Source organism: Nomascus leucogenys, unplaced genomic scaffold (assembly GCF_006542625.1).
Source record: "Nomascus leucogenys isolate Asia unplaced genomic scaffold, Asia_NLE_v1 000717F_115961_qpd_obj, whole genome shotgun sequence".
NCBI classification, from domain to species: domain Eukaryota; kingdom Metazoa; phylum Chordata; class Mammalia; order Primates; family Hylobatidae; genus Nomascus; species Nomascus leucogenys.
In genome coordinates this window covers 62,547-115,796 of record NW_022097579.1, presented here as the reverse complement: position 1 = coordinate 115,796, position 53,250 = coordinate 62,547, and the positions used below count along the sequence as shown (strand labels likewise).

General features: G+C 49.6%; 3 protein-coding genes and 1 pseudogene across 4 annotated transcripts; 3 read left to right on the top strand and 1 right to left on the bottom strand.

Annotated features, from left to right (window-relative positions):
• Window positions 1-547: 547 nt before the first annotated feature.
• LOC115834299 (breakpoint cluster region protein-like) lies at window positions 548-3,164 on the top strand (the record flags this gene model as incomplete). Its single annotated transcript, XM_030809068.1, has 4 exons — window positions 548-682; window positions 1,622-1,727; window positions 2,193-2,355; window positions 3,075-3,164. Coding segments are annotated over 4 exons (494 nt in total), but the record flags the coding sequence as incomplete, so codon positions are not given.
• Window positions 3,165-9,633: 6,469 nt separating this feature from the next.
• Window positions 9,634-13,629, bottom strand: LOC115834298 (putative POM121-like protein 1). The gene is given in 3 exon segments (XM_030809067.1): window positions 9,634-9,800; window positions 12,307-13,344; window positions 13,347-13,629. Coding segments are annotated over 3 exon segments (1,488 nt in total).
• A 7,604-nt stretch (window positions 13,630-21,233) lies between these two features.
• Window positions 21,234-29,056, top strand: LOC100595463 (annotated as a pseudogene). Its single transcript, XR_004029250.1, has 3 exons — window positions 21,234-22,183; window positions 22,702-22,797; window positions 26,769-29,056. The product of XR_004029250.1 is annotated as a zinc finger protein 74-like (transcript).
• A 20,119-nt stretch (window positions 29,057-49,175) lies between these two features.
• On the top strand, window positions 49,176-50,549 carry LOC115834297 (putative POM121-like protein 1). The gene has a single exon (XM_030809066.1). It carries the CDS (start codon window positions 49,176-49,178, stop codon window positions 50,547-50,549), a length of 1,374 nt encoding a protein of 457 aa, XP_030664926.1.
• The last annotated feature ends 2,701 nt before the right edge of the window (window positions 50,550-53,250 follow it).

Genomic DNA, 53,250 nt, shown 5'->3' with positions numbered 1-53,250 from the left:
CCTTCCCAGCATCTTCAAAGCAACAGGATTTTGTGCCTGCAGACCCTTCTTTGGGGCACACACCCTGACCCTGACCAGGACACCTAGAATTCCCAGCACCCCAGGCCCAGAATGGACCTGGCCTGTGGTGGGAGTAAGTACCAATGGCAATTGGATCCAAAGGAAGACACAGGTTCAAACACTGAAACCAATCAGATTCTCCCATGGCCTTCCTGCTATCAGAAGACACTGGTGCAGGGGTGGTTGCTATGTACAGGCAGAGCCACCCAATCCCCATGCAGGCACTGTGTCCTGCCACACTGGCCTCCTCCTGGCCATCACATGGGCCAACAGGGGAGAGGAATGGAATGCCCACGCACCCCCATCAACTCTGCAGACACAGAACCACGTGCAGCAGCTCTTGGGAGGAGTCAGATGAGCTGCTCAAAGCCTGGGAGGACCCGCACAGTGGTCAGCGTGGCAGGGATGGTGCTTTAGCCAAGGCAGGGATGGCGGTGACTCACTCGGGATCCTCAAGGAGGCTGCTGCGTTTCTGTGCTCTTTCCAGATAACAAGGACGTGTCGGTGATGATGAGCGAGATGGACGTGAACACCATCGCAGGCACGCTGAAGCTGCACTTCCGTGAGCTGCCCGAGCCCCTCTTCACTGATGAGTTCTACCCCAACTTCGCAGAGGGCATCGGTGAGCACTAGAGGCCTTGGCCTCATGGGAGACGTCTCCTCCACGTGCACTGCTGCCCTTGGAGGCTGTGAAAAGTGAGGTGTGGGAACCTGAGCTGTGTCTCCTCTGCCATGGTCGGCATTTTAACCCAACCTCAAAAAGCAGGGGACCAGAACTGAGCCTGTCCTGGAAGCCCTTGCCCATCCCAGAGGGCTCCCCATCCGTATTTCTTAAGGAGGCCAAGTGGGTGAAATGGTCAGCACTGCCATGCTGTGGGGTCCTGAAGTCTGCTGTCCTTCCTGCAGACCAGGGCTGAACACTGGCGCCCAGGTGCTCTTGCCGTGGGTCCTGGTCCAGCCAAGCATGGTTTCAAACATGACCTGACCCTTAGTCAACCTGGAGGCTGATGTCTAGAGGGGGCGCTGGCGCCTGCAGCACCTGTAGCCTCTGCATCACCCTTAGGGCAGGTCTTTCTCCCAGGCCCATGCACAGAGGACCTGGTCTCCCAGCCTCCAGGTGCCCCTGTGGTGTCCAGGATGACGAGCGGGTCTCTGCGTACTTGGTGGGGCTGGGACCCTCCCACTTCCCACCTCCTTGTGTCCCTCACTCCCCTGTTTCATTCCATGCTGAGCCTCCCCTGCCTTGGGCTCCCCTGGGGAGGGGGTGGTGGCAGGAGCTGCCCAAGGGCAGCTCTGCCCATGAGCAGCTGCTCTAGCGGCTCCTCCTGCTGCTGTTTGCCGGGTGCTGCTGACCCCTGCGAGGTAGAGAAAGGCGTTCAGGTGGTTCACACCCCACACAGGTGCCCCTCACAGGGTCCTCACTGGTGGCCAGCGCTGTGTGTGATGATGATGACAAGCCTAAACTGCGCAAGCACTCATGTCCCGGGCGCTCCATGTGACCACCTCAGGAGAGGTCTCTGGCTTGTTGTAACCTGGAGGAGTAACCCACCGCCTCCTGCAGCTCTTTCAGACCCAGTTGCAAAGAAGAGCTGCATGCTCAACGTGCTGCTGTCCCTGCCGGAGGCCAACCTGCTCACCTTCCTTTTCCTTCTAGACCACCTGGAAAGGTAGCCCAGCTCTCCCGTGGCTGCCTGGGGCTCCAAGTCCCCAGGCCGCGGGGTGCCCCTCTGCTCCCACCAGACCCCCAACACCGAGGACCTTTTCCCCTGACCCCTGTCTGCAATCTCTCACTGCCTCTGGCGACTAGTGCCACTGCCACCCCCGCCCCTGCCTCTCCTCTTTGCCACCCTCCTCCCTCTGCACTGTGGCCTTAACAAAGATCTCAGAGCTTTGGCCATGGCCAGCAGTGCACTTGGATCCCCCTCTTCCCTCCCAACCACATCATGAAGACCTCCCCGAGCTGGCCCCTTGTCCTGGGCCACTGGGACCCAGAAGTACCAGGGCTGGAGTCAGCTTGCAGCACAGACAGGGTCGAGGTCACTCCCTCCCTGAGGACTCCAGCACAGCACAGCCCCTTGCCTCTCTCCTGGTGGTGGCGTTGAAACAGCACCCTCTGCTTCAGTCCTCTACAGGGTGGCAGAGAAGGAGGCAGTCAATAAGATGTCCCTGCACAACCTCGCCACTGTCTTTGGCCCCACGCTGCTCCAGCCCTCCGAGAAGGAGAGCAAGCTCCCTGCCAACCCCAGCCAGCCCATCACCATGACCGACAGCTGGTCCTTGGAGGTCATGTCCCAGGTGTGGGAAGACAGTCTCGAGCCCATGCCACCCCAGCCTGACGGAGATGGCCTCTGCCTGCCCCACCCCCAGTCCTGCCCATCTTCCTACTTGCATCGTATGTGGTGGTGGCTGAGATTCAGAGAGAGGGACTTGCCTAGGTCTGCATGGATGGGAGTGATAGGGGGTGCCCAGGCCACCTCCTGGTCCTGCTGGTGCACCTTGCTGGGGGCTTAAAACCACCCCAAGTGTTTGGGTGTGGTGGCTCATGCCTGTAATCCCAGCACTTTGGGAGGTCGAGGCAGGACAACCGAACCCAGGTGTTTGAGACCAGTCTGGGCAATGTAGCAAACCCCGTCTCTAGAAAAAATACAAAGAAAAATTAGCCAGGCATCGTGGCACACATCTGTAATCCTAGGTATCTGGGAGGCTGACACAGGAGGATTGCTTGAGCCCAGGAGTTAGAGGCTGCAGTGATCCATGATGGAGCCGCTGTACTCCAGCCTGGGGGACAGAGCAAGGCCCTGTGCATCTCTAAAATAAACAACCACCCCCACCCAACAAGTTATGCCTTGTCAGGACCCCACCCTACCCCCGTCTCACTGTAAGGGGTTCATGACACCAGCAGGGGTTTCTAGCACCTGAGGTGGACTTGGAGGCTTGGGCCCCAAAGACCTCCCCACCAGCAGCTGTGAGCCCCTCTCTGAGCCAGTCTCCTCTTCCCCACTCTGCCCGGGCAGGTCCAGGTGCTGCTGTACTTCCTGCGGCTGGAGGCCATCCCTGCCCCGGATAGCAAGAGACAGAGTATCCTGTTCTCCACCGATGTCTAAAGGTCCCAGTCCATTTCCTGGAGGCGGACAGATGGCCTGGAAAACTCTGGCTAATCAAGGCCATCTGTAGAGTGGGAGTCAAGATTTTCTGAGGCATCCTTGGGACGTCCCCAAGTGTCAGGCCATCTGCCAAGAGACAGCGGCCCAAAGCAGAAGGACAGGTGGCCTGGGCAGATCCCGCCCAGGTCTGAGAGCCCCAGGCTGGCCTCAGACTGTGGGTTTTTTATGTGGCCACCCGAGGGCGCCCCAAGCCAGTTCATCTCGGAGGCCAGGCCTGGCCCTGGGAGACAGGGTGAAAGGAGTGGTTTTTATGGACTTAACAGAGTTTAAAAGATTTCTACTGGATCACGTGTCAAGATGTGCCCTCTCTGGGGAGGAGGGAACGTGACCGGATTCCCTCACTGTTGTATCTGGAATAAACGCTGCTGCTTCATCCTGTGGGGCCATGGCCTGTGTGGATGGGGCCTCTTCCATTTCCCTGACTTAGAAACCACACTCCACTTAGAACAGGGTTGGAGAGGCTTAGTCAGCACTGGGGAGCGTTTGGACTCCATTCTTGCCTTTCTTCTTTTTCTTTCCAGAAGGATTTTTGTGCAGAAATGGGTCTTTTGTTGCCACGTTTGTCCTCATTGGAAGGCAGCTCCAGGAGGCCCGTGAAATGTCGGGGGACAGGACCCCCAGGGAGGGAATCCCAGGCTACGCACTTCAGGGTTCGTTCTCCAGGGAGAGCGACCTCGTCCCCCGCTCCTGACCGCCCTTCCGGCCCACGCTCTCCTGTTTGGCTTCCACAGGCCTGGACTTCTCTGGCTTCTCTGCCCACACACTCCCTGCCCCAAGTGTCCCTGCCCCTGCCCCAGCACAGGTGACTTCATTTCTGTCCTCTCAGCTCAGTGGACTCCCTCAACTTTTGTAAAAGTCTCCACCTGGTGGTAGCAGCTTGCTGATGACTTGTTTTAAAACTTTCATCCTAAATAACCTTTTGATACTTGAATATTTTTAAGTTTTATATGTAGTTTCTAATTTTTTTTCCTAACAGATTCAGATACCTAATAAGATGCTGGAATGTAATCCCTGGACAATCCGTGTCCTGGCAGCATTTGGTCTTCCTCTAAGTGCCTGGCTTCACTGTTCTCAGGAGGGGGTTCTGGTCTCTGGGGAACAGGATACGTGGAGGGTTAGGAAGGGGCAAGGCCTAGAGACAGGAGACTCCCTCCCAGATCAGGTGGAGGCATAGGACCATTTGCTACCCCATCTGCCGGCACCTGCGGGGGAGCCCAGGCATTCTTTGTAAACCCTCCTGACCACCTGGCTAAAGAAAACAGAAGCAGGGAGGCTGCCAAGTGTTTTCAAGAAATAACCCCATGAACATTGCATCACTTTTTTAGAAAGAGGGGCTTGGGGCAGGCAGAGGAGAGAAGGGAGAGCAAACTGAAAGCCAAGTTTCCAGATGGTCCTGCAAGAGGAGAGGATGCAGCTGCCCAGAGGGAGGCAGGATCACATTTAAGGAAGTGTGTGGGGTCCCTGGATGACACCAGCACCCAGTGCGACTCTGGGGACCGCTCCCAAGGTGGGAGGAGTGGGTGCCCCTGTGTGTCAGTGGGCAGCTCCTGCTGAGCCCGCAGCTCACTGGGGAGCCTGACAGCTGGGCCATGCGCCTGACACTCCTCTCTGCTTATGGATCTGGCGAGGCAGGGAGCAGAAAACAGAGCCACTTGAAGGCTTTCTGTCTGCGTCTGTGTGCAGTGTGGATTTAGTTGTGCTTTTTTCTTGCTGGGAGAGCACAGCCACCATTTACAAGCAGTGTCACCCTCGTGGGTGGTGAGGACAGAACAGGAGCCTCTGCTCTCTGTACCTATCTGGGCCCGGTGGCCTCCCCTGTCCTGGCTTCCATCTCTGTCTCAGCGACCATCCAGCCCTGCGCAGGAACACATGTTGCTTAGAAAAGCCAAATCCAGACCTTGTCTCAGTCTCCTCTGGTCTCATGATGTGCATCTGTTACCTTGAAACTGGAATCCAGTCTATCAATGTCTGTGCCAATTTTTGTTCCCTCTCCAACCTTCTTCCCCTTACGACTTTTTATTTATGTAGGATGTGTGCTGCCTAATGATGGGATGACCACACTTTTCCATGTTCTAAAAGTGCTCCTCTCCCGCAGGGCCCCAGGGCTGATGGTTGCTTTGGGTCTACAGCTACGTCTTACCCGCCTCCTGGCTCGAAAGCCTGTGTGGTGGCAAAGCCGGTGCGGGGCTGGGGAACGCAGCGTTCTCCAGGAGGGGGACCCGGCTCTCCTTCTGCAATGCAGGCAAAGGCCTAGATGCCAGTGTGACCTCCCACAAGGCATGGCTTCCAGACTCCCCGACCAGAAGTGATGCTTTTTTGCCTCGGGCCCTGGGTTTGAAGCAGCCTGGCTTTCTCTCGGTAAGTCGCTGGTGTCTCAGCAGCTGCAATCTGAGCTCAGCCACCTACACACCACTGTGGGGGAAAGAACTGCCGACACTTTCATTAAAAAGTTTCCTGAGACGACTTGCGTGCATGTTGATTTCATGATCAGCGCCACTGGGAAGAAGCCCTGAGCCGGTGGGGTGGGGCTGGAAGTGGCAGGTGCAGTGATGGGGCTGGGTGCCCAGGGGGCCTCAGTGCTCAATCAGGCCACGGTGGCCAAGCCCAGGCTGCACGGAAGGCCGGCCTGGGGGGTGTGGGTGAGCACAGGCAGGCGCCAGCTGGGCAGTGTTAGGATGCTGGAGCAGCATCCCTAACTCCGCTGAGTGGGGTAGTCTGGTTGGGGCAGGGACCGCTGTTGCTTTGGCAGAGAGAGATGATCCCCACCTTGGAGAGGCTGTTCTGACTCTGCAGGTGGGACAGGGACAGATGGCCGCCAGCGTGACCCAGCTGGTCTTCCTTTGCTGTGCTGAGCCCTGGGACATGGAGGATGCCCGCCACACACAGCCTGGGCCCGGGTTCTTACCTGTGGCCGCCGCTCTGGCACGAGCCCCTCAGTCTTGGGTGGTGTCTGCCTGGTCTGGGATTCGGTGTTTCTGCTGAGTCCAGCCTTTCCACCACCTCCGCATGGGCCGTGGGTGTTGTCAGCTGCCTCCCGCCTTGGCTTCAGTAGCTCACCCAGCTTACAGGGGAGCTGCCCTGGGCTGGAGATGGGCACGAACCCTGGGTCCTACTTGAATGCAGCTTGCGGAGACCCGGCCACATCCACTGGGCCACAGGTTGCCCTCGGCAATGCCCACATGAGCCGTCAGCCTGAGCCTCCCTAGGACAGCAAGGCTCACACGACAAAGGCTGCCCGTGGCCTTTCTCAATGAGGTGGCTGAGCCCAGCCAGGACCTTTCTCGGACTCCCGGGATGTGGCTCTGCTCGTGAGCGGCCTGGTCAGCTCTCTCGGGGTGAGAGGGGCTTGTCACACAGGCCCCTGCCTGCGGTGTGACCCTTCTCAGCTTTTCTCAGCAGCCCTGCCTGCGGAGTGTCACTGCCACCATGATCATTTCCCTGACACTGGGAGGGTGTGGGGACGTCCTGGGTAGAGACAGGGCCCATGGCAGCAGCAGGCTCAGGGGCGCCCTGCACTGGTGGGCTGGGGACCTGGTGGAGACCACACCAAGGGCTGGACAAGGGGACGAGCCTCCACCCTGGCCTCTCCTCAGGCCTCAGCAGCCCCTCCCACAGGCAGAAGGGTTCACACTGGGTTCTGCCCTCACTGCAAGAGCTACGAGTGCCACGTGCTGTTTTGTCCAATCTGGTGTCTGCAGGGCAGGAAAGGGCTGCCGCTGGCCCATTTCTGAGTGTTCAGCACCTAAGGGTGACAGCACTGTCTGTCCCTACCCTCCGGGTCCTGTTTGAAAATCAAACCCATGCTCACAGGCCGATTTGTTTTTTCTTTCAGAGACAGGGTCCCACTTTGTCACCCAAGCTGGAGTGCAGTGGTGCGATTATAGCTCAATGCAGCCTCCAATCCCCGGACTCAAGGGACCCTCCTGCCTCAGCCTGCCAAGTAGCTTGGACTATAGCTGTGTGCCATTGCACCTGTTTTATTCTTATTTTGTAGACATGGGGTCTGGCTATGTTGTCCAGGCTATTCTCAAAATTCCCGGCCTCAAGCAATCCTCCTGCCTTGGCCTCTCAAAGGTTGGGATTACAGGTGTGAGGCAAGGCACCCAGCTCAGCCACAGAGCCCTATTGCATCTCTCTTACTGGGAGCAAGAGCTGACTGCCCCCTCATCCCCATTCCAGAGTGTTGGGGCTGTGTTCAGCCCAGGCCGGGCCACTGACGTTGCCCAGGGAGCGGGATCATTCACTGCTGCCCCAAATCTGAGGTCATTCCACCTCGACAAGACTTCCTCATCCAATCCCTTTACTTGACAGCTGGGGAAACCAATGTGCACAGAGCACCCCCAGCTCACTCGGGTGTCAGAGCTGATCCACGAGCAGAGGCTGAGATCCTTGGATCTTGTCCCCCAGCCTCCCCGTAAGCTTGCTCCCTTTCTGCTGGAAGAGATGGGGCTGGACCTCGACCGGCAGCCCTGGCCTGGACATGACTGTGCTCGTGCAGGTATTCAGGCCGAGACGCCCCGGCATCATATTTTTTTCTGTTTTTGAGATGGTGTCTCACTCTATCGCCCAAGCTGGAGAGCAGTGGCATGAAATTGGCTCACTGCAACCTCTGCCTCCTGGTTAAAGTGATTCTTCTGCCTCAGCCTTCCAAATAGCTGGGACTACAGGCTTGTACAAGCACGCCTGACTAATTTTTGTATTTTTACTAGAGACGGGGTTTCCCCATGTTGGCCAGGCTCGTGTCTAATTCCTGACCTCAGGTGATCCACCTGCCTTGGCCTCCCAAAGTGCTAGGATTACAGGTGTGAGCCACTGCATCATTTAAATGTAGTGAGGGACCGGGTGCGGTGGCTCATGCCTGTAATCGCAGTACTTTGAGAGGACGAGGCTGTCAGATCGCCTAAGGTCAGGCGTTCGAGACCAGCCCGGACAATGTGGTGAAACTGTGTCTCTACAAAAAAATAGAAAAAAAATTATCCCTGCGTGGTGGTGCGTACCTGTAGTCCCAGTTACTCAGGAGGCTGAGGCATTAGAATCACTTAAACCTCAGAGGCGGAGGCTGCAGTGAGCTGAGATGGCGCCACTGCACTCCAGCCTGGGTGACAGAGCAAAACCTTGTCTCTAAATAATTAAATAAATAAATATGGCCATGCACGGTGCCTTAGGCCTGTAATCCCAACACATTGGGGGCCAATGCAGGTGGTCCCTGAGGTCAGGAGTCCGAGATCAGCCTGGCCAAGACGGTGAAACACTGTCTCTACTAAAAATACAAAAATTAGCCAGGCATAGTGGCAGGCACCTGTAATCCCAGCTACTCAGGACACTGAGGCAGGAGAACCACTTGAACCTGGAAAGCAGAGGTTGCAGTGAGCTGAGATTGCACCACTGCACTCTAGCCTGGGCAATGGAGCAAGACTCCATCTCAAATAAATTAATAAATACAGAGCAAGATTCTCTCTCAAACAAATAAATAAATGTACACCTGTAATCCTAGCACTTTGGGAGGCTAAGACAGGTCGATCACCTGAGGTCAGGAGTTCGAGACCAGCCTGACCAATATAGCGAAACCCCATCTGAAATACTAAAAATACAAAAATTAGCTGGGAGTTGTGACATGTGCCTGTAGTCCCAGCTACTCGGGAGGCTGAGACAGGAGAATTACTTGAACCCAGGATGTGGAGGTTGCAGTCAGCCGAGATCTCGCCACTGCACTTCAGCCTGGGTGACAGAGTGAGATTCTGTCTCAAAAGGAATAAATAAATAAAATACAAAATAAAAAAATAAATGTAGTAAAATTGCAGAGTCGTGCTGCGGAAGCGTGCTGGTCCTATCCATGGAGTGAAGGCTGATTTCATACACAAATGTCACAAGAACTTTTTTTTGTTTTGTTTTCTTTTATTTTGAGACGGAGTCTTGCTCTGTCACCCAGGCTGGAGTGCAGTGGTGCGATCTCGGCTCACTGCAAGCTCTGCCTCCCGGGTTTATGCCATTCTCCTGCCTCAGCCTCCCGAGTAGCTGGGACTACAGGCGCCCGCCACCACACCCAGCTATTTTTTTTGTATTTTTAGTAGAGATGGGGTTTCACCATGTTATCCAGGATAGTCTCGATCTCCTGACCTCGTGATCCACCCGCCTCAGCCTCCCAAAGTGCTGGGATTACAGGCGTGAGCCACCGTGCCTGGCCACAAGAACTTTTATACCCACCCCTGAAAGAAAGCCCTGATTGCCTTCTGAAGAAGCAGTACAGGACTAACACGTGGGCTATCCCAGACAGCTCTGGAAAAATAAACAGAAAACAGAAAATGACACGCTAAGCCCTTGAGGCCAAAATGCCCTTCCCCAAAGCAGCTGCCAGAAGACAGGGAGCAGGATCGGGTTGAAGGTCACTTCTGGGTGAGGGGGAGAACGGTCAGGCCCGGGGCAGGGGTGTTGGAGCCTGGTTGGCCTCACTGGAACAGAAGAGAGCTGCTTCATGATGCTCAGCTGACAGGCAGAGCCTTGCATAACCCAAGTTCTCACGGTACAGAGAGGCCAGCCAGCGCGGGGACAAAGACACACACGCACTGAAATGGTTTCCTGGAAGACAGGGCCCAGTTGCATCTCTCAAATGGGACCAGATTGGAAGGGAGACCAGCTGCTTTGGGCAAATGAGGCCACTTCTGAATGAGCTCCCAAACTAGATGGTGCCGAGGGCCGTGGACCTGGCAGCTGGGCTAGACATGGCATGGCCCTGTATTCCAGGAAACGGCATCTCAGTGCTTGTCTCGCCAGTTCTCCAAAAGAACCATCCACTGGCCATTTTTCCATTCCCCTCCTATGCACAGACTGGGCGGGGCCTGACCAGAAACTCTCCCTTAGTGTTTTCAGTCACTGCCAAAACTTGAGCCCAGCAGTGAGGATGTGATGTTAAAATGTGACTCTGGGCCAGGCAGTGGCTCATGCTTGTCGACCCAGTGCTTTTGGGAGGCTGAGCTGGGAGGATCAATTGAGATCAACAGTTCAAGGCCAACCTGAGGGACATAGATCTCTACAAACAAATAAAAACTAGCCAGCTCTGGTGACATGCACTGCTAGTCTCAGCTGCCCAGAAGGCTGAAGTGGCTTCAGCCCAGGAGTTCAAAGCTGCAGCTATGATCGTGCCACTGTATTCCAACACGAAAGACATAGCGAGACCATGTCTTGAAAAAAGGAACAAATAAACTAGGTATAGAAGAAACATACCTGAAAATGTCAGGGCTGGGTGCAGTGGCTCACGAGTGTAATCCCAGCACTTTGGGAAGCTGAGGTGGGTGGATCACTGGATTTCAGAAGTTCGAGACCAGCCTGGCCAACGTGGTGAAACCCCATCTCTACTAAAAGTACGAAAATTAGCCAGGCGTGGTGGCATGCACCAGGTATCCCAGCTACTCAGGAGGCTGAGGCAGGAGAATCGCTTGAACCCAGGAGGCGGAGGTAGCAGTGAGCCAAGATCACATCATTGCACTCCAGCCTGGGCGGCAAGAGCAAGACTCTGTCTCAAAAAACACAAACAAACAAAACAACGTACCTGAAAATAGTAAAACCTGATACGACAAAGCCATAGCTAACCTACTACAGAATGGGGAAAAGTTGAAAGCATTTCCTCTGTAAACAGGAACAAGAGGAGGATGCCCATTCTCACCACTCCTATTCGATATCACACAATCAGGGAAGAGAAGACAATAAAAGGCATCCACACTGGAAAAGAGGACATCGAATTCTTCTTGTCTGATGAAGATGTGATCTTGAATCTAGAAACATGTAAAGGCTCCACCAGAAAACCCCTAGACCTGATAAATAAATTAATACAGTCATTTGCAGAATACAGAATCAACAACAACAACAACAAAAGCAGGAGCATTTCTATACACCAATAATGGTCTGGTTGGGAAAGAAATTAAGAAGGCAATCCCATTTACAATAGCAACAACATGGAAAAATGTATGCCACAGAAGAAATTTCCCAAGGAAGTGAAAGATTTCTACAAGGAAAACTACAAAACACTGATGAAAATGTTTAAGAGGACAGAAAGAATTGGACAATCATTTCATGCTCATGGAAGGAATTCATAGCATTAAAATGACCACACTGCCCGAAGCAGTCTAGAGATTCAATACAACCCCTACCAAAATACCAATGTCATCACTCACAGAATTGGAAAGTCCTACAATTCATAAAAAAGAACCAAAAAAGAGCTCAAAGACCCAAAGTCATGCTCAGCAAAAACAACAAAACTAGAGGCATCCCATTTCACTGCAAATTAGAACTACAAAAGTTTTGACAAGTGCATAGTAACCAAAATAGTATAATCCTAGCATAAAACTTGACACTTAGATCAATGGGACAGATGAGAGAACCCAGAAAGACAGACACATATTCACAGCCAATTGATCTTTGACAGAGCCGACAGAAACACACACTGGGGAAAGGACACCCTCTTCAATGAATGGTACTAGGAGGGTTGGATGGCCACATGCAGAAGAATGAAACTGGACCCTTATCTCTCAGCATATAGACAAATCACTTCGAGATAGATTCAAGACTTAAATGTGAATGTTAAGATAGGAAACTACAAAAATCTTGGAAGGAAACCTAGAGAAAACTCTTCTGGATCTCACTCTAAGCAAGGAATTTATGACGGGCTCAAAAGCTCCACATGGAGAAGGATGAGCTGGAGGATGGCCCACTGGACCTGTGTCCAGCAGAACTCCTGACAGCCATGAGGGAGCCTTAGAGGCCAGGTTCCTCCTTGCTGTGCCCACGCGGGAAGTGGGGTTGCTAGGGTCAGAAGGCGGGCCAGACTTGCACGTGAAGCCTGCCTTGTTTGCAGTGGCACTGGATCCCCGACTTGCAATTGCGGGCGTCGGCTTAAATGGTCCCCCAGGGGTGTGATAGAAAGTAAAGACAAAAGTGCCACCCAACAGAGTTGCTCCCCGTGCCAGGTCTGCGGTCACCATGGAAGTGTGCTGCCTTGGGGGCCCCCTGGTGTTCAGGCCCCACCCCCCCGTGCCCTATTACCATTGGGCCTTTCTCTTTAAAGGGTTTCTTCTGACGGAATGCAGACCTGGGCCCACCTCTGTACTGTCAATTTCCATGGGTGTGGCTGGAGGGCTAGAACTGGCTCCAGAATGCAGACCTGGGCCCACCTCTGTACTGTCAATTTCCATGGGTGTGGCTGGAGGGCTAGAACTGGCTCCAGAAGTGCCAGGCCTTGGGCTTCTCATGCCCACATCCATGCTTGCAGCTAGGAAGGGGACAGGAATCAGCGAGGTGACCTGGGCTGAGTCCCGGGAGTGGGAAGAGGTGGCAAGAAGGGGATGTGAGGAGGAGAACAGGGAGCCTGATGGTCTGCGCTTCCTCCCAGACACAGGAGCTGTGGAGGGGACCTCTGCAGCAGATGTTAGGGGGGCCACTGGGCCCAGGCAGTCTTGGGACTTGTGTCTCTCCTGCTGTGCATCCATACTGGGTGCTTTAGAGACAGCAGGCAGACCAGAAGCCCCTGTTGCAAGTGAGGACAAAGTGTGGGCAGGCCATGAGGGTCTGCAGTCCCAGATGGCCTTGGGCTCGCCCCGCAGTACACTGTTGATGCGCTCGAACGCAGCCTCCTTCTCCCGGTCCAGGTCTTCAGCAGTGACCCGGAACCCCAGCTCTAAGGGAGGCGGCAGCATCAGGGGCTCCCCTCGCCTGCGTGGCCGCAGGGGAAACTTGCGTCTACGGGGCCTAGACGCCTGGGATCTGGGGGAGCCATTCCTGGGGGCGAGTGTCTGCCCTGGTGCTATATCTGCTGCCTTTTCATACCGGGTGTGACCCGAAGAGACAGCCTGAGGCCTGTCCTCACTCGCTGTCTTTGAGGACCTGATGGTCAGCTGGCAGTGGGATGAGGCTGACCCCCTCCTCCGCTTTAGCCACGGGAAGCCTCCCATGGAGCTGTAGGAGCTCGAGATGGCATTGCGTTTGGTGCACGAGCTCGTCCAGGAGGTCTGCGATCTCTCATTGTTTCTGACTTCTGACCTCTGGGCATGGAGGTCTCTCTGCACAGGCCCAGGCCTGGGCACAATGGGAGAGAGGCCTCCTTTGTCCCGCAGGGGCCTAAATTCAGACGTGCATCCCCGGTGACCTCGGGGACTCTTCTCTGATAATCAGGACTCTCTTGGACTCTAGGGTCCTTGTCCTGCTCAGGCATCCCTGCCCCGCTCTCCTTGAGGGCCCTCAACACTATCTTCCCTGGACACAAGTGTGGGGACGGCCGGGTGTTGTGGGCCCCAAAGGGGTGACTTCCTGCTCCTGGGCCCCACAGAGAGTCCTTGTGCTCAGTGCAGTGGCTGAGCTGGAGGATGCCCTGGAACTCGGAGCACAAGGCACGGGCTTGCTGTGGTACCTGTGCCATGAAATTGAAGTCAGGATCACCAGGAAGGAACACACTGCTTGCAGGATCACGGAAAGCCTTCTTACAGTTGTCTTGACAGCACTGATGCCAAGTGTCCGGGTGCTTGTAGGATGGCCTGCCACTCAGTCGAGGGGCAGGAGCAACGGGGAGATCCCACAAGCAAAGTGAACTGGGGGATGGGCTGAACGGGCTCCAGGCAACTGAGCCCTACTGGCAGGTCCTCGGCCTGGGCCCAGACAGGAATGAGGGGCACAGAGTGCCCAGGTAACCGCTCCTGGGAGCAGTGGGGAACCGTCGTTTTTGAACTCTCCAGAGCTGGGCTCTGAGCGTCCAGGTCAAGCTGCCAACTCGGCCAACCGCTAAGCCAGCAGTTTCTTCTGTTGCCGGGCAACGCGCCTTTTAAACCTGAGGGAGTGGCTGCGCGTGCAAAGAACCCGCGTGAGGGACGGAGCGACCTTAACGGATTAGCGCGGCAAGTTTGCCGGGCAACGCATCTTTTAAAGCTGAGGCAGTGGGTGCGCGTGCACAGAATGGCGCGAGTGACAGAGCGACCTTAACGGATTAATTAGCGCTGCAAGGTACCTGTGCAAGATACCTGCTGGCAATGGTGGTCGGCGGACGTGGAGGGGGTGGGGGGCATGCAAGAGGTACTGGAAGGAGAGACCCGGGCACAAAGTTTGCGGGAAGAACAGGTGCCAACAATGGCTGCAGATCTGCCCGTGGATCACTGAAGATTCCTGCTCTCCTGCTGAGGTGGAGTTGCAGTGAGCTGAGATCGCACCATTGCACTCTAGCCTGGGCAACAAGAGCGAAACTCCGTCTCAAAAGAAAAAAAAGAAAAAGAAAAAAAGAGGCCCGGCGTGGTGGCTTATGCCTATATTCCTAGCATTTTAGGAGGTGGGGGTGGGCGGATCAGGAGATCAGGAGTTGGAGAGCAGCCTGACCAACATAGTGAAACCCCGTCTCTAGTAAAAATACAAATTTAGTCAGATATGGTGGCACGTGCCTGTGGTACCAGCTACTCGGGCGGCTGAGACAGGAGAATCACTTGAACCCAGGGGCGGGGCAGGGATGTGATGCGTCGAGATCGCGCCACTGCACTCCAGCCTGGGCAACAGAGCCAGACTCTGTCTTTTTTTTTTTTTTTTTTTTTTGAGACGGAGTCTCCCTCTGTCGCCCAGGCTGGATTCCAGTGGCCTGATCTCCGCTCACCGCAAGCTCCGCCTACCGGGTTCACGCCGGTAGGCGGAGCTTGCAGTGACCTGAGATCTCGCCACCGCACCCGGCTATTTTTTTGTATTTTTAGTAGAGACGGGGTTTCACAGTGTTAGCCAGGATGGTCTCGATCTCCTGACCTCTTGATCAGCCCGCCTCGGCCTCCCAAAGTGCTGGGATTAAAGGCGTGAGCCACCGCGCCCGGCGGAGACTCTGTCAAAAAAAAAAGGCCGGCGAGGGGGCACTTTGGGAGGTGGAGGCGGGCGGATCACGAGGTCAGCAGTTGGAGACCAGCCTGGCCAACATAGCGAAACCCCGTCTGTACTAAAACTACAAAAAATTAGCTGGACGTGGTGGCGGGCACCTGTAGTCCCAGCTACTCCGGAGGCTGAGGCAGGAGAATGGCGTGAACTTGGGAGGCGGACCTTGCAGTGACCTGAGATCTCACCACTGCACTCCAGCCTGGGTGATAGTGCGAACCTCCGTCTCAAAAAAAAAAAATAAATAAAATAAATAAATAAATAAATAAATAAAATAAAACAGAGAGAGAAAGACAGAGAGAAAAAGGTTTATTAATTTAATGCACTTTTTTGCCTGTGTTCTTCAATTTGCTTAGGAAACACCCACACTTGAGAGCTGGGACTGTGGCCCTGATTGTGCACATGAAATATATGGTTTCTTGCAAAAAACAGACACTGAATAATTACGATTTAGTTGAGTTAGAAATCCATTTGGTTTCTTCCATATTTTTCCAAAATTTTCATCCTTTTTTTTTTTTTGAGATGGAGTTTCGCTCTTATCTCCCAGGCTGGAGTGCAATGGCGCGATCTCGGCACCTGCTGGCAATGGCGGGAGGCTGGGGGACGCTCGCGGGGTAGGTACTGGAAGGAGAGGCGCGCGCACAAAAGGCATGGGAAGACCTGGCGCTCACAATGGCTGCAGATCCGCCAGTGGATCACTGAAGATGCCTGTTCTCCTGCTGAGGCGGGGATTGCAGTGAGCTGAGATCGCACCATTGCACTGCAACCTGGGCAACAAGAGCGAAACTTCGTCACACACACACACACACACACACACACACACACACACGAAAGAAAGAAAAAATAGTGGCCAGGAGTGGGGGCTCACGCATCCCAGCACTTTGGGAGGTCGGGGCGGGCGGATCAGGAGATCAGGAGTTGGAGAGCAGCCTGGCCAACATAGTGAAACCCCGTCTCTAGTAAAAATACAAATTTAGTCAGACATGGTGGCACCCGCCTGTAGTACCAGTTACTCGGGCGGCTGAGAGAGGAGAATCACTTGAACCCTGGGGCGGCGCAGGGATTGTGATGCGCCGAGATCGCGCCACTGCACTCCAGCCTGGACGACAGAGCCAGATTCTGTCTTTTTTTTTTTTTTTTTTTTTTGAGACGGAGTCTCCCTCTGTCGCCCAGGCTGGATTCCAGTGGCCTGATCTCGGCTCACCGCAAGCTCCGCCTACCAGGTTCAAGCCATTCTCCCGCCTCAGCCTCTGGAGTAGGTGGGACTACAGGCGCCCGCCACCACACCCGGCTAATTTTTTGTATGATCAGCCTGCCTCGGCCTACCAAAGTGCTGGGATTACAGGCGTGAGCCATCGCTCCTGGCCTCCTGCTTCTGTCTTCCCTGTGCCCAACCATTTGTTCCCACTCGGACGTGCTTGATTGGGGGTAGCAGCTCTTTTCTTCATGAATTGGAGTGTCTGAGACACAGGCAGAATTATTCCTCGATGCTGTTTCAGTTGGTGCTAGCTATTGGGGCTCGTTCCCCACCTGGCCTTGCTGGCAGGTTCTGCCTCCTCTCTGATTCTCACTTGTGCCACGCCAGGTGGGCTTTAAGCTCAGCCGTGAGCCCGGTAGCCGTGGCCTTGACTCATTTCTCCTTCCCCAGTTCTTTCCTCTCAGGATCCTGCTCTTTTCCTGAAAGAGAATCTCGAGGATATATCAGCTCGGGGTCTTCCCGAAGCCAGGTCCAAGGTGAGTGGCTGCGTGTTCTTCCTTCTTTATGAAGAGGGTTGGCACATTCCCTCCCCAGTCCTGGATCGTCAGCCTTCCACAGTCCTTCACCCGGGTACCTGCTGGCTGGTCCTCAGGAAGCTCTGGGCAGTGGGAACAGCTCCAACTGAAGAATCCAGATGTTGCCCGAGGTGTGCCCTCGAGATGTACTCTATTGAATGTCTCGTCCAGTCCAATTCAGTGGGTCAGTTGCTGGGGATCCCTCTGCCCAGCGCTGTGCTGGGAGCTCAGAGGAGTGGTTTTAGTGGAACCTGAGAAAGTAGGTGACGGCTCACATGGGGTCGCTTTGCCTATCCACGTGCTGGCCAGGGGTTGGTGCAGGATGTTTGCACGGTTGGTTTACTGGGATGGAATCAGACAGGGGCACGTGGAGCAGCTCAGGAAGGGCTGGATTGCAGCAGTGGGTTAAGAGTGGCGGTAGGGGACACATCCCTGTGTGCTTTCCTCTGTACCTGGCCCCCGGCATGGGGCCTTCATGGAGAGTCCTGGAGATTTAGAGAATCCGGGGGCTCAGCAAGGAATTGGCCCTGGGCACTTCTGCAGCCAAGTGGGACCCAGATCCCTCCTTTTACAGACTGTGGACTCTGTTCCTCATTTTGTTTTTCTACCGCAACCACCTCACCCCATGGTTATATTTAGAAGGGTGCAGTTGACAAAAAGAGCACAGTAGAGTGAAAGATCTGGAGGGATAAGGGGTCTTTGGTTTTTTGTTTTTGTTTTTTTTTTTTTTTTAGCATTTTGTGATTTTGTCAGTCTGCCACTCAAAAGAGGTGACGGCAGATTATAGCCAGCTAGAAACAGCTGCAAAACGTGTATTGTGAGCTGTGCCTCACTTCTGTAGTGTGTCACAATGCTTTATAGTCCTCAAGAAACTTGACAGTCAAATGCAATGCATGTTCCTTGCTTAGGGGATAGATCCAAAAAATTGATAAAGGCAGTTTGGGACAAGAGGAAATTTGAAAATGGGCTGTATCTTAGGTCATATTGCATCAATAGGAAATTTATTGTGTGTGATAATACTACTGTGATTATGTAAGAGAATATCCACAGGAGATACAAGCTGAAGACTGTAGAATGAGACATCATGATGTCTGCAACTTACCTTCAAATGGTTCAGCAAAAAAAATGTGTGTGCATGTATGTACGTCTGTATGTGTCTGTGCAGCTCCCTCTAGGTGGTAGGGCCCTTGTGCATGTGTTATTCCTATTCCTAAAATATTAGCTCGTTAGCTCTTTGAATAACCAGTTGACCCCCTGAGTACACGTCACCTTTGGCATTTTCTCTTGACAGTCTCATTCACACTCACAGTTCAAGTTGTTCTGTCTCCTGGGACATCTTGTGTCGTCTGTTCTGACTTCTCTGCTAGTGTCATTACCACATCAGCATCTGATTCCAATGCGTACTGTCTGGGTTTTTTCTTCCTTTCCCTGCAGAATGATGACACATTGGACATGGACTTCTCCCAGTGGCCAGAAATACCCACCAAAAAGGCCTGTGCGGGCCTCAGACCCTACCTACTCTTGCTGGCTGATGCTCCCCACACTGAAGCCATGAAGCCTCTGACAGCCTCACTGGCCAGCACCATATTCTGATGCCTCTGGAGATATTTTTTTGTTTTTCTTTCTTTTTCTTTTTCTTTTTCTTTTTTTTTTTTTGAGACGGAGTCTCGCTCTGTCGCCCAGGCTGGAGTGCAGTGGCACAATCATAGCTCACTGCAGCCTTCAACTCCTGGGCTCAAGCAAATCCCCCAACTTGGCCTCCTGAGTAGTTGGAGAACCAAGGTGTGTGTCCCCACACCCGGCTTGGAGCCTTGTTTCAGCCCATTTTCTCCTTCCCTCGGCTATCGTCATCCTTCATGCCTGCATGCCTCAGTTAGGGGTGTGTTCTCAGCGTTTGTCCTCATCTCTGCCTCCTCATCTGAAATCCAGTGTTTTGGGGGGTAAGGTTTTATTGAGGTGTAATTTATATACAGCACAATTGTGCAATTTTAAGTATACAATTTGATGAGGTGGAGCAAACGTATACAGTTGTGTAACCAGCACCACTATCATGATACGGGACATTTCCATGACCCAGAAATGTCCTCTTGCCCCTGTGCATTCAGTCCTCTCCCCTCTCCCCTTGGTAACCACTATAGTTTTGCTATAGATTTTCCTCTTTAAGGATTTCATACGGAATTTATACTATGTGGTCTTTTGTCTCTGCTTTATTTCGCTTAGCATATGCTTTTGAGTTTATCCATGTTGTTGTGTGAATCAGTAGTTTGTTCCTTTTGATTGGTGAGTAATATTCCATTTGTATTAGTCTGCTAGGGCTGCCATACAAAGTATGGCAGGAGGGCTTAAACGACAGAAATGTATTTTCTCACGGTTCCAGAGGCAAGAAGTCTGAGATGAAGGTGTCAGCAGGGTTGATTTCTTCTGAGGCCTCTCCTTGGCTTGTAGATGGCCACCTTTTCCCCGCATCTTCACGTGGTCTTACCTCCTCTATGTCTGTGTCCAAATTTCCTCTTCTTATGAGGACACCAGTTATATTGGATCAGGGCCCACTGTATTGAATTCATTTTAACTGAATTACTTCTTTAAAGAACCTCTCTCCAGGCCGGGTGCCGTGGCTCACGCCTGTAATCCCAGCATTTTGGGAGGCTGAGGTGGGTGGATCACTTGAGGTCAGGAGTTCAAGACCAGCCTGACCAACATGGTGAAACCCTGTCTCTACTAAAAATACAAAAATTTAGCTGGGCGTAGTGGTGCATGCCTGTAGTCCTAGCTACTTGGGAGGCTGAGGCAGGAGAACTCTTGGACCCAGGAGGCAGAGGTTGCAGTGAGCTGAGATTGCAACGCTGTACTCCAGCCTGGGTGACAGACTGAGACCATGTCTCAAAAAAAAAAAAAAACCTCTCTCGGAGTTACCGAGGGTTGAGACATAGGAATTTGAGGTGAGGGGTATACAGTTCATCCCATTGCGCCATTGGATGTATATTCCACAGTTTGCTTATCCATTCATCAGCTGATGGACACTTAAGTTACTCATAGGCTTTTGCTATTACAAATCAACCCGCTATAAATATTTGAGTACACGTACGGCTGTGCATTTTAATTTCTCTTGCATAAATACCTAGGTGTGAAATTGCTGAGCCATATAGTAAATATATGTTTATCAATTTTATTGATCTTTTCAAAAAACAATTTTTTTGCTCTGTTGATTTTTCTCTATTTTCTGTTTTCCATTTCATAGATTTCTGATCCTTATTATCTCCTTGGTGTCTTAAGATTGAAACTTACTTTACTTACTTTAGTGTCTTAAGATTGAAACATAGATATTGATTTGATACCTTTTTTTCCTCATATAGCATTCAGCGCTGTAAATTTCTAAGCACTGCCTCATCTATATCCTACAACTTTTGTTATGTTACATTTTCACTTTTATTCAGCTCAAAATAGCTTCTGATTTCCCTAGTGATTTATTCTTCAGCCATATGTTATTTCAGAATGTGTTGTTTCATTTCCTAATATTGAGGGCATTTTCCAGATAACTTTCTATTATGGATTTCTGATTTAATTCTATTGTCGTCAAAGAACGAATTTTGTATGATTTAAAGTCTTTCAAACCTACCAAGATTTATTTTATTTCCCAGAGTGTGGTTTATCTTGGTAAATGTTCCACATGCCCTTGAAAAAATATGTATTCTGCCTTTGTTGGTTAGAGTGTTATGTAAATATCAGTTAAGTCAAGTTGAATGATGGTGTTTTTTAATTGTTCTGTCAGTTTTTGCATTATGTATTTTGAAGCTCTTTAGTAGATACATTTATATTCAGGATTGCTATGAGTTCTTAATGAATTAACTGTTTTATCATTATGTAATATTCTCTTTATCTCTGATAGTCCTCTCTCTGAAATCTACTTTGCTATTACTATAGGCACTTCAGCTTTTTTTTTTAATTAGTATTTGTAGGGTTTATCTTTTTCTATCCTTTCACTTTTAACCGATCTTTGTATGTAAAGTGGGTTTCTGGAGCTTGCTCTTTTAATTCAGTTTGACAATCTCCACCTTTTAATTAGAGTGTTTAAACTATTTGCATTTAGTGTAATTATTAATATGGTTGGATTTACATGTCCCTTTTTTTTTTTTTGACAGAGTTTCACTCTTGTCACCCAGGCTGGAGTGCAGTGGCGCAATCTTGGCTCACTGCAACCTCCACCTCCTGGGTTCAAGCAATTCTCCTGACCTCAGGTGACCTGCTGCCTTGGCCTCCCAAGTGCTGGGATTATAGGTGTGAGCCACCCCACCCGGCCTTGCTGTTAGTTTTCTATGTCTTATGTCTTTTTTGTTTCTCGTTTCCTCCCTGAATGACTTCTTTTGAGGTAAACACATACTGTTCTAATATACTCTTAATTCCTCTGATTTCATTAATATTTTTCACCTTTTAGTTATTTGATTGGATGCTGGACATTGTGAATTTTACTTGGTTGAGTAGGTTTTTGGAATTCCGTGTTTCTGGGATTTGTTCTGGGATGTAGTGAAATTACTTGGCATCTATTTGATCCTTTCAAGGATCAAAGCAAGTCTGGAGTTGGGTGGTGGCCAGGATGCCCAGGCCCAGGGGGAGCAGGCAGGAAGGATTGGAAGGCAGTCAGGTGAGGACTGCAGGTAGGCTCTCTTGGTCCCTTGGGGCACAGAACTTGCTGATATATACAAGGTTTCCTTCCTTAGAGTGTAATAACGGTTTCTAGTCTGGGTTCGGATCCTTTTGCATTAGTGAGCTTTGAATAGAGTTGATGGGATTTTTGTACTATTAATATTCTCTCAAATTTTTAAGTTTGAAATTCTTGGCCCCAGGAAGCATAGCCTCTCTCCCAGGACTTAGAGCCTGATACAACAGCCATGTACAGTCCCTGGGTCCCACCTCAAGTTGCCAGGGTCCAGTGGTGTCTATTCAGACCTGCTTTCCCAGTCTAGAAGGTGGTGTGGGAATGCATGCCAATTCCCAGCCCCCTCCCTGCCCCTGGTCCCCAAATTCAGTCATGGTCAGTGTCTACAGCACAACCTTCTGGCATGGGAGAAGGTCACCTGAGGTTAACCCTTTACTTGTAGGGTCCTTAATCAATCTCTGGCTCCTTTGGAACCATGGACACAGAATCAGTCCTGGGTGAGTGAGAACCTATATGTCATTTCAGGAATCAGTGAGTTTCAAGGATGTGGCTGTGGACTTCACCCAGGAGGAGTGGGGTCAACTAGACTCCGCTCAGAGGGCCTTGTACCAGGATGTGATGTTGGAGAACCCCCAGAACCTTCTTGCCCTAGGTAAGATCCCCCCAGCCCCAGGCTGGGCGTCTGCTGTCAGCCTTCTTCTGCATGGTAGATATTAAGGAGGATCCCTTCAGTGCCGGCCCTGGTGTCAGATATGTCATGGGGTGGGAAGCAAGGCCTGTGCCTTGGGGCACTCATGGCCAGGGGCCTCGACCACGCCAGAAGTCCCCAGGGGACAGCGTGGGAGCTGGTAGCATCCTTGCTTGGTGTTTCCCCTGGTCCTGGGATGGGGGCAGGGAGAGAAGAGAAGAAGGTGGGACCCTGGAGCCCAGCTGGCTCTGGAACGGTCCTCCAGCAATGAAGTAAGGACGTCAGCACACGTGGGGTCTTCAGAGTATACACTGGGATTTGGGTTCCAATCTGAGACCCTCACCGCTTTTGGCCTAGAGGACCTCCTGTTCCCAGAGAGGGTGTCCACTTCACAGGCATGGTCCTTGTTAGGGGGTGGCCTGTAAGGTCGACTGGGCCTGGAGAGCCGCAGCATGCCCAGCCCACTTTCTCTCCAGGAGCAGGACCTCCACTGCACAAGCCAGATGTGATCTCTCATCTGGAACGAGGCGAGGAGCCATGGAGCATGCAGAGGGAAGTCCCTGGAGGGCCCTGTCCAGGTGAGCAGAGGCACAGGTGGAAGGGTGCCAGCCCTAGCACCCCTGGCGGCACCTCCTCCTATGGCCCCTATTTTCCTCCCTCAGTTTGCCCTGGCTCCATCTGTCCTTTTCAGGTCCCCCGCCAGACCCTCCCACCCGCCTCCCTTCAGCACATACTGAGCACTGCCTGTGTGCTGAGACCTATTCTGGGATACAACAGGGAACAAACCTGGCCACTGGGACCAAATGGCCACTTGCTGATGGGGGTGGGGAGGCAGGAATAGAAATATTGAGCCAGTGGTGTTGGCTAGGCAGCTGGGGGTGTGGGATTCGGGGCAGGGGGCCACCAGGGGAGGGGCAGCTGGCATTGATCAGTGTCAGGGTCAGGGCAATCATCAGCATCAGGGCCAGTGCCATCATCAGCGTCAGGGCCATCATCAGCGTCAGGGTCAGAGTCAGCATCAGCATCAGGGTCAGCATCAGCGTCAGGGTCGGGGCCAGCGTCAGGGTCAGGGTCAATGTCAGCGAGGGCTTCCGGGCTGTGGCCAAGATGGCAGCCCTCCATGAGGGAAAGGGGACTGGGGTGGGTCTGGAGCAGAAGGTAGTCTGTTTTTCTTTTCCAACATTCTTTTTGTAGACTTCTCTTCTGAGTTGGTTGATGAATAAGTGAATTAAATTATTTCGGCTTAATTTATTGGACAGTGACTGCTGAGCATGTTAGGTGTCTAGAAAGCTTGAGAAACACCTTTCTGTGGGAAAGGCAGCCGATAAGCTGTGGAGCACAGAACACGGGGGTCGGGGAGGGCGGCCCCTCCTCCATCCCCCTCCGCTGCCACACACCACCCAGCCCCAACCTGCAACAGCGGCTGCAGCCCCAGCTTTCTGGTCTGTATTTCTCACCCCAGCCTCTGATGCTTGCTTTGTCCTCTTTAACAAAATTACAGGTTTCAAAAAATTCCTATTTTTGTTTGATTCGTAGATGAATATACTGAAAATGAGGCTGAAAGGTTATTGAAATCCTGCATAATCTTTCCACCTAGAGATAACTGTTCTCTAATAACTGACCATGTCACTGATTCCTCTGGGCCCTTCCTCTGTGTGCGGATAGACTTTTGTAAAGCTACACGTGGCCAGGCGTGATGGCTCACACCTGTAATCCCAACACTTTGGGAGGCCAAGGCAGGCAGATCACCTGAGGTCAGGAGTTCGAGACCAGCCTGACCAAACATAGAGAAACCCCGTCTCTACTAAAATTACAAAATTAGCCGGGCATGTGGCGCATGCCTGTAATCCCAGCTATTTGGGAGGCTAAGGCAGGAGAATCGCTTGAACCCGGGAGGTAGAGGTTGTGGTGAGCTGAGATCACGCTATTGCACTCCAGCCTGGGTAACAAGAGTAAAACTCCATCTCAAAAAAAAAAAAAAAAATTAGCTGGGTGCAGTGGTGGGGCCTGTCATCCCAGCTACTCTGGAGGCTTAGGCAGGAGAATTGCTTGAACCCGGGAGGCAGAGGTTGCAGTGAGCCATGATTGCACCATTGCACTCCAGCCTGTGTGACAGAGCTAAACTCATCTCAAAAAAATAAATAAATAAAGCCTTATGCACCCTCGGAAGCACAGCACTCACGCCGGAGTCTGGCTACCGCACTGGCCATGGCATAGTGAGCGTCCTCACGTGATGTTTACTGATTGCACAGTATCCCTTAGATGAATGTGCTCTGCTGTGTTGTTGGCCCTATTGCTGCCAAAACAACTTTTTTCTGGCCTGGGCCTCTTCTCTCTGCTCTGTGCACCTTCCCTAGACTCTTACCTCTCACTTGGTGTGCACGTGGTCTACACTATAGTGACACCAGCTGAGCTGCAGCCCTGTGTCATTGACCATCTCGTGGGCCTCTGCTTGCGTGTCTAAAGCCAGACTTGGAACTGGCCCTTCCTCCTCCCGTCCCTGTCTTTGTAAAAGCTTCTACCATCCACCCAGGCTTGGGTGTTTGCTGAGGTCTCATCCTCTCCCCCATTTCCTCTCTTGCCATCTTCAGTCAACAGCTAGGGCCGTCAGTTTTAGCACCTAAATGGCTCTCAGATCTGCTGCTTCCTGTTCATTTTCATAGCCTTGGTTCCTGTCTGAAGTTGCCATTTTTCACCTGAATTATTCAGATGGCCTCCCTAACTGGCCTCCCTAACTGCTCGCTCCAACCTCCTTACACACCACCAAAGCCACCTTCAAGACAAACCATTATGCCAGGCACAGGGACTCACACATCTAATCCCAGCAGTTTGGGAGGCCAAGGCGGGAGGATCGCTTGAGCCCAGGAGTTGGAGGCTGCAGTGAGCCGTGATTGCACCCCTGCACTGCAGCCTGGACAACACAGTGAGACTCTGTCCCCACCCTCTGCTTCCCCCACCCCCCACCAAGACACCATATGATCACGTCAGCCTCTGTGCAAAAGGCCTTTCTTCCCCAGCTGCCCTCTGAGTCAGGCATCTGGTCACCTCGAACCCATCCACCTTGCCAGGGTCACTTCTCAGCCTTCCTGCCTCTGCGTGTCTTGTCTTCATCTTACTGTCTCACCTCTGAGCTTCTGCACATGCTGTTCGCTCTCCACCTGGCTACCTGCCATGTGTGCCTTGGCCAGTTCCATTTGCCCTGCTCTTCTGGATGGGTTGGGGCCACAGGCAGCACCACCATGCCGCTCTGCCCACTGCGCTACACTGCTCCCTTTTAAGCCTTGGGAGGACAGAATTAGAAATAAAATCTCCTGCCAGCTCAGAAAACCTTGCTATAGAGATAGAAAAGAAAGAAAGCCTTCTTATTGAATAAGTGTTTAACCAGATGTGGCGTGCAGGAGAGAAAGAAACCTCCCCCTTTGACAGGGGAGACAGATCCAACCCAGCACACAGGGCAGCTGTCTTCACCTAAAGGAAGAGTACAGCTTTTTGGGTTTTTTGTTTGTTTGTTTGTTTTTTGAGACAGGGTCTCCCTCTATTGCTCAGGCTGGGGTGCGGTTGCATGATCATAGCTCGAAGCCTCAACCTCCCTAGGCTCAGGTGATCCTCCCACCTCAGCCTCCTGAGTAGCTGGGACTATAGACAGGTACCATCATTCCTGGCTAATTTTGTATTTTTTGTAGAGGGGTCTCACTGTGTTGCCCAGGCTGGTCTTGGTCTGGGCTCAAGTGATCCGCCCACCTTGACCTCCCAAAGTGCTGGGATTACAGGCATGAGCCGCCGCGCCCAGCCTCTTGTATCTTTTTGACAAGCAGGAAGTTACATCTTGGACTCAACTCTTGGACTAGGCTCATTTTGCTTCTGAAAAGGTTTGCATGGGCCTTGAGACGGAGAAAGCATTTGCAATTCCCAGTGTTCTAAAGGGAAGCGCTGGGGTGTGGGGGGCCCTTTTTTCCTTTTGGCACCACAGACAATTTTTAATTCATTTATTAGTCCTAGCTACTCGGGAGGCTGAGGCCGGAGAATGGCGTGAACCTGGGAGGCGGAGCTTGCAGTGAGCCGAGATCGCGCCACTGCACTCCGGCCCGGGCGACAGAGCGAGATTCGGTCTCAAAACAAACAAACAAAGAAAAAACATGTATTTGTCCTGTGTATTGAGAGCACCTGCCATGGTATTGACACAGAGCAGTCGGTCAGCCGACGTGTCTGTGAATGAATGGCATCCTCATCACCAGCTCCCAAGCTTGCCCCTTTCTCAGCCCCCTTGGTGCTTGTAGCTGCTCCTTCGGGGATTCCCTTGGCTTCTCCGCCTCTCCCGGTCTTCGCTCTCTGGTAGCTCCTTCCGTGTTCCTCCTCTCCCTTCTTCCCGCTCTTGCTTGCCCATCTCATCCTGGGCTCTCCCTTCTCTCTGCCTGCGCCTTCCAGCCTTGGCCCTCGTGGCCTCTCCTCTCTTTTCTGGGCGTATCTGCATCTCCAGGTCAATTCTCAAATCTGAATTCTAGGTAAGATTTCCGCTTGCTGACAGAAAATCATTTTCAATATCTTACAGAATGGGAGCTGAAGGCGGTGCCCTCTCAACAGCAGGGCATTTGCAAAGAAGAAGCGGCCCAGGAGCCCATCATGGAGCGGCCCCTGGGCGGGGCTCAGGCGTGGGGGCTCCAGGCAGGTGCTCTGCAGAGGAGTCAGGCTGCGCCCTGGGCGCCCGCACCTGCCAGGGTCTGAGAAGTCCCTGAAGAGGAATTCCCCCTCAGGTGTCCCCTCTTCTCCCAGCAACGTGTTCCCGAGGGGGGACCCTTGCTGGACACACGCAAGAACGACCAGGCCACGGAGGGCAGAACCAAGTCCCCCGCGAGACTGTGTGCAGGGGAAAACGCCTCCACGCCAAGTGATCCAGAAAAGTTCCCCCAGGCGCGCCGGCAGCGCGGGGCGGGCGCCGGGGAGGGCGAGTTCGCGTGCGGCGAGTGCGGGAAGGCGTTCCGCCAGAGCTCCTCCCTCACGCTGCACCTGCGCTGGCACAGCCCGGAGAAGGCTTACAAGTGCTATGAATGCGGCAAGGCCTTCGCCTGGAGCACCAACCTTCTGGAGCATCGGCGCATCCACACCGGCGAGAAGCCGTTCTTCTGCGGCGAGTGCGGGAAGGCCTTCAGCTGCCACTCGTCCCTCAACGTGCACCAGCGCATCCACACGGGCGAGCGGCCCTACAAGTGCAGCGCCTGCGAGAAGGCCTTCAGCTGCAGCTCGCTGCTCAGCATGCACCTGCGGGTGCACACGGGCGAGAAGCCCTACCGCTGCGGCGAGTGCGGCAAGGCCTTCAACCAGCGTACACACCTCACACGCCACCACCGCATCCACATGGGCGAGAAGCCCTACCAGTGCGGCTCCTGCGGCAAGGCCTTCACCTGCCACTCGTCCCTCACCGTGCACGAGAAGATCCACAGCGGAGTCAAGCCCTTCTAGTGCAGCGACTGCGAGAAGGCCTTCAACAGCCGCTCGCGCCTCACCCTCCACCAGAGGACGCACACGGGCGAGAAGCCCTTCAAGTGCGCCGACTACTGGAAGGGCTTCAGCTGCCACGCGTACCTGCTCGTGCACAGGCGCATCCACAGCGGCGAGAAGCCCTTCAAGTGCAACGAGTGCGGCAAAGCCTTCAGCTCCCACGCCTACCTCATCGTGCACCGGCGCATCCACACAGGCGAGAAGCCCTTCGACTGCAGCCAGTGTTGGAAGGCCTTCAGCTGCCACTCGTCCGTCATCGTGCACCAGCGCATCCACACCGGTGAGAAGCCCTACAAGTGCAGCGAGTGCGGCAGAGCCTTCAGCCAGAACCACTGTCTCATTAAACATCAGAAAATCCACTCCGGGGAGAAGTCGTTTAAGTGTGAGGAATGTGGGGAGATGTTCAACTGGAACTCGCACCTCACTGAGCACCAGAGGCTGCACAGCGAGGGGAAGCCCTTGGCCATCCAGTTCAACAAACACTTGCTCAGCACCTACTACGTGCCTGGCAGCCTGCTGGGTGCAGGGGATGCTGGACTGAGGGACGTGGACCCCATGGACGCGCTGGATGTGGCAAAGCTCTTGTGCGTGGGTCCCCCCCGAGCTGGCAGGAATTTCTCCCTGGGGAGCAAACCTCGAAACTAACATGATGTGCTTTGGTGTCAGTAGCCGCTTTCTGAGCTACACAACAAGGAAAGCACCCTGACCCTCCCTGGCTTCTAGATCCAGACCACCTTCCTCCAGGTGTGGGAGCCTTGCCTTATCACCCCAATCAGGTCTGCATGCCAGGGTGCCTCCTCTAGTTAAAGTCAGTCACTTCCCCAGAAGGGCCACACTCCAGGAGGAGAGTTGAGAGTCATTTGAGGTAGTCTTGCCACCTGTTTTCCTTGATGGGCCTGGAAGTTGTTGACAAGGGGAAAGATCTTTCTTGCCAATAAAAAGAAGGGTTATCGTTGGGTGCCATGGCTCACACCTGTAATCTTAACACTATGGGAGGCCAAGGCAAGGGGATCACTTGAGCCCAGGAGTCTAAGACCAGTCTGGACAACATGGTGAGACCTCGTCTCTACAAAAAATGCAAAAATTAGCCAGATGTGGTGGCATGTCCCTGTGGTCCCAGCTACTCAGGAGGCCGAGGTGGGAGGATCATTTGAGCCTAGGAGGTCAAGGCTGCAGTGAGCCATGATTCACAGCACTGCACTGCAGCCTGGGTGACAAAGCAAGACCCTGTGTGAAATGAAAAGGAGGTATATCAACTGTCGTATCCTCGGACGGGCTCCTGACATGGCTTTAATCAGGAGTTTCCTCCATAAACTATGATTTTCAGAAAAATAAAACAAGAATTATGACTAGCATTACTTTCCAGTGAACATTATTACATTGCTAGAGAGGAGAATAATCTTGGGTGGTGGGCATTGGGAAAAAGTGAATTTCCTGGACTTCCCTCATGTAAATAGCTCTACTGCAGAGCTGTGTGTTAGTGACAGTGCAGTCAGAGGCGTTCCCACAGCTGTCACAGCACGGCCCAGCATCGTTGTAGCCAGATCCTAACATGCCAACATCACCTCTTGCCATTTAGCCCCTAGTGAGAAATGGGGAGCTACCAGGCAGGTGCCCAGTGCATTCAGGGAAGATGGGCACAGCATCAGGATGTATGTGTTTGGAAGCTCCTCTTCACTGACTGGGGCTGGGCAGGGCCACCCTGGGCTGGTGAGGCTGCCCTGCAGGGCTTCTCACTACATAGCACCAGTCACCAGCCCAGGTCACAGAAGAAGCCCCTCCCAGCACCCACTGGAGAGGGGAAGCTGAAGCCCAGGGAGACGGGCTCCATGGTGGTCCTACATGGAGCTGTTGTACAAACAGCTGATTTCTATTTTTAAACACAATTTAATTAAAACTAGAGCTATATGCTAATTTTTAGAATAATAAAGAAGGAATCTAGTGTTGATTTTTTAAGGCATAAATATTCTAACGAAGTGGTATGACAGTAAATGTAATTTTCTTCAGTTCTAGTTTGACTTTCAAAGCACAATCATAATGAAGATCATTTTTGCAAAACTTATTCAGCTGTCTCCAGGCCTCCCTAAGTTTTTGCATGTAAATGGCTAAGGATGTACCTCTTGTGCCACCACTTCTTGTCCATTTTCTGCGGTTAACAGTACCAACTCACCTCACTCTCATTTGTCAGTCTATGATTCTAACAAAGTTCTCAACACATTTTCATGAACTTGATGAAATTCTGCATTTTTCCAGATATTTAAAATTTCAATTTGCAATGACTTGGCCATGTATTTCCAGATATTTACAATATCTGATCATCTGCAAGAGGCTAATCTACAAATGTGTAATGCAAGAAAGACTATTTGAATAGGGACGAATATTGTAAGTAGTAGGTTCATTAGTGAATTACTTCATGATTGTTTCCATACCATGAAAGATGAGCTCTGACTGTTCTTATTTTGATCTAGCCTGAATAACCTAAACTTGAGGAAATTTACTGCTGGGAGTGAATGCAGGTGGGCCTGAGCTCTGAGCAAGGGAAAAGGTTTCTCTGAAGTGGGGTGGAGCCATGCTGTGTGAGGCTGGAAAGAAGAACTGCTCTCCAGGGCACATTGGTCTGAGAATCAAGAACACAGGAGTTGGTGTGCCATATAGGGAACTCTGTTGAGAGTTTAATAGTGGAATGATTTTTCTTTAGGCAATGGGAACGTCAGGTTTGGTGAGTGTTAATAATTCCTTTCCTTCACACATTTTTGTTTATTTTAAATAAAGTTTCTGCATGGTCTACATTTGGGGAAGTGCAGCGTTCTAAAGAATGGACAGCTCTGCAAGACTGCAAAAGACACTCAAGAGAGGAATCACTAGGTGAAAGCCACCCCCTGCCATCCCCAGGGAAAGTGGGAGGAAGCTGGATATCTCACTACCAATTTTATTTGAAGGACAAGATAGCTGGCATCTGAGCTGCTGATTGACTGTACTTTTTAAAATAAAGATATTCTGGAATATTCTTCTTCAGTGACGTTTTAGAATCCAAAAGACATTTTACCAAAAGCAGTAGAGGTGGTCCTGAACAATTTTATGCAGACTAAAATTTTGTAAACCAAATCACAGATGTCAATTTCATGCATGATGATTGCAGTGTTATTTTATCTTAATGTTTTTCTGCTCTTTAATTATTTGCCTTTTATTTTCTTTTGCTGAATAAATCTTTTTAGCTAAGTGGCATCCAAACTATTTTAGTTATAAACAAACATTTTAATCTACCCAAAGTGATGTTATTTAAAATAACCCTTTCATAATCTTTTGGTAAAGCCAAGAAATCTTTATAACAGGAATGAAACACTTTATTTTATCTATTTTGTAGTTTGGATGCCAAAATATCAGGTTTGTATACATAATCACTTTGTTCAAAGGCCTTTAATGGACCTAAAGCTAAAAGTTAAGCTCCCTTGTCTAAATTTGACCTATTTATTAGGTTGGTGCCAAAGTAATTGCAGTTTTTGCCATTAAAAGTAATGGCAATATATTAATATTATAAATAAAAGTAGTGGGATTAATATCAATATAAATATTAATTCCCCTACTTCCCTGTAGATATCCCCATTCAACTACATCAGTGTTCTGATGTACCCAAGTTTGCTGTGCCCACTATTCTATTCCTTCAGCCAGTGCTATCCTTCTTGTGTTCTCTGGAACACATCCTATTCTTCCTTCTAGGTTCATTTTCATCTCAGCCCTTTCCCTCAAGATGCTAATTGTAACAATTTTCACTCCAGGCTAGGTTTTCCCTCCTTTCATTTCACAGGGCAGCTATCATCTGGCCCTCAGCTATGCCACTTTGACGCGCTTTTAGGCAATTGTTGTTTATATCACTAATTAAGTTACTCACTCCACAAATATTTATGGAGACCCCCACTATGTACCAGGCACTGTGTCAGGGCTGAAGGTAGAGTGGTAAACAAAATCATTTGCCCTTGTGGAATTTGCAGCCTGGTTGAGGAGATTATCATTACGTAACATCAGCTCTCCTCCCTACGCGCCTCCCATCTCATAAATATCTGTATGATAACAATTTTTATAGATTCAGTGAAGGAGTGCACAGGACTCTAGAAGAAAGTCTAATGAGGGATTCAGCCTTAGAGAGACAGGACATGTCCCGTCTGCTCCCAGGTTCTGGTAAAGTGGTATGTAAGCTGAGAATCAATGATAGATTGGAGTCTGGCAAATCAGAGGGCTGGGAAAGCTATGGAAGGTAAAACAGAATGGTGTGGCCAAAGGCCCCAAGGCAGGCAGGAGCCACACTGATTGCAGTATTAGGAAGAGGATTGTAAACTCCTTGACAGCATAGACCATGCCTTAGATCCCTTTGTACCCCACTACGTCCTAATGGGAACGTGATTACCATTAACATAGTAATGTTGGTAAATTACACAGCGTTTCTTGATCTGAGAATTAGTATATAATTTTCTATTTCAGCTATTTTTTCAACCCTGGGAATAAGAAGACATGTGACAACTTTTCTAAACTCATCCTTTCATCTCTTGACCAGCCTCTGTTCAGTTTAAAGCATAGCAATAGAATTTCACAAGAAGCCACACCCAAAGTAATTAACTTATCGTGGGAAATCCTAACTATAGTATATAAATAGATTTTATTTAACAGCTATGAAAGAAAAGGTACAACATTGAAAATGGTTGCCAAATAAGTTATTTCCATTTTTTATTCACTAAACTTTAACAGCATTGCTTTGGAAGGCAATGGGAAAAAATATTTCTGTGATTGCTTTCATTACTTTCAACAAAACACTTGACACTCAATTTTATTGCTAAAAAAATGTCCTCTAGAGTGACAGCAGTATCTCTCCTCAGAGTCCCTGGGAATGTTTCTGTGATTGTGGAGGGAACAGGGGATCTGAGGACAAGGTGTGATGCACCAGGGAGACTGGGTGGTCACGGAAAACACACACACACACGCACAACCAAAAGCCACAGCCACCAAAATAACCAGCATCATTTTGGAAGATCCATCTGCCCAATGGGGGGTAGAATTCCCCATGTTGACCTGTGACCTGTTCCCTGAGACAGGGAAGGCCAAGAAGGTCCTGGGTGGGAAGGCAGGAGGACAGTATTTCACCATCTTGCTGTTTCCTAGCCTCGAGTTGGGCATATGAGTTGAGAACTGGGGAAATTTGGGGAGTCACCATCACGGACACATGAACACCTGTACTCCAGCAGTCAGGCATCCCAGATCTCCCGTGTGGAAAGGGGCCAGGGCTCCTGGCTCTCTGAAGTGTACAGGTGGGCCCCCAGAGCCCTAGTTCATCCTGTTTGTACCAGATGTTCTACTGATAGTGATTATGCTAGTTATTAGGAAAGAGAATCCATGGCCAGACACAGTGGCTCACTCCTGTAATCTCAGCACTTTGGGAGGCCGAGATGGGTGGATCACAAGGTCAAGAGTTCGAGACCAGCCTGGCCAACATAGTGAAATCCTGTCTCTACTGAAAATACAAAAATATTAGCCAGGCATGGTGGCAGGCACCTGCAGTCCCAGCTACTTGGGAGGCTGAGGCAGGAGAATCACTTGAACCCAGGAGGGCGGAGGTTGCAGTGAGCCGAGAGTGTGCCACTGCACTCCAGCCTAGGTAACAGAGTGAGAAACCATCTCAAAAAAAAAAGAAAAAAGAAAGAAAAAGAAAAGAAAAGAAAAGAAAGAAAAGAGAAGAGAATCCAGCTTATTTGTGAATATTTCCCAAGGCCATCTATAGGAATAGGTAGCATTCAAGACAGAAAACCATGAGGTACCAAAGTACTACTCACTGCAGGCTTACTGCCATAGGAGTTTGTTTGTGTTTGGAAGAGATCACTTGGAGGCTTTTACATTGAATTAGTGCAGAAAAATAAATCATGCCCAGCTTTACAATCAGAATTCTCACTTAGTCACTCATATTGCACTGGACTTCCTGACATCTTTCTTAAACCTTTTGATAACTGCTCTGGGCACTTCAGCGAGAATCTTTCACTATCTCAAAGCAAGTCATCATTTTCTCATGCCAACGTCAGTGCAGTTCAATGCACGAAGTCTTTTTGATTTCTTTGTGCCTTCTCAGAAATAATTTCTAATTCAAGTGGAAAACTTTAAATGGGTCTCATAGATGATTTTACTCATGGAGAGGGATGCCTTTAATGGATCCAAGCAATATCTTTCTCTCAAGGCCTGGGAGTTCTGAGAAGCTCAAGAAGGCATCAGGGGTCACAACCCTGGGAGGGCGATAGTGAATGGGCTATGAAGTCCTCCTTCCCTTTGGTCCTCTTTGATTCTTCCCCTGCCCTTAACCAATATATCCAGTGCGTTAGCAAGTCCTGTTGATTCCATCTGTAAAAACACGTCTCACCTCTATCCACTCTTCCACCTAAGTTTGGGTCACGATCATGTCTTGCCTGGTCTGTTATATCAGCTTTTGTCTCTTTATGGCCACTCTTGTCCACCTACAGCCCATTTTCCAGAGTAGCAAATACTTCCTAAATGCATGCTGGAGTGTAATCCCCGACTTCATGCCTGGGAGGATTTTTCATTTCATTTTGAATAAACTCCAAGGCCATAATTTATTATCGACCCTACCTCTCTCTTTAACCTTATTTTGTGTCCCTCTCCCCATTGTCAGCAAGCTCTAGCCTCATTGGTCTTCTTTCCCTTCCTTGCACGTGCTAAACTCTTCCAGCACTTTGGCGCAGGCTGTTCCCTCTGCCTGGAACACTGTTCCCCATCTCTCTGCGTGGCTGACTGCTTTCATTTTTGAATCTTAGCTTAAATGTTTGCACCTTACAGAAGGCTTTCCTGACACTGTCTTTAATACAATTCCAACCTGCTTTACAGATTTTGCTTGTCTGTTCACATCTATTTTTGGTTTGCCTCCTCATTAGAATGGAAGTTCCATGAGGGCAGCAACATATCTATGTCGTTTATCTTTATCTTTTTGTTTTTTTGAGACAGGGCCTCACTGTGTTGCTCAGTGGTGTGATCTCGGCTCACTGCAACCTCCGCCTCCCAGGCTCAAGCGATCCTCCCACCTCAGCCTCCTGAGTAGCTGGGACTACAGGCACAGGTCACCATGTCTGGATAATTTTTGTATTTTTTGTAGAGATCGAGTTTCACCACGTGGCCCAGGTAGTTTCAAACTCCTGGGCTCAAGTGATCTGCCCACCTTGGCCTTCCAAAGTGCTGGGATAATAGGCATGAGCCACTGTGCCCAGCCTGTTATTTACTTTATATTTCTAGCACCTAGCACAAGGCCTCACATCATAGGCCTCTCATTAATGTTCCTTAAATGACTCTGTGAAAAATTAAACAAATGATGCAGAATTCTTCACTGCTACAGGTTTTCCATATGTAAGCAGGACATCAGATACTTACCTCTGAGAAATCCTGCAAGGACTTCCCTACCTAAAGGTATCTATCCCTTCACATCTATTAGGGTTCTGCTATCCCTTTTACATCACTGGGAATACTTCTCCATCAGAATTACTTCTTTTCAACTTCTTTTCTAAGGCATTGCTTCTGGAAGGTCACTCTTAGAAAGCAGAATAATCTCCAAAGAGATCTTATGGGATTTCCATTAGCTTCCTCTATTTATTAGTGCAGGTGAAGATAATTTGGTGAGTTAGCTAGCTCCTGCCCTTGGAAAACCCAGGGCGTGCAGGCCAAGAATGTACCTGCAGGACAGGGAAGATCCATGAGAGGGGGCAGAAGAACAGGACTTCAGGGCCAGGGTGGCATGAGACTTCGGCCCAGGGAGAGTTTGGTAGGGATTAAGATACTGAAAAGGGAGCCCAAACTTCTCCAGATGCACATTTTGCCTTTGGAACAGTCCTATTCATGAATCCACTCATCTGTGATCAGAATGTGACTAGGAAGTTCACCTTGATAATTTGAATTGGCTTTAGCTTCAATCTGCTTCTGCAGAGAGGATTCCCAAGGCCAGGGAACCCTGAGGCAATTTCTTCTGGGAAGACGAAGAACCAACACATACTTAGCCTTACCCTTAGCCTAACTATCCTCCACAGTCCTTTCTCAATGACTGCCAATGTCAAAGAAGATGGGGCAAAGGGAATTTTCACCTCAGTTTGTAGGTTTTGTGCTTTGGATTGGAAAATGAGGTTTCAAAAGCAAGAGTCCTCATCAATTACTTTTTGGCTTCTTTTAAATATTCATTGACCTCAGCCACTTTTCTCAGTGCTAACCTATTCTGTTTCTAGATAAACCTGCCCTTTTCTATTGCTTTTCATCTCAGGAGCCCAAGAAGAAATAATCTCATAAGAACCAAACTAAAGGAGTTAGAAGTGGAAAGGTAGGGGACTCAGGAAGGGAAAATTCTAACAAAGATTTGGCACGATGAGCTTGCACACTTGTAACTAACTGAAGTTATTTAAAGCCTGATTAGAATATGTTTACTCAAAGATATTAATTTTGTGGAGGGCCAGGGTGAGCCTAGATGAAGAATTAGATGTCAAGGACTTCAGTCTTTGACACTCTACTTGAGGACACTCCATTGCATACCTCAAGCACGTCTCCCACCAGTAAAGCTGTTCTTAAGTTCTCTCTGTAATGGGCCTCAGCCCTAACATTTCAGGTGCGCAGAGGATTCGACAGCTTTGACTTCATGTATATTAAATCTGCCGTAGTGACTTTAATGAGTCACACTCTCGCTTACCATAGACCAGATGATACTTGCAGGATACTTGCAAGATAACTCTTGATGCATAAGGTCTGGTACAGAGCCTGAGGGGATTTCCACTCTCTCATTTATGCCATCGGGCCCTGCTGAAACCTGGAGAATTGGCTCCTGGGCTTATCCCAGGGATGCCATTTCTTGTTTTTCCACTCTGAAAATCTATCCATTTGGTACTTGATTTTGCCTTGCTAGGCCTGGAACAGCTGAAACCCTCCCTGGGCCATGGGACTCGAGCAACGGCCCAGGAAGCGGAGCTGTGGTAGCCCAGCTGCAGCATGAATGTCCAGGTTTACAGAGATCTGCCCGTACCTCAGCTGTGGCGTGGAGGTCTGCGGCAGAAAAGCATGTGGCCCATCTCTAGCACACCCACAAAAGTTCACAAAGTTCTGCCAAGGAAACCTAAGGAAACCTTGACCTTGCTCTGACTAGAATGTTACTCTAAGTATGTAGATGGTGATAAATGGAGTGCGGTGCCTTTAAGAAATGTGTATAGCTGGCAACCTGGAACAAGGCGTATTCATGACTTAATATCCTGAACTGCCCAGTTTCACCTGCTCCACTCTGTGCTTTGTTTGCTTGATGCTTCAAGTCACCATCCTCACTGCCCATCAGTGCCCTCATCTTGCCCTTTCACCCTAATGCCCCATCCTGGATCTTCTGCATTTGAGCTGCTTCCTTCCTGAATATAATTTTGTCTTTCTTCTTGCCTCTGCATTCAATATAGCTCTTGGAATAACACTCAATCTAATTCTACCTCATTTGCCGCATGTTATCAATTCCCTTTTGGTAAATTATCTTTAAGCTAATTGTATATTTCATTACTTTATTCTCCATTTTACTTTTTAAGCAGGAAGAAGTGGTAACAGTTGCAGGGGTAGCTAAAAGTATAATTGATGTCATAAACTTTAGAATTAATGGAAAGAGATACTCTTCATTCTAATATAAGCTTATGAGGAAAGATTGAGAGGCTTAAAAAATTCCCTAAACCTACTCTCATGTAATTTTTTTTTTTTAGATGGAGTCTCACTCATTCGTGCCCAAGCTGGAGTGCGGTGGCACGATCTCGGCTCACTGCAACCTCTGCCTCCCAGGTTCAATCAATTCTCGTGCCTCAGGCTCCTGTGTAGCTGGGATTACAGGTGCAAGCCGCCATGCCCAGCTAGTTTTTGTATTTTCAGTAGAGATGCCGTTTTGCCATGTTGGCCAGGCTGGTCTCGAACTCCTGACCTCAGGTGATTCACCCATGTTGGCCTCCCAAAGTGCTGGGATTACAGGCATGAGCCACCACCCCCAGCCTACTCTACTGTAACTTAGAAAATGCCCATACTCAAATTATCATCTTTTCCTTCAGGTTAATGGTGAGCTCTGTCCCAGTGACAACTCAGGAGATTGCTGGGGCATTGATATTACTGTGTAGAATGAGTCAGGCACTAAATGAGGACATTAATGTGTGGTGTTGAACCTAGGAAGCAACCTGGATTTTTGTAATTTGTATAAACTCTGCATAATACAGAAGAAGGAAATCTGGGTAGAGAGGTCTGCCTAAAAAAGGGCTTCTCAATATAGAAACGTAAGGTTGAACCTAAGAAAATCCTTATAAAGTACTGGTCCTTGCCATGAAACCCACAGAGGAAGATTCAACTAAGAATCCATAATCATCACTAGAATGTGAAATATACTAGCTGTGCTTTATGAAGGCTGAAAAATTAAATAATTTCCAAAAAGTAGGACTTTCATATGTTAAGGTTAATGTGCAAGTCTTCATAGCAAAAAAATATTTTTCATGTCCCCACTGAATGGCAAATATGGGGCTAAGCTCTGGGTACACAAAGGTGCATAAGACATAGTCTCTGCCTTCAATGAACTCACATTTCCCGGAAAAAGACAGACACATAAGCAAATGGTGACAATATATAAGGTGAAGGGTGCTTTGGGAGGTGTAAGAAGGAATGACAAATTCTAGTTGGGAATTAAAGGGGACCCTAAGGAGGACATGACAGTGAAGCTAAATTTTGGAGGATGCATAAAAGTTAATCATGTGTACAAAATTGATGAGAACTATTCCAAGCAAAGAGAACAGAGGCACAGAAGCACGAAAGAGAAATGCTTGAATAAAGGCAATAATTTGGAATGGCAAGAGTGCAGAGCACATGCGGGACTGGTAGAAGTGGAGTAGAAGGTGAGGATGGAAAGGGTCCAAGTCATGAAGGACATTGTTGTTCTCACAAAGGAATCTAAATATTATCCCTCAGATGATGGGATTCACCAGTCAGGGGAGTGATACTCCCGGACACATTTTGGAGACATCACTAAGAAGAGAATTGATTGAATGAGAGCAAGACTAAAGGCATGAAAACTAGAAGAATATTGTAATAGTCAAGGTTAGAGATGATAGGGACCTGAACTAAGTAGTAGAAAAGAAAATATTAGGAAAGCTTTAAAGAAATGAACCAACAACTTGAAGATTGATTAGACATGGGATGTGAGAAAGAAGGAAGAGTCTAGAATGGCATTTTCACCCACTTTATTCCTTGATGTAATTCTGCACCCCCATTTCTTTCAATCTTTTATTAATTTGTCCAGTTAACATGTATTGAGGATCTATTCTGTGCCAGGTATCATACTAAATACTGAGGAGACAAATGCCACAGCAAACATCTAACGGGCACCTACTTTATGTCACGCACTGTTCTAGACTCTGGGAAAATAACAGTGGATAAAACAGGCAAAACCATTAAAACAAGCAAAAAAGGGAGTGTCTGTATCGTCTGCTGCTGTAACACAATACTGCAGACTGGGTAATTTACAAACAATACAAGTTTATTTGGCTTGTGGTTCTGGAGGCTAACCAGCCCAAGAGCATGGTGCTGACATCTGGTGAGGGTTCTCCCATGGCAAAAGGCATCACATGGTGAGAAAATGTATTCCAGGAACAGAGAAAAAATGGGGGCTGAACTCAGCCTTTTATTAGGAGCCAGCTCCTGAGATAACTAACCCACTCTCCTAATAACAGCATTAATAATCCTTTGGTGAGGGTGGAGCCATGATGGCCTAATCATTTCTGTTTTTTGAGACAGAGTCTCACTCTCACCCAGGCTGGAGTGCAATGGCACGGTCTGGGCTCACTGCAACCTCTGTCTCCTGGGTTCAAGCAATTCTCCCGCCTCAGTCTCCCCAAGTAGCTGGGACTACAGGCGTGTGCCACCACACCCCGCTAATTTTTGTATTTTTAGTAGAGACAGTGTTCCACCATGTTGGCCAAGCTGGTCTCGAATTCCTGACCTGATGATCCGCCCACCTCAGCCTCCCAAAGTGCTGGGATTACAGGCGTGAGCCACCACACTCAGCCTCTAATCATCTCTTAATACTGTTACAAGAGCATTCGAGTTTCCAACACATGAAATTTGGAGGACACATTCAAACTATAGCAAGGAGGAACAAAAGTTTCCATTAACCAACTTGGTGGGCATCAGGGAAGACAGTCTCTAAAGCAGCTACTTTGAAATGACTAAACCATGGGAGTATTTTATAGGGTTAGGAGAAGAAGTCAGTCTGAGAACAGGTAGCAGAAATTCTGACAACAGAAACCAGAGCAAACTTCTGGGCATTCTAGTAGTCAAGTTCTGGAAAAACAGGATCATGGTGAAATTGGTGGGCATGAACAATAACAAAAGGACTCCTGCAGTTTCTCTGAGAAAGGTACATGTGGTTATTTCTTAGCAACTCAATCTTAACTTAGGGCTGAGTAGAATAGAAAAATCAGTATCAGACCAGGGAAATTCAAGGCAATTCAGAAAAAAAAAACACAGGCTTTCAAATTTTTGCCCTCATGCAGTTTACATGAAATGAAGAGACAGAAGAAAAACAAAATAAGTAAATTATATAGTTTATTAGAAAGTGATGAGTGCTATGGAGAGAACTATAAAGTAGAGAATAAGAATAGGAAACATGGTGTGTGTGTGTGTGTTCACACACTCGTGTGTTATTTTAAGTGGGATGGTCAGGGAAGTACTCACTTAGACATTGACCAATGCAAATAAGAAATGCCTACTCTCAAGAAACTCAGTATCCTGGAGGAGTCAGACAGTGCACACCACATGAGAGTTTCCAAGACAGGGAATGCATAGGACGGTATGGGAGAGCACGCACTGGGTACTCACCCCAGTAGGGAGTGGAGAGTGGTTCAGGAAACCATCTCAGATTGAGGTGGCACTTTAGCAAGAACCTGAAGTTGAGGCAGAGGTAAGCAAATTGAGTAAGACAAAAGATACGAAGGGTTTTGTAACAGCAAGGAGCATCATATACCAAGGCACAAAGGTCTCATGGTTTGGACCATTCAGGGAGCTTCCAGTAGTTTAACATAACTGGAGAGCAGGGTGTGTGTGGAGGGATAACAGTGATGAAAAGGAAGGGCTGAGTCATGCATGGACCTTGAACATTACAACAAGGGCTCTGGATTTCAGAGTGAAGGCAATGTGTATGTGCATTTGGGTGTCTGTGTGTGTGTGCAAGCGTGTGTGTGATCACTGAAAGGATTTTAAGCACTGAAAGGATTTTAAGCAAAGAAATACTGGATTTGTTTTTAGAAAGCTTAGGCTGGAGGTCATGTCGAAGATGGATAAGAGGAGACTACGGTGGAAAAGAATACTATAAGGAACCTAGGGAGACCAATTTGAGGTTGTTAGTAAATTCAGGCAAGAAACAAGGAATACCTGAAAAAGTTGGGGGCAGTGGTAATAGAGAGGTAATAGAAGCACATTCAGGAGCTATTTAGGTGGTTCCTGTTGATGGCTCAAACTCTCTGGCCAGCAACCCATTTCCTCATCCATTCCATTCTCTCCGTTTCCTGTGGTTAGAATCCCAGACAAACACTTCCACTTCAAAAGCTCAGCCTACATGAATCAATCTGCCTATCTTTGGTGATATTACTCAAGCGGCTGCTCAGGAAGCAGCAGCCTCCTCTGGCCTTTGATACAAATCATCCCACTGAGCCTCTGCTGTGTGCTGGGCATTGTGCAGAATATACAAACATGAGTAAGATGTAGCACTCGCCATGAGCAATTTGAGTGGAAAGGAAGACAGACAGGTCCATTGATAAAGTCCATAAAGTATATTATGGCAAGGGCACTGAGTCATGGAAAGTGGATGCTCAATAAAGTGTTTGATTCCTTGAACTCACAAAGAATTAAACACAAGCTGCTGGAATGTAAAGAAGGGATGCTAAACTCTGCCAGGGGAGCTGGGGAAGGCTTCACAGAGTGACGTTTGAACTGGGTCTTGAAGGATGAATATGTGGTTTGCCAGGAAGTGCACAGACAGCATTCGATTAAGATGAACCAGTAATGGCAATAGATACATGCATAGTCAGCTGTGAAATTATTTTTCTTTCTTGAAAGAAAAGGTCCTAGCTTAGGTCCACAACTATATTCTGTTACCTAAATTCAGCCTGATTAGGCAGGAAGGAAATGATTTCATTCTGAAGGCAGAGACATAAACAATCACAGAAAACCAAAAATATAAATGCTATTTATTTCTAGTTCTTCTGTTAATGTATAATTAACATTTAGAGTAAAAATCTCAAGGGAAGCTAATTCTAATATTTGAAACAATTGACAAAAGGGACTTTTGAGGGTCTAAGAAAGGCCTGGATCTTCTGTAAGCATCTGAGGAACAGGGTTTTAAGAGTTAAACCAAGAATTCCCAGTTCCATTTCTGTGTACATCAGACACCATGTCGCTCCTCAATGAGTCAAAAGTATTGCAACAGACACTAAATGTAAGTAGCCCTGAAATGGTGCCATTTGAAATCATAAAAAGGTTTTCAAGCAATGTGAATATGTGATCTTGGTCCAGGCTAGCAGATGACATAAAGGAGCTGAGGATGAACAAAGGAAGCTTCGTTTCCATAGCCATAAGCTCCCCCATCAATTACTCTCTTTAGCTTCTTATCACATTTCAAATATGACACAGATTTGAAACCGACTGCGCATATCTGAGAAAGCAGCGAAAACCTGCCAGAGGCTAACATTAAAATTTGGTTAACACCGAATGAATTTATAGAAGCTTCTCTCTGACTCAACCAGTAAAGATTTGCATTTGCTAAAGAGGTAATGTGAGAATTGGGTTTGTAGTAAGAATGTTAATACCTGGCTCCCCAGCTGCAGACATTCAACTAGAGATAAATCCCTGTGGCCTCATGGCAAGGAGACAGCTAGGGGCTCTACAGTCAAGGGTCCAGTAAGTATGTATGCCTACTATTGGCTTTGCCTTTCCCTAGTTACAGAGGGGATGTAGAAATAAGTCTAAGATATATTTCCAAGCGAGCCCCCACAAACAAAATACAATTAAGTATATCCTTGTTTGGACTGTCTGCCTCAGGCAGAAAGATTCCTCTCTTTCTGCCAGTGTCACCAGCAGGGAACTCCCCAGAGAGCAGGGCTTAACCTGGCCCTGGAGAGACAGGAAAGGAGTTGGGAAAGGGGTGGTGTGCGGAGGCACTCCCACTGGTGGAGGAATGGAGACAGGCCAGGGTAGGCAGTGGGGCAGAGCTGAGAATGGCCCTGTGCAGAAAGGAGGTGGCTCTATCCAGGAGGAGGGTGACTTGGAGGGCAGGAGTGTGAGCAAGTAGGAATGGAGCCAAATTCTGAAGGTCTTCAAAGCTGCCTGAAGGGAGACTTGACCTGGAAGGCAACAGGAGCCATTGCATGTTCTTGAACATGGCTTCAAAATGGAAAATCACTTATGTGCTCAGAAGATGTATCTGCCGGTGTGGCTCAGCATGGATCACATATGGGAGACAGCAATGTGGAGATTGTAGCAGTTTTCCAAGTTGTTTCGGTCATTCAATCCCAGTTGTCCATGTGGCAACAATGGGAATGGGGAGGAAAGGAAATTCCTTTATCATGTTTTATTATCCAAACATCATTCCTTGAGGAAAACACTGGGGTTGGGAGGAGTTTGGAGAAAATTGGTGTCCCCTAAGGAATCTAGGACAAGAGCTACACAAGTTTACCTACTGAACAATGGGAGAAGCTGCCATGATTCTCCAGTGTTCCATAACCCATATGGGCAGTCACATCATTTGAAAATGGCTGGCTTTGTATTCCTGTCAGTGGAGGGCTAGACAGGCAGCCACGTGATCTTTCAACTGGAGTATGGAAGCCTGCATGTGGAAATGCAGACTTTCCAAGCCAGGGAAGAAAATGCAAATGCAGAGGGAACTGAGACAGTCGGCATTTCTGTGACAGAGGTTACCAACTCCGGCACTTATCTGGGAGCCAGGGTCACAGTGCTGCCTCGATGGCATTTGGAGAACACAGATGGAAAACATAAACCCTCCTGAGCCATTTCTCAATTCTCCACACATTTACATTTCTTTTGACATAGCCTATGAGATTCTAGGCTTGTCTGATTATCTTCTTAAAAGAGTTTCTTAACATTTTACCTCTTTTTCTCCTATGGTCTCTTCGCTCATCCGTTGGATTAGTACCAAGTTAGAAAAGCAAATTTCTACACTTCATTCTTATTTGTATGCATCTCATATTTTATTTATCCATGAATATTCATGGATAAATCCTATATTATAGTAGCATGAGAATCTTCATCAGATTTGAAAATACCTAATTTCCACAATGCTCAATAACCAGTTTCCTTTGTCAAGTGTAATATTAAACTATTAATAGCAAAGGGCTTATGCCATTCATAATTAAAAATCAAGAGAAGGCCATTTTAGCATGTCTACTAAAAATCATTGAATCATTGTTGGTGACCAAAGTCCAACTTAGTTTACTGAACTTAATTTTTTCAATAAAACCTTCTAACTGTGAAACTAAGGAACATAGATGAGTTATAATGCTCTGAACAGAATTCATTGATTTGGTTCACAAACATGAGTGTCTCCTCTATTCTGAGCAGAATGCTTGGTGTTGGTGACTCTAGTTTCAAAGGAAGAGGTGAACCTCCTCTTGCCCAGCGCTGAGGTCACCATCTTTGCTCTGGATTTTATTTCCTCCCCTCTTCTCTAGGACCTCACATTTTTAAGCATTAGTTGATGAAATCATTCATTCAGTCATTCAACAACATTTCTGAGACTATGGATAGCCCTATTGTAGATCTAGAAGTAAAGGGGTGAAAAGACAAGCCTGGCCTGATGTGCTAGGTGGAGCTTGCCATCTAGAGGGAGAAGATGGCCCCCTTCCTGTTCATCTCTTGCCTCTGCATGCCATGGGCTACCTCCTAGGTCATAACACAACCCAGGCCTTCCCATATTAACAGCAAAATTCATTAATTCATTGCAGCCCTCCTTTGACACCTGCTCCTCTTTTGCAGCTTTTACTCCATGACACTATGTTCTCCTGCTTCTTATTAGTCTTTTTGGTGGATTCCTCTTCTTTATGGTTTGGTTTTTTTTTTTTTTTGAGACAGGGTCTCATTCTGTCACCCAGGCTGGAGTGCAGAGGCATAATCTTGGCTCCCTACAGCCTCAACTTCCTAGGCTCAAGCTATCCTTCCATCTCATCCTCTCAAGGTAGCTGGGATGCACACACCACCATGCCTGTCTAATTTTGTATTTTTCTGTAAAGATGTCTTGCGATGTTGCCCCCAGGCTGGTATCCAATTCCTGGCCTGAAGTGATCCTCCTGCCTTTGCCTTCCAAAATGCAGGGATTACAGGTGTGAGCCATCATATCCAGCCTATGTACTGCTTAAGTACCGTTTTCTTAAAAGCCACAAAGTTCAATCCTCAACCTTTTCTCTTTTGGATTTGTACATAATCCCAAGTGCTGGGATGCGTGAGCCACCACGCCTGGCCACTACTTTTTCTTTTATTTCTGTGTGTGTGTGTGTGTGTGTGTGTGTGTGTGTGTGACTAAGTTTCGCTCTTGTTGCCGAGGTTGGAGTGCAATGGTGTGATCTCAGCTCACTGCAATCCCTGCCTCAGCAGGAGAGCAGGAATCTTCAGTGATCCGCTGGCGGATCTGCAGCCATTGTGCGCACCAGGTCTTCCCATGCCTTTTGTGCGCGCGCCTCTCCTTCCAGTACCTATCCCGCGAGCGTCCCCCAGCCTCCCGCCATTGCCAGCAGGTGCTGAGATCCCGCCATTGCACTCCAGCCTGGGGGACAAGAGCGAAACTCCATCTCAAAAAAAAAAGGATGAAAATTTTGGAAAAATGTGGAAGAAACCAAATGGATTTCTAACTCAACTAAATCGTAATTATTCAGTGTCTGTTTTTTGCAAGAAACCATATATTTCATGTCCACAATCAGGGCCACAGTCCCAGCTCTCAAGTGTGGGTGTGTCCTAAGCAAATTGAAGAACACAGGCATAAAAGTGCATTACATTAATAAATCTTTTTCTCTCTGTCTCTCTCTCTTTTTTATTTTTTTATTTATTCTTTTTTTTTTTTTTTTTTTTTGAGACGGAGGTTTGCACTGTCACTCAGGCTGGAGTGCAGTGGCGAGATCTCAGGTCACTGCAAGCTCCGCCTCCCGAGTTCACGCCATTCTCCTGCCTCGGCCTCCGGAGTAGCTGGGACTACAGGTGCCCGCCACCACGTCCGGCTAATTTTTTGTAGTTTTAGTAGAGACGGGGTTTCGCTATGTTGGCCAGGCTGGTCTCCAACTCCTGACCTAGTGATCCGCCCGCCACAGCCTCCCAAAGTGCCACCATGCCCGGCCTTTTTTCTGAAGACAGTCTCGGCCAGGCGTGGTGGCTCACGCCTTTAATCCCAGCACTTTGGTAGGCCGAGGCAGGCTGATCACCAGGTCAGGAGATCGAGACCATCCTGGCTAACACGGTGAAACCCCGTCTCTACTAAAAATACAAAATATTAGACGGGTGTGGTGGCGGGCGCCTGTAGTCCCAGCTACTCTGGAGGCTGAAGCAGGAGAATGGCGTGACCTCGGGAGGCGGAGCTTGCAGTGACCTGAGATCTCGCCACTGCACTCCAGTCTGGGTGACAGTGCCAACCTCCGTCTCAAAAAATTAAAAAAAAGAATAAATAAAAAAACGAAAAAGAGAGAGAGACAGAGAGAAAACGGTTTATTAATTTAATGCACTTTTATGCCTGTGTTCTTCAATTTGCTTAGGAAACACCCACACTTGAGAGCTGGGACTGTGGACCTGATTGTGGATATGAAATACATGGTTTCTTCCCAAAAAGAGACACTGAATAATTACGATTTAGTTGAGCTAGAAATCCATTTGGTTTCTTCCATATTTCCCCAAAATTTTCATCCTTTTTTTTTTTTTTTTTTGACATGGAGTTTCGCTCTTGTCCCCCAGGCTGGAGTGCAATGGCGCGATCTCAGCACCTGCTGCCAATGGCGGGAGGCTGGGGACGCTCTCCGGATAGGTACTGGAAAGAGAGCGCGCGCACAAAAGGCGTGGGAAGACCTGGCGCGCACAATGGCTGCAGATCCGCCAGTGGATCGCTGAAGACCCGCGCCCGGCCATTTTTTTAAAGACAGAGTCTCCATCAGGCGCGGTGGCTCACGCCTTTAATCCCAGCACTTTGGTAGGCCGAGGCGGGCTGACCACGAGGTCAGGAGATCGAGAACATCCTGGCTAACACGGTGAAACCCCGTCTCTACTAAAAATACAAAATATTAGCCGGGTGTGGTGGCGGGCGCCTGTAGTCCCAGCTACTCGGGAGGTTGAGGCAGGAGAATGGCGTGAACCTGGTAGGCGGAGCTTGTGCCGAGCCGAGACCAGGCCACTGGAATCCAGCCTGGGCGACAGAGGGAGACTCCGTCTCAAAAAAAAAAAAAAAAAAAAAAGAAAGACAGAGTCTGGCTGGGTTGCCCAGGCTGGAGTGCAGTGGCGCAGTCTCGGTTCATCACAATCCCTGCCCCGCCCCCGGGTTCAAGTGATTCTCCTCTCTCAGCCGCCCGAGTAGCTGGGACTACAGGCGCGTGCCACCATGTCTGACTAAATTTGTATTTTTACTAGAGACGGGGTTTCACCATGTTGGCCAGGCTGGTCTCCAACTCCTGATCTCCTGATCCGCCCGCCCCGACCTCCCAAAGTGCTGGGATGCGTGGGCCCCCACACCTAGCCACTATTTTTTCTTTCTTTCGTGTGTGTGTGTGTGTGTGTGTGTGTGTGTGAGACGCAGTTTCGCTCTTGTTGCCCAAGTTGGAGTGCCATGGTGCGATCTCAGCTCACTGCAATCCCCGCCTCAGCAGGAGAGCAGGCATCTTCAGTGATCCACTGGCGGATCTGCAGCCATTGTGCGCGCCAGGTCTTCCCATGTCTTTTGTGCGCACGCTCTCTTTCTAGTACCTATCCCGGGAGCGTCCCCAGCCTCCCGCCATTGGCAGCAGGTGCTGAGATCGCGCCATTGCACTCCAGCCTGGGGGACAAGAGCGAAACTCCATCTCAAAAAAAAAAAAAAAAAGGATGAAAATTTTGGAAAAATATGGAAGAAACCAAATGGATTTCTAGCTCAACTAAATCGTAATTATTGAGTGTCTATTTTTTGCAAGGAACCATATATTTCACGTCCACAATCAGGGCCACAGTCCCAGCTCTCAAGTGTGGGTGTTTCCTAAGCAAACTGAAGAACACAGGCATAAAAGTGCATTAAATTAATAAACCGTTTTCTCTCTGTCTCTCTCTCTGCCTTTTTTATTTCATTTATTTATTTTTTTATTTTTTGAGACGGAGGTTCGCACTGTCACCCAGGCTGGAGTGCAGTGGCGAGATCTCGGGTCACTGCAAGTTCCGCCTCCCGAGCTCACGTCATTCTCCTGCCTCAGCCTCCGGAGTAGCTGGGAGTACAGGCCAGGCTGGTCTCCAGCTCCTGATCTCGTGATCCGTCCGCCCCGACCTTCCAAAATGCTAGGATTATAGGCATAGGACACCACGCCGGGTCTCTTTTTTTTCTTATCCTTTTTTTTTATTTTGAGACGGAGTTTTGCTCTTGTTGCCCAGGCTGGAGTGCAATGGTATGATCTCAGCTCACTGCAATCTCCACCTCAGCAGGACAGCAGGAATCTTCAGTGATCCATGGACAGATCTGCAGCCACTGTGGGCACCTGTTCTTCCCGCGACCTTTGTGCCTGGGTCTCTCCTTCCACTACCTCTTGCATGCCCCCCCCACCCCACACCTCCGCCGGCCACCATTGCCAGCAGGTATCTCGCACAGGTACCTTGCAGCGCTAATTAATCCGTTAAGGTCGCTCTGTCACTCGCGCCATTCTGTGCACGCGCACCCACTGCCTCAGCTTTAAAAGATGCGTTGCCCGGCAAACTTGCCGCGTTAATCTGTTAAGGTCGCTCTGTCACTCGCGCGGGTTCTTTGCACGCGCAGCCACTCCCTCAGGTTTAAAAGGCGCGTTGCCCAGCAACGGAAGAAACTGCTGGCTTAGCGGTTGGCCGAATTGGCAGCTCGACGTGGACGCTCAGAGCCCAGCTCTGGAGAGTTCAAAAACGACGGTTCCCCACTGCTCCCAGGAGCGGTTACCTGGGCACTCTGTGCCCCTCATTCCTGTCCGGGCCCAGGCCGAGGACCTGCCAGTAGGGCTCAGTTGCCTGGAGCCCGTTCAGCCCATCCCCCAGTTCACTTTGCTTGTGGGATCTCCCCGTTGCTCCTGCCCCTCGACTGAGTGGCAGGCCATCCTACAAGCACCCGGACACTTGGCATCAGTGCTATCCAGACAACTGTAAGAAGGTTTTACGTGATCCTGCAAGCCCTGTGTTCCTTCCTGGTGATCCTGCCTTCAGTTTCATGGCACAGGTACCACAGCAAGCCAGTACTGTGTGCTCCAAGTTCCAGGGCATCCTCCAGCTCAGCCACTGCACTGAGCACAAGGACTCTCTGTGGGGCCCAGGAGCAGGAAGTCACCCCTTTGGGGCCCGCAACACCTGGCTGTCCCCACACTTGTGTCCAGGGAAGGTAGTGTTGAGGGCCCTCAAGGAGAGCGGGGCAGGGATGCCTGAGCAGGACAAGGACCCTAGAGTCCAAGAGAGTCCTGATTATCAGAGAAGAGTCCCCGAGGTCACCGGGGATGCACGCTCTGAATTTAGGCCCCTGCGGGACAATGGAGGCCTCTCTCCCTTTGTGCCCAGGCCCGGGCCTCTGCAGAGAGACCTCCATGCCCAGAGGTCAGAAGTCACATATCACGAGAGATCCCAGACCTCCTGGACCAGCTTGGGCACAAAACGCAATGCCATCTCGAGCTCCTACAGCTCCATGGGAGGCTTCCCGTGGCTAAAGCGGAGGAGGGGGTCAGCCTCATCCCACTGCCAGCTGACCATCAGGTCCTCAAAGACAGCGAGTGAGGACAGGCCTCAGGCTGTCTCTTCGGGTCACACCCGGTATGAAAAGGCGGCAGATATAGCACCAGGGCAGACACTCGCCCCCAGGAATGGCTCCCCCAGATCCCAGGCGTCTAGGCCCCGTAGACGCAAGTTTCCCCTGCGGCCACGCAGGCGAGGGGAGCCCCTGATGCTGCCGCCTCCCTTAGAGCTGGGGTTCCGGGTCACTGCTGAAGACCTGGACCGGGAGAAGGAGGCTGCGTTCGAGCGCATCAACAGTGTACTGCGGGGCGAGCCCAAGGCCATCTGGGACTGCAGACCCTCATGGCCTGCCCACACTTTGTCCTCACTTGCAACAGGGGTTTCTGGTCTGCCTGCTGTCTCTAAAGCACCCAGTATGGATGCACAGCAGGAGAGACACAAGTCCCAAGACTGCCTGGGCCCAGTGGCCCCCCTAACATCTGCTGCAGAGGTCCCCTCTACAGCTCCTGTGTCTGGGAGGAAGCGCAGACCATCAGCCTCCCTGTTCTCCTCCTCAGATCCCCTTCCTGCCACCTCTTCCCACTCCTGGGACTCAGCCCAGGTCACCTCGCTGATTCCGACCCCCTTCCTAGCTGCAAGCATGGATGTGGGCATGAGAAGCCCAAGGCCTGGCACTTCTGGAGCCAGTTCTAGCCCTCCAGCCACACCCATGGAAATTGACAGTGCAGAGGTGGGCCCAGGTCTGCGTTCTGGAGCCAGTTCTAGCCCTCCAGCCACACCCATGGAAATTGACAGTACAGAGGTGGGCCCAGGTCTGCATTCCGTCAGAAGAAACCCTTTAAAGAGAAAGGCCCAGTGGTAATAGGGCACGGGGGGGGGGTGGCGGGGCCTGAACACCAGGGGGCCCCCAAGGCAGCACACTTCCATGGTGACCGCAGTACCTGGCACAGGGAGCAACTCTGTTGGGTGGCACTTTTGTCTTTACTTTCTCTCACACCCCTGGGGGACCATTTAAGCCGACGCCCACAATTGCAAGTCGGGGATCCAGTGCCACTGCAAACAAGGCAGGCTTCACGTGCAAGTCTGGACCGGCTTCTGACCCTAGCAACCCCACTTCCCGCGTGGGCACAGCAAGGAGGAACCTGGCCTCTAAGGCTCCCTCATGTGCTGTCAGGAGTTCTGCTGGACACAGGTCCAGTGGGCCATCCTCCAGCTCATCCTTCTCCATGTGGGGCTTTTGAGCCCGTCATAAATTCCTTGCTTAGAGTGAGATCCAGAAGAGTTTTCTCTAGGTTTCCTTCCAAGATTTTTGTAGTTTCCTATCTTAACATTCACATTTAAGTCTTGAATCTATCTCGAAGTGATTTGTCTATATGCTGAGAGATAAGGGTCCAGTTTCATTCTTCTGCATGTGGCCATCCAACCCTCCTAGTACCATTCATTGAAGAGGGTGTCCTTTCCCCAGTGTGTGTTTCTGTCGGCTCTGTGAAAGATCAATTGGCTGTGAATATGTGTCTGTCTTTCTGGGTTCTCTCATCTGTCCCATTGATCTAAGTGTCAAGTTTTATGCTAGGATTATACTATTTTGGTTACTATGCACTTGTCAAAACTTTTGTAGTTCTAATTTGCAGTGAAATGGGATGCCTCTAGTTTTGTTGTTTTTGCTGAGCATGACTTTGGGTCTTTGAGCTCTTTTTTGGTTCTTTTTTATGAATTGTAGGACTTTCCAATTCTGTGAGTGATGACATTGGTATTTTGGTAGGGGTTGTATTGAATCTCTAGACTGCTTCGGGCAGTGTGGTCATTTTAATGCTATGAATTCCTTCCATGAGCATGAAATGATTGTCCATTTCTTTCTGTCCTCTTAAACATTTTCATCAGTGTTTTGTAGTTTTCCTTGTAGAAATCTTTCACTTCCTTGGGAAATTTCTTCTGTGGCATACATTTTTCCATGTTGTTGCTATTGTAAATGGGATTGCCTTCTTAATTTCTTTCCCAACCAGACCATTATTGGTGTATAGAAATGCTCCTGCTTTTGTTGTTGTTGTTGTTGATTCTGTATTCTGCAAATGACTGTATTAATTTATTTATCAGGTCTAGGGGTTTTCTGGTGGAGCCTTTACATGTTTCTAGATTCAAGATCACATCTTCATCAGACAAGAAGAATTCGATGTCCTCTTTTCCAGTGTGGATGCCTTTTATTGTCTTCTCTTGCTGATTGTGTGATGTCGACTAGGAGTGGTGAGAACGGGCATCCTCGTCTTGTTCCTGTTTACAGAGGAAATGCTTTCAACTTTTCCCCATTCTGTAGTAGGTTAGCTATGGCTTTGTCGTATCAGGTTTTACTATTTTCAGGTACGTTGTTTTGTTTGTTTGTGTTTTTTGAGACAGAGTCTTGCTCTTGCCGCCCAGGCTGGAGTGCAATGATGTGATCTTGGCTCACTGCTACCTCCGCCTCCTGGGTTCAAGCGATTCTCCTGCCTCAGCCTCCTGAGTAGCTGGGATACCTGGTGCATGCCACCACGCCTGGCTAATTTTCGTACTTTTAGTAGAGATGGGGTTTCACCACGTTGGCCAGGCTGGTCTCGAACTCCTGAAATCCGGTGATCCACCCACCTCAGCTTCCCAAAGTGCTGGGATTACACTCGTGAGCCACTGCACCCAGCCCTGACATTTTCAGGTATGTTTCTTCTATACCTAGTTTATTTGTTCCTTTTTTCAAGACATGGTCTCGCTGTGTCTTTCGTGTTGGAATACAGTGGCACGATCATAGCTGCAGCTTTGAACTCCTGGGCTGAAGCCACTTCAGCCTTCTGGGCAGCTGAGACTAGCAGTGCATGTCGCCAGAGCTGGCTAGTTTTTATTTGTTTGTAGAGATCTATGTCCCTCAGGTTGGCCTTGAACTGTTGATCTCAATTGATCCTCCCAGCTCAGCTTCCCAAAAGCACTGGGTCGACAACCATGAGCCACTGCCTGGCCCAGAGTCACATTTTAACATCACATCCTCACTGCTGGGCTCAAGTTTTGGCAGTGACTGAAAACACTAAGGGAGAGTTTCTGGTCAGGCCCCGCCCAGTCTGTGCATAGGAGGGGAATGGAAAAATGGCCAGTGGATGGTTCTTTTGGAGAACTGGCGAGACAAGCACTGAGATGCCGTTTCCTGGAATACAGGGCCATGCCATGTCTAGCCCAGCTGCCAGGTCCAGGGCCCTCGGCATCATCTAGTTTGGGAGCTCATTCAGAAGTGGCCTCATTTGCCCAAAGCAGCTGGTCTCCCTTCCAATCTGGTCCCATTTGAGAGATGCAACTGGGCCCTGTCTTCCGGGAAACGATTTCACTGCGTGTCTGTCTTTGTCCCCATGCTGGCTGGCCTCTCTGTACCATGAGAACTTGGGTTATGCAAGGCTCTGCCTGTCAGCTGAGCATCATGAAGCAGCTCTCTTCTGTTCCAGTGAGGCCAACCAGGCTCCAACACCCCTGCCCCGGGCCTGACCGTTCTCCCCCTCACCCAGAAGTGGCCTTCAACCCGATCCTGCTCCCTGTCTTCTGGCAGCTGCTTTGGC

Excerpts from the sequence above, each read along its gene's own strand:
- LOC115834297 (XM_030809066.1), top strand. The coding sequence starts at position 49,176 with ATGGCACAGGTACCACAGCAAGCCAGTACTGTGTGCTCCAAGTTCCAG.